Here is a 72,089-nt window from a genome sequence, read left to right on the forward strand (position 1 = left end):
TTAATGTGATGCCTCCAATGTAGAATGACGTGTGTTTGGGGGGAGACGCTTTTTAGAGCATGATGGCATAGAGTATGCCAGTGGCTCTATAAGAATGAGGAGATGTTTGTCTCCTGTATTTATGCAAAATATTAGAGCATCTATATTTGTGCTAAAATGTGCTGGGTTGTGGGAGATAGAATAGTGAATGATGTGAAATTTCTGTACAACTTCTCAACTCTACTGAATTGATTTTAGTACCATCAGTCTTAGACTCTACAAACAACACTCACTTTCAGCCTGAGTGCCTAATTGTCAGATGAAAAGCTAAAAAGCCCAAGACCAGCACACTTGATGGGACATTTCATATGCTTAGCAGAAATGTCTTGTCTGTGACTCTGCCCTGCCCTGTGTGTTAGTTCAAATATCCATTTAGTCCACTCACTGAGATTTTTACTCTGAGTTCATTTGCCATATGCGTTTTGACCAACATAAGGGGGTTGGTGTCAATTCAAGTATCTGAGGAGCAAAAACAAAATGTTCCTTCTGCATGGACACAACAAAACTCGAAAAGGAGGATCAAGGAATAGATTTCTATAGAGGAGGCATGCCTGTGTGTACTAAGGCCTTCTGAGCATCACCTTCACAGCTTTCTGGAAAATGCAGACTCGGTACAAGTCTGGATCAATGGCCTTTCCAGGGAGAGGCTTTGGAAGCTAACCACCTGTTTGTCTCTATCATCATGGCCAAAGAGACTGTGTTATCCGCATATTTCTTGATCTCCATTTTCTTTCCTGGAGGTGCCCTTGTTATATTGCAATGTAATTTATTAATATGTAAATCTCTAACTCCTGCCTCAGATTACCCAGAGAATGTTTTGAAATAATATCTCAAATCAACCAATATGGCCCTATGCACATACTTTGTGTAAAGACATTGAAGTATCCCTTCTCTTCTTGAAGAACTACAGGTTTGTTTGGTGTGACAAGCCAGGAGACAATGATGCAAAAGGTGAACTGGATACTTAGAGAAGATCTAACAAAGATAAAGCTTGAGTAAGACTTTGCCATTTTCAAATGATCAAAATTCAAAGTTGGGATTCTCAAGAGCGCCAAATAAAGCCTCTTGTTCGGGACTAGAAATGTTTGTCCTTATCTATAAGCCTGGGGCTTCCAGTAGAGCTGTCAGCAGGAGTTTAGTATCTTTGCTTAAGAGTTCACATTGTTAGATTTTGATGGATTTGAATCAAGACTATTAAAAAACCCAACAAAGCAAAGGAAAAGGCTTGCTTAGCCAATCTGCAAAGGAGAGAATCAGACATGCAAAAGGAAGAACTGTATTCTAGAGTGACAACCCTTTCAGCTCTCCAGTGGGAACAAGTATTGAGCTCTTCTTCAGTCAGGCTGAGAGCATTAATACCAGGAGCCCTCCTGCAGGAATCAGTGTGCCTGGAACTCTGTGTTATATTGGAACCATACGGAGGCATCAATTACGAAGGCCAGTTATTAGTATGCATCACAGTGATTCTCAGCCTTGCAATCACTGTAATTAATTGCACACACTGGATTGCTGCTGATTAAGTGGCTTCAGTTTTGTGGCTATGACTCCTAATGATTGTACTTTGTACGGATCCAAATGCCTTAAGCTTCAGTGGGAATCCCACTCAGCTGCAACTGTCCTGAAGCTACAGATTTGGTGGAGGAAATCCCTCCTTTATTCATCCTAGGAGAGGAAAGGAATGTTTCCTCAAACGACTTTGTCTCAGTGAGCCTAAGCACCAGGCAAAAGATGACTACAGACAAGTTCAACCTGATTTCTGGAATCTGATCTTTGGATGTTGCATTATAACTTGTTTGGGTTGTGCTTTCTTGCAAAACTGTCCAAGGAGGGGCTTCGAGTTTTAATGAATTCTCACAGCTCTCTAGGAGGCAAAAGAGAAACAAATGTGTAGTGTTTAGTTAGAAGCTAAAAGGAATGCCCTAGTCCCAGCCTGTGCTTGTTTTCTTTTTAGATCTGCAGAAGGAAGTGAAAATCCTGTTACCAAAGCAAGTGTCAGGGTGCTCTGTGAGGCAATGTCCAGGTTTACTGTGGAGTATTAGCAACGATAGTATAGATTTATTAAAACTAAGAGTAAAGGCATAGCATGTACTCCATGGGAACAAGAATGAGACTCAAGTGTTCCTTCTGTTCTAAGGTTCTTTTGTTTGTTTGTTTGTTTTATTTTTTATTAGATATTTTATTTACATTTCAGATGTTACCCCCTTACCCCATATCCCACTGGCCCAGGAACCCCCCTCCCATTGTAGCCCCCCTCCTCCTGCTTCTATGAGGATGTGCCTCCACCCACCGCCCCACTCCTACCTCCCCACCCTAGAATTCCCCCACACTGGGCATTCAGCCTTCATGGGACCAAGGACTTCCTCACCCATCTATGCCTGACACTGTCATCCTCCCCTACATATACAGATGGAGCCAAGGGTCCCTCCCTATATGCTCCTAGGCTGGTGGTGGGAGCTCTGGTTGGTTGGTATTATTGCTCTCCCCCTGGGGCCACAAATCCTTTTAGCTCCTTCAGTCTTTTCTCTAACTCCTCCATTGGGGACCCCATGATCAGTCCAATGGTTGGCTGTGAGCATCCACCTCTGAATATGTTAGACTCTGGCAGACCTCCAAGGAGACATCTATATCAGGCTCCTGTCAGCATGCACTTCCTGACATCCACATCAGTATCTACCTTTGGTGACTGCACATGAAATGGATACCCAGGTGGAACAGTCTGCAGACCGCCCCTCCTTAGCAGATGTTGGCAAGGATGTGGAGAAAGAGGAACACTCCTCCATTCTTGATGGGATTGCAAGATGGTGCAACCACTCTGGAAACCAGCCTGGCAGTTCCTCAGAAAATTGGACATAGCATTAACTGAGGACCCAGCTATACTACTCCTGGGCGTATACACAGAAGATGCTCCAACATATAACAAGGACATATAATCCACGATATTCACAGCAGTCTTATTTATAATAGCCAGAAGCTGGAAAGATGTCCTTCTACAGAGGTATGGATACAAAAAAATGTGGTACATTTACACAATGAAGTATTACTCAGCTATTAAAAACAATGAATTTGAGAAATTTTTAGGTAAATGGCTGGAACTAAAAAATATCATCAAAAAAAAAAAAGAAAGAAAAAAGAAAAGAAAATATCATCCTGAGTGAGGTAACCCAATCACAAAAGAACACACTCACTGATAATTGGATATTAGCCCAGAAGCTTGCAATACCCAAGATACAACTTTAAGGTTCTTTAAATGATTTTTAGATGGAGGTAAAAGCTAATTTCCAAGAACAGGAATGGGGTAGATCTTTATCCTGATGGACAGATAGACTGTTATTTAAGTATGGATGACTTCTGTATGTGTGAGCCATAGGTTCCACAATTTTAAGCATGTATACCTCCCACAATGCAAAGGCGTGAGATGATTAAGTAGAGGGTTTCCCCAATAGAAGAGTTTAAGGAAAGTCTCATTATGCTGAAGCACAATACTGATTTAAGTTGGTTTCGTACAGCCCACCTTTGACCAGGAAGTGCCTCACTCTAGCTTACCCACAGGAAGATGGAAGCTGGCTTTTATTTTACTGGGAAGAAGCAGACACATTTTCCAAGGGGAGTTGCTTCTGGTTTATGAACTGTACCTACACATTCAATTGCCTACTGAAGTTATGTCCATTTACTTAGGGAATGAGCTGTTGAGAGCAAGAGAGAAATCCTTGAAGAGCAAGAGGCCTTTGCAGGCTATCTATAGTCATAGCTCCTGGGGACATTTGTGCAGGTCTGAAAATTGTCACAGTTGCTCATGGCTTTGCACAAAGACTTTTAGATTTTATTTGTGTTGTGACTTGGATGTACTAGAGAAATGAATAATGTTTGTTCTTTCTCCGTATAGTTTAATGTGTCGTCAATCCTTCTTTGTCTGACTCACCACATCAGTTAACTTCATAACATCTGATTACCATGGATTCACTACCTGCTCCTTTTTCTCTTCTTTCCATCATTTTCCTGCAGCTTGTGTCATGACATCTGTGTAGCCTATGCTAGAAGCTTCAGTCTTGATATTGGTTTTATTCTAAAACCTGTCATTCTCTCTGCTTCCAGTCACTCCTGGACCATGTTCCTTTTCTTACACCCTTTGGTAGATACTGGTAATCACTCCTCAATAGCAAGAGATTCTAGTCTGAATTGTTTTCTGTAATTTAGGAACACTGTTTACTATGATGCATTCCTGATTTTTCAACTTCCTTTATACAGACTAACTGTTCAATGTTTTCCTTCCTTCCTTCCTTCCTTCCTTCCTTCCTTCCTTCCTTCCTTCCTTCCTTCCTTCTTTCCTTTTTTCCTTTCTCTCTTTCTCTTTCTTTCTTTCTTTCTTTCTTTCTTTCTTTCTTTCTTTCTTTTTTTTCTATTTGAGACAGGGTATAATTATGACACCCAAGCTAGTCTTGAACTCCTGGGGCTCAAGTGATGGTTCTGTCTACTTCTCTCTAGTACTGTAACTAAAGGTGTGTAACACTGCGTATTGCTTTAATGTGTGTTACTTGCTGACTGAAATGTTTATTTTACTGAGATCTATGCCTCCAGCCCATCCCTCTACTTCCCTGTTTTAGATTTTAAAATAACTTATCACCTTCAGTGTAAAACTCACCTCTTTAATATGAATATACAAATTTTCGATCAGTTGACCCTGGGTTAATTATACACTGCCATCTTCTCCCACTTTTTCACATGAATTCTATACTGAGGACACTGAAAATGCTTGTTCTTTCCTGGGCACAGAATACAACATACTATTTTCTCTTGTCTTGGCAGATGCTATTTGCATGGCCTCATTTCTACTTTCAAGTCCCACACTTCTTCCTCTGTTAAAATTGCTCATTTTGGAAGATATAGTTTATGTGTGTTCTTTGAGCAGAGTTTCTATTACTTTCCCACAGGCCCTCCTGAAGGGTGGTTTTTTCTTGCCACTGAAATGAACAATTCTATATCCACTCCTCTCTTACAAGATACCAGGGTGCTTTCTTAGTTCATTAATACCCTTAGTCTCTTTGAAAAGACTGTGATGAATGAGGCATTTTTCATAGTTCACTTCCCAAATTATTTATTTGCATTATCTCTGGGCCATATTATGACCATATTTTACAGTCTCTATTTTTTCTTTTCCAGGTACCCATTATTTAATGACATAGTACTCATTATTTACTGATAAACACGAAACAAAAATAATAGAATGTTAAAAATCTCTGCTTTAGTTTCACTTAAGACCTCTACATTTTAGCTTGTTACTAGAGAAACTCTAAGGACCCTACATTCTGATGTGATGAGTGGTTTGGATGTCTGAAGAGATTGAGAAGATGATTTGTTGGATGAAGTGAGCATTGAATGTCACCCATGAAGACCGAAGGCTGTTCTGGAGTCAAGTGAATGTTACATGTTGGTCTCTACAGTTATAAAAAGAGGACTAGGTGACAAAACTATTTCTGTTATCAACAGGATCACCTAGATGACCTCATGAGAGTCTTCTAGGGACAGGAACTAGAACTTAACTCCTACAACAAGAAACTGAGAAAAGGTAGCTCTGTAGGGAAAATCTGAAGACCCACCAGGTGAGGGAAGGAAACCCTTTTTATACTGTGTCTTATTCAAGGAGAATTCAGGGATAGATGAAGGGATGGAGAAGAAATGAGCTGTAGAAGCCAGAAGAAAACGGAGTCACTGAAAGGGACCCAGGTACAGAACCTATATGTGAAAAACTACAAAGTTCCAACAGAAACTAAAGATCCAAGCACATGGAAATATTGAATATTAGTAAGTTAGAAGTCTGTAAATTATAAAGGTGTTCAGTTCTTTCATACTTGGTCTATAGACTCAATGTAATCCCATTTAAAGCCCCAGTAGAATATTATATGAACATTTGCAAAGTAATTATTGAGTTTATGTAGCAAATCAAAAGACTCAGAATAGCCAAACTGACTAGAAGTAACAAAGCCTTAACAGTCACATAATCTTACTTCAAGAATCACCAGAAAACTACACCATAGGATTTGTGGAAATATAAACACAGGAAGCTGGGCGTATGACTTAATTGGTAAAGAACACACTGTGTAAGCATGAGGACCTTACTCTGAATCCCTAGCACCCAGGCAAAATCTGGGTATGGTGGTGAATCTTTAATATCAACATGGAAGGGTCCAAGATAGTCGGGAACTCAGTAGTCAGTCCAGCCCAGGTGAATTAATAAGCTCTAAGTTCAATGAGATACATGGTCTTAAAAATAAGGTGGTGAGTAATAGAAACAACATTTAAAGTCAGCCTCTGGTCTCCATACTGTGAATACACATTGCACATATGTTTCTCTCTCTCTCTCTCTCTCTCTCTCTCTCTCTCTCTCTCACACACACACACACACACACACATACACAGACACACCTCTTTGTGTCTCTCTGTCTCTGTCTCTCATATACACAGAAAGCACATGTTAATGAAACATGTGCTAGGCATAGACCCACACAGTATTTTTAGCTGATGATTATTTAGTAAAGGAACAAAGAAAATTCAACAAAGAGAGTCTTTAACAATGACTTTTTGGAATTTAAACATACATTAAAAAAGAAAAACAGAAAATATTCCCAGACTTGGTACCATACACAAATATTTACTGAAGATTTATTGTACACCTAGATGCAAAATGCAAAGCTACAATACTTCCAGGAGAAATCACAGCAGAAAATCTATGCGGTGTGTTGGATGATGAATCTTCAACTACAACACCCAAACTATAATGTGTGAAAGAAAAGTTGATATATTGACTTTATTAAAGTGATTGCCTCTGTTCTATGAAAGATACCATATGAAAAACCAGAAAGACAAATCACAAACCAGGAGAAAAGATATACAAGACATGCATTTCATAAAGAATGTGTATGCAAATACAAAAAGAATTTGAAAATCCATCAATAGATAACAAAATCCCAATTGAAAAATGTGGAAACGTGGACTGGAGAGATGGTTCAGTGGTTAGGAACACTCAGTGCTCTTGCAAAAGACCTGAGCTTAGCTCCCCAAACCCAGATATTCAATGGCATACAATCACATGTAACTCCAGCTCCACAGCATTGCCCTCTTCAGGCCTCTGCAGTCGTGCATACACCTGTGTGCATTCTCTGTCTCTGTGTCTCTGATTGTCTGTCTGTCTGTTTGTCTGTCTGTCTGTCTGTCATTCTCTCTGTCTCTCTCTGTTTACATTTCTGTCTCTGTCTCTCTCTGTCTCTATCTTTATCCCCCCTCTCTCTCTCTCTCTTTCACACACACACACACACACACACACACACACACACACACACACACACAATGTCTTTTATCAAAAAGCAGAAACAAACAAACACAAGACCTGAATAGCTATGTCACCTACATGATATATGGATTGCAAATAAGCCCAGTAGAAACACACAGCATTGTCACTGAGTAATTGCAAATTAAATCCACAGCAAAATAATACAACCTATTAGTTCATTTAAACCTCAAAATTGATGTCTCTAATTTGGATTGAGTCTTAATTGACGTTGAATTCATATTTGTACATATTACCTGGAAGAAGCCAAGTTCTTGGTGGATTTTAACATGATACTTTTATTGGACAAGGTGGCCATGAGTATCAAGATGTGTGGCTTTGTGGCCACTGGCATTGTGTGGGTGGTTTCCTGTCTGCCCTAAGTCCTAGGCTGGCATCACATCAGGTGGGCGCATGTACTCTTAATTTAGCAGCAGCCCCAAAAACTGAGCACAGATATTTCCTTAGTTGGTTTCTGTGTTTCCTTCCATGAAGACATCCTATCAAATTTGATGTAAGGTTAGGATGTTCTTGGGATCAGAGTTGCTCTTTCCCTCTCTGTGTTTGCACCCTGTTTCTCCAGTTCATTTCTGCCTCACATTTGTAGGCCTACATTGATATGCAAAAGCCATAGCTCCTTGCAGCCAAGCTCCTTTACAGGGAGCACAGAATGAGACAGATGATTCAAAGTACTCTTGGCAGCACTGCTTCTCCGCCAGCCCCAATCAGAATCTGTCTTGTCTCCCATCCTCCCTTTTCTTCTGTTACATAGAGTTTGTATGCATCACATATCTATTCTGGGAAGAATTTTGATTCTGACAAGTGAGTGATGCTCATCCTTTCCCAGAGGAAAAAAGGACAAAGTATCTTGACCTTTAATAAGGGAGTCTGAAGTCTTCTGTGGCTAATAGTCTGGAATTTTGATATGAAGCTCCTTGGAATACATGACCCCACCCAGAATTTAGAAAAAAGAAAACAGTCTCTTGGCCAGGACAGGGAAAGCATTCCTTGCAACCACAGGGGATTCACAGAACTCAGAAACAAGATTCAATACTACCTGTATGCTTCCCATGGTGATCCAGAGACAGTGATACATCTTACGCTAAAACAACAACAGCATAGTAACAGCAACAACAATATACCTTAGTTTTGAAGCCCCAGGAAAATACTTTTAATATTGTGAGTGCAGTGATCGGCACATAGAGACAGGCTCACAGCCTTCATCTTCTTCCTGACTCAGTCATGATGCTAACTGACAAGCAGAACTGTTAATAATAATGGCAATCACAAAAGTGATATTGATGGTGTGGGGGTTTGCATGAACATCATGGTCTTAATTTTGTGTGGTTATCACTGTTGGTCCCCAAGGTGACACTAGGACTTTAGTTATATCTTATCATCTTATTCTGACAGAAGTAACTAAGGCTCCCAGAAGTTAAGCAGCCCCTTTAAAGGCCTATAGCTAGTAACCATATAGTCTGATTCCTAGCCTAGAGTGCCTCTTTATGGAATTCAGATGGAGCTCTATCTCCAGTACACACCTGGATACGTGGTAGACGGTCATTGTTCCAAAGAATAGGAGAAAGCTAAAAGGATTAGTGCACAACTCTATCAAGATCCACCTGGCTTTAGGTGCTACTATTGCCCAGTTGCCATTAAAATAGAGAATGAGATGCTGTCTTGTTTATGTGGCATGTAAGATTAAAAGACACTGTTGGGGGCCAACTTTTAGCAGAAAGCGGCTATCAACTTTGCAGCCATCTTGAGCCATATACCCTGACATGAGATTTAAATTACAATAGCCTACAACAGCTGAGAACACTCAGATAATCTTGGTTTAGATACCTTGAGATTAAAGGTGTGTGAGATTAAAGATGTGTGACTTAATAGTATACTTAGAAGTATAGAGATCAGAGTTAGAGACAAGACCTAAGGGCATGATTAAAGGTGTAACTTAGAGGTGTGGCTTAGAAGTGAGACATATAAAAGGCAGAGACAGAACAGATCAGAATTGAGACGATAGAAGACAGAACCAGAGATCAGAGAATATAGACGGAGATCAGAGTCTATAGAGGGATCATCAGAGACAAATCTCAGACATTAGGTAGAATCTGCCGTCACCCTCGCTCTTGCTGAACCCCCGACCTAAAGACCGGAGCGGCAGCTTGGGCCGGAATACAGTGGCCGCCCAAACGTGGGTCGGCCCGGGCCTCAACATTTTGCTCAGGCCGAGACATTTTTTGGCCACCCCAACATGGGACTAGTGCGGTCCTCAACAAGACACATTTCTAGGACATACTCAACAGAACAGCTGAAATAGACTACAGTGTCAGTCAGAACAATGATCTTTAATAAAGTAGGTTTTATAAGAATTTCTGAGAGGCGGAGGCACCTTTAACTCTCCCGCTTTCTTCAGCTATGGATGCAGCCATATTTCTCTTGGAGTCAAGTATCATATTTAGGGGGTCTGAGCTCTGCCGCTTCATGCACAATCACCCCTGTCCTCTCGTCCACTCTCTTCTATCTTCCAATCTTCTGTCTTCCTGCTGGAGTTGATATGGCTACTCTCATATTTGTTTAGACTTCAGATCTCTTGTTAGTTGCTTTTTTTGTCTAACAGCCTCAATTTTGCCTTCTTAATCAGTTTCCAAATACTACCTGTCTTTTCTCAACAGTCTGTCCCATTCACTAGATTTACTTCACTCCACAAGCAGAAATGTTTTGCACTACTGCTCCTGGGTACTCCATAAAAGGTTGTATGCACCTTTTCAGTGATTTTATTGAATGATGCACTCACCACACAGAAAAAAAAATGTATCTTGGTTTATTAAAGATCATGTTTCTTTCACTTACAAGCAATGCATTGATTGGCCCAAGTGTAGTAGTACATTTATGTAATCCTAGCAAGGGGGAGATTGAGGCAGGAGGGTTGTGAATTCCAGGCCAACCTACATAAATTCATTTAATGATATTATTGTAATTCTGGGGTTTCTTGTAATTCTATAAACCACATAACATTTCTTCTGTCTAGAAGCAAACAGGAAGCTGAGTCCTGAAGCCCTTTCATTGATGCTGGAAAGCCCTGCTCTTCTATTGCAGGGCTTGAAGAATTACAAAGTACTTATCAAGTCCTATGGGACTTGTGGCTGGGAATAGTCATAATTTCTGCTTCAAGTTTCTTTCCTAATATGTTCTTCTGTTATCTACAACCCACACAGGCTTGACTCTCTGCCTTCCTGGAATTCCACATAAATAAGTGGAAAAAAAGATAAGCAAAATGAAATAGAAATTTCTAGCTTGCATACATATGCATGCAATGCCCAGTCAGCATAGAAGAGATCAGTTTAGATTTTAGGAAGATAATAGACTTTCCATTGGAAATCAAACATATATGATAAGTCATGTATATGATGAAAGATTTATAAATGCAATATATAAAGAACTCTTATAAATCATCACTATGAAGTCAACTAGGTAGACAATGGCATGAAAAGGCAATTCTGCAAAGTATCTACATAAAAAGTCAAAAAGAACACTTAATGATTCTCATTCTTATCCATCAAGGAAATCTCAATCAAAAACCACCTGATAGACTTCTGAAGGGCAGCAAGATTGGCCACCATGAAGAGGATGATAACGAGAAATAGGTGGAAAGGAAAAGGGTGCAATAGACCTATCATGTAGTGAGTGGGAAGGCAGAAGGTTGTCATTTGCCATGGGAACTTAGATAGTTATTCTTTAAAAGGTTGGACATACAGTGATCAGATGTATGTTATTCTAATTAGTCTGTATCACGAATGAAAGTATATGCTCACATAAAAATACATGAATTCTCATGAAATACCTGTAGCAGTTAAAATTGGAAATAAAGTATAGAATATAGATACAAAGCTAGCATATGAATACAATTTTCTTTTTATTAAACAATGAAATTATGACACATGCTACAACATGTATAGACCATTTAAAAGCAATTTTAAAACAAAAGTTTTCAGGCAACCCAAGCTGGTAGTAAACTCATTATGCAACTGAGGATGACCTTGAACTTCTGATCTTTCTGCCTTATCCTCCCAGTTGCTGTGATTAAAAGCATGTGCCACACTGTCACCCCTGGTAATGATACTGTATAGTGGGAAGTGACTCCTGAGCCTCCACCCTGAGCTGACAAGCTGTTGACAATTGATGCTTTCTTAAGGAGGAAGAATCAGATTTTGTTTTTTGATTTTTGGTTTTTGATTTTTTTTTCCGTTTGGTTGTGGTCGCTGTCAGTCTGGAAGGTAGATCACACTCCAGTGATTGAGAGGGGATGTGGGAATGAGTGATTGATCTGAGATTAGTTAGGAGAAATAATGGGATGTGAATATTAACAAAATACTTTGTATGTATATATGAAATAAAAGAGATATTACAAAACACTATGCTGAATGAAAGAAGCCTGTAGCCAGTCATAAAATATGGCATACCACAGGATTTCATATAGGCAAAGTAGGCACAACTTTAAAAAAATATAGACATTTATAGAAATAAAGAGAAAGGCAATATATGCATAGTGTTTGAAGATGATGAGAAACAAAAATGGGATTGATTGCTATTGGTTGTAGAATTTTGTTTCTGGGATGATGAATATTGAATGTTTTAAAAGCCACTGAACTGCACACTTTGGGTAGTGTAGCTTTGTAAGATGTAGATTCTGTCAATAAACATGTTAGAAAGATAAAATAACATAAAATAATAGCTGTAGTATCTTAGATCCAAGCACTTCTGTTTTGTTAAAAGTCCCTAGTTGTGATTATAAGGAGTTTTCATGGCAGTGGAGCGTGTCAATCACTATCATAACCACTTACCAGAACAGAGGGTCTATGAAAGGAAGGTGCTTCTGAACTGTGTTGGGCCATTGGGTCTTAGTTCTCAGCTAAGACTAATGAATTTGCAAGAAAAACATGTCAAGAATATGGTCATATTCATTTGTCATGATGTCTGGACCTGCTGTGTGTAGGCAGCCTCAGGAAGCCCAGTCATTAATTCCCACTTGATGATTCCATGCATAGCTAGTCATTCTCCAACAAAACTGACTGGAGACACTGTATGAGGGCAATAGCATTCAGCAGGTCAACGAACCCAAACTAGATTCCCTAGATGTCTCCTCCTATTGACCAGCCCATACCTAGTGAGATTAATATATCATAAAATACCATTTGAAGAGATCTATCCAATGAAGGATCCAAATATGAGCCCATAATAAAATTTCAAGTCAGAAAGTGGTTGTGACACAAATTCAATGTAAAACCCTTACATATATAATATAGCACTTCAAAATAAATGGCATCAGGATGATCAGGTTCTGAATCAGCACTAAATCCCTTTCATGGTACTTTAGTGCCCAGACCACCTTGACAGTATGGCTTCGGCCTTCAGTATCTTTGCGACATAGCAAGTTACTGGTCCTGGTACCCAACTTATTGAAGAGCACTGAGAACTGTAAATAATACCCACCTCAAAGAATTCATCTAGCTACACTCTGGCAGTGTAATATTGTTTTTCCACAGAGCCTAGACAAGCCTGTGTAAAAATAGAGAACTGGCTCCCTGTGTTTATGCTGTATCAGCACAGACGCTCTTATGTTAATTATCCAAACCCATTCACTTAGCAGTGGGATGTATGTCAGCCACTGCTACAGAAAGCCAAGAGAAATGGCCAAGAGTAATTCCATTCCATAAAGAGCTTCAATGAGTCTTGTCCAAAGTGGAGGCCATTCGCGTTCCCATGGCAACCTCCATCCATTGGAAAGGAGCAAAGAACTCAGACAATAGTGTCCTTAAGTAAGCCTCTCAGAAGACTGTGTGACAAAGCAAAGTGGAAATAAGAAACAGAGTTCATGTAATTGAGTGAACTGTGTTCCATTCGAGGAAAAGGAAAGAAAGAAGTTTTTGTTCTTTTAGGTTCAGCTTTGGCATTGAAATAGACTCAGATCTGAATCCATAGGAAAGATACTTGTGACCCAGCTTAAAGAGTTGGATCAGGCACACATCAAGAGAAAGAGAGATAGTTTTATAAGAATAAAAAGTACTCCCATGATAAGGACTGAGCCAACAGGATCACAATCTGTTATAGATCATTTATACAGCACTTGTCTTTCCTATGCTTATATATTACAGGATTTTCTGGAGTATTATCTGTTTGTTATATGTGGCCAAAGTTAGAAATGGTTTGTAGTCTTTCTCTGCCAATAGGCTTCAGCTTCTTTCAGATGTTAAGCTTGTTGTCAGTTTCTCTAGCATCTACTCTACTGTCATATACTAACTATCCTGTCTAATAAAAACAGTAAAGCAGTCTCTATGTGCTTCTTAATCAGGCAGATGACTGACAGCAAGAAATGGAGTGAGTATCTGTGGAACATCCATACTGGCTCATTGAGTATCCAGAAGGCAGATATGAGGATGATTGGTGGTCAGTTCATGGGTTTCCCACACATTTTCTGGGTGAGATTTTCTACCTATTCATGAGGCTTCTAATCAGTCAGGCTATTGGTTCTTCCTTTTACTTAACATGCTTTTTCTTTTTCTACAGTGTTCCATTCAGTTTGATGACATGATCAGCAAAAAGGTAATCAATTGCTAGCTTCCGTGTAGCAAAGAGGTGATAGACATTTCCATGATGGAGTTGAAAAATAGCATCTTTATTTTATTAATTGTAACTAGTGGTGCTTCTAAATTTTGGTGTTTGCATCACAATCAAATACTTTTGTGAAATGATAACTTGCCAAAAACTATGCTGGTGTTTTTGTGATTGAATTGAGAGCTATTTGATGACTGAACCTATGTTAGATCCCTAACTCTGGCCCTTTTCTAGAGTGGTAGTGTGGTATATTGCCACTATTATTTCTGGTACCTAGTTACAGTTTTTGAAGTTTGGTGACACCAAACTGTGATGGTCTTTATGTTAGGATATAAGAATGAACTGGGTGGAATGTTATAATGCAAGAGCTATCCAATTTCCAGAATCCTCATGAAGTTTCCAAAATGAGCTGCATAATATGCAATTGGAACATCTCAGATTGGAGATATGGACTTAGTTCTTATAAAAAACAATGAGGCAAATTGATTTTTAAAAGGATCCCAATAAATATTATTTATCTGCACTCCCTAGTCTTCAACTGTCTTTTATTGATAATCGGTCTTTAAAGATAAAAGCAGTAAATGTTAATAACATGTTTTAGTTACTACAGATGAGAACACACACACACACACACACACATGTATTTTCCATTTCCCACTGCTGTTTCCCACTTATTACTAATGTGGCTTGACTTTCTGTCTGAGGTTGATTTAGATTTTTGCCTATATTCTGAGGGTGATATTTTTATTTATTTATTTTTTTGTGGTGGTGAAATGAATCATGTGTGTGTGTGTGTTTCTAGTATGAGATGGGCAGGATTCATATAAAAGCTTTGAGATTGATATGTTTACTGGGTTTTCTTCTGCCTGTCAGAATATGAAAAATCATAGTGTGACACTGATGCTCATTATAACAGCGTGCTCATTGGTGGGAGTGATGGCTAACGTGTATTCTCTGGAGGTGGGAGTATTATTTGCATGTGGGAGTGTCTCTCACAGCTCTGAAGACTAAGAGGTCATGCATTTTTCTCTGAATCTATATTAACCTTTATGTTTGATGGGTAGAGTCATCAGCTCCTCCTTACTGATGCTGATAGATTTTGTAATTTATTTTTAAAAGACTCAATAAAATGATTTTAAAATAAGAACAAGGAAGTGCATAGATCCCATTTCCTTCTCATTACTCATGTGGCCTGACTTTTAAGTCTGAGGTTGATTTAGATTTTTGCCAAGTTTCTGAGGAAAGCATTGTTTGCGGTTGGTGAGATGAGTCATAGTTTACGGGAATGGGAGAGACTCAACAACAACAAAAAAGATTTCAAACTGATAGCTCAGGAAATCATAGGAGACTGTTCTGTCTTATAAGACCAGGGGAATTGCTTCTCTTGAAAGTGTCACGATAGTTGCTGAAAATATTCCCTTGATTTTCTTTTCAAAGACAATTTGCAACCTTAACCACGATGGTTCTGTTAAAAAGTTAGGTGACACATCTTGGGTACAATATGGAGCAATACCCATATCTTGAGTAATGGATAAATACTGATGTCACAGAGATGTAGATGGTGAGGGAATAGGAGCTACAAAGGACTATAAAGAAAGATCCAGGACAAATTGGGTCATTAGGCTGGAGACTGCTAGAAGAACCAATATATTTTACTGTGGATAAACAGAAGGTAACATTAGCCATTTAGTTATGCCTATTTCTCTTGACTATGTGTAACTTATACAAAAAGGCCTGTTCTGGTTGGTTCAGCACAGTCAGTTGCTGATGCTCAGTGCACAGTGTCAGTCCATGGCTCTCTTATTTTAATTCTCGTTCTAAGGGACCATCAAAGTCAGCTCATTTGTGGTGTATATGTTTAAATGTGGTTATAAGCCAGTTTCTCAGACAACACTAAATCTTTCTTGGATCAGAAATATAATGTATGTTTTCTCAGTAAGTCCTATAATTATCATGTTCAGACAAAGAACTAAACTATACTATTTTGACCCCAAAATACCCAAATACTCTCTATAGTTACCACTGCAGATCTGTTATGTATGAGACAGACTAGAGGCTTTCCCTAAGAGTCTAAAGTATAGAGAATAAACATAGATCCATCTCTAAACTAGGAAGAAGCTTGGCAAAGCCAGTAATGGCCTAGGTCCAGGACCTTGAGGTGGCTGTGGTTTGTGACCCCGAGAACCCAATTCTTCTCATTGTAAAAGACTATGGATATCTGTCCTGAGGCCATGAAATACTTATTCTCTGATTCCCTTGAAATACTCTATATCCCCCTTACACAACATTGCATGATTAGCTTCTTAGGGACTTCATCTCATTTTATAATATATTTTTAATGACATTGTCCATTTTCCCTTTCAGAAAAAAAAACTTGTATATATTGCAGGTATAATTAGGTTGCTGTATTTCCTAATACGTTTGTTTGACATAAGACATAGCTTGTTAAAGATCACCTGAACCTGAATCTCTATTTTCTATATTTCTGACCCCATGGACCTCCCTCTTTAGGACCCTGTTACTGAAGAATGACTTGCTGGTCCTGTCAAGGATAAAGGACAGAAAGGCAAGAGAAGTCTTAACTAACAGCACCCGAGTTTTAGTAAACATGACCTAAACACCCTTGTTCTTGGGCCCATTGCCTGAGCTCTTAGCTGAAAACTAATGGCTTTAAACATAAATGCTTTTGGCTTGGTCTATGTTGCATTTCTGTGAAGGTGTGAAAGAAAATAGTCAAGAGCAGTGCCATGGGAGGAAATATAGGAATAAGGTAGACGCTCAGTAAGTTCCCACTTACTGCAAAAACTTGATGAAATGGCAACATGTGGCTAATGTCATAGATATATCGGTGAAAGAAATATGTGTATGGCTGAAACAGATGATGAAGCTTGTTGCGATGATAATTAAAAATTGGGGCTGCATGGGCCGACCATCTAAGCTATAGTGGCTCTGCTTAGCTCAGGCTGCCATGTGCCTTTGCCTGAAGCCAAGCATTCCGCAGCTGGAAGTGGCCAGAGGCCATGGGTGTGCCACAGCTAGAAATAGCCTGTAAAAGACACTGGCCCTGCCTCCCATGGCTCTGCCAATCTTCCACACTGTCTTCGCAAGGTTGGGCTGAGCCCAGACCATCCCGCCATCCACAAAGTATCCAGTAGAAAATGAGACTCTAATGCTTAATGATTAACCAAAGGCTTTATATGTTTGGGAATGCTCAATAACAAGATGTCCGCACAATTAGAGGTGTTTCTCAATTAACTAACCTAGATATAAGTTGTTACCCAGGACTGCTCTCGGTCCAAGCGTGGTTCTCCATCCTCCTACATCTCTGTCTCTCTCCTCCTCCTTTTCCTCTCCATCTCCTTACTCCTTCTTTTCCTCTCCTTACTCCTCTCACCTTAGCTCCTCCCAACTTATAGAGAAAAATTCCTGCTACAGAAGCTGACCTAGAAATTTAGTGTGATTTGCATTTTATTTGTGTTGCATTGAAGATTGAGAAGTGTTGTCAAGAAAATAATCATTGGAGTTATTTTCTAAATACACAGGGAAGCATAATGCTTCAAGTGAAATCCCAGAAAAGCTCTGATCTTTTTATTTTATGCATAAAGCTCAGATTTATTAATTTTGTTGACTTTCACATATTTACACTAAAAACATGCATTGTAAAACACTACCTCCTACTATTCCCCTTTAAGAAAGAAATCAAGTATTTATGATGTTTATTTTACAGTATAATGCTTTTTATTTATGAATTTTATTGCCAAAGTTATGAGTTATATTTTCCAATTTAAATATGAACAGATGATATGTGGCAAATTGTATTTTCTATATCCCAATTTTATATCTTATATTAAAGGTCACTAGAACCAGACATGCCTTTAATCCTGGCACTTGAAAGGCAGAAACAGGAATATTTGTGAGTTCAAGGCCAGCATAGTTTACAAGTGAAATTTGGGTCAGCCTAATACGTAGAAAGAACTTGTTTTGGAAAACAAAAATTAAACCAAACCAAATCATCAACAACAAAAAGTCACTTGAACTTCTGTTTAGGAGAATTACCTAACCATTAGGCAGATAACTCGGCTTTTTAAAAATATAAACCTTGTCTTAGGGTTTTACTGCTGTGAATAGACAACATGAACAACCAACTCTTATAAGGACAACATTTAATTGAGGCTGGCTTACAGGTTCAGAGGTTCAGTTCCTTATCATCAAGGAAAGAACATGGCAGTATCTAGGCATGGTGCAGGAGGAACTGAGAGTTCTACATCTTCATCTGAAGACTGCTAGGAGAAGACTGGCTTCCAGGAAGCTAGGATGAGGGTCTTATAGCCTACACTCACAGTGACACACTTCCTCCAACAAGGCTACACTTCCCAATTGTGCCACTCTCTGGGCCAAGCATATTCAAACTATCACAAAACTATATATAATATAACATGTAACATATACAAAAGACACATTAGTTCCGGTAATATTATTTAAAAAAAAAAAAAAAAAAAAAAAAAAAAAACCTCATTGATTAGATCTAATGCCTTGCAATCTTAGATAATAATTTTTGTGCCTTAAGAAGCAGTAAGGATTAAATATAATGTAACATGAGTTCACAAGAGATTTGTTCCACAGAAACCCTCTTTATTAATTACTGTATGTCAACAAAGCTGTAAATTAAGCAGTTACATAGCCAATGCTCTGGAGATCACAGATTATCAAACCACTCAACCCATACTCATAAGTGTGAACTGAGTATTACTCCTTCAATTGCTCCCAACTGATCTTTGTGCAGTCGTGATTCCTAACTATATTCCCTTTGGAACCTTGGGAAGTTCCATAACATCTGTTGGTTCTACATGCATGTTTTGACCATTTAAAAAAAAATCTTAGCACTTATAAAGATTTTCACACTGACACTCCAGCTGATGTACAATCAAATGATACAGGGATGTCCTGAAGTGTTAAAATGAACACCCCTCAGACCGTAAAACTCCCTGTAGGAAGGATTTCACCCAGAGCTGAAGCAATGACATTATTCTAAACTCACACCATTCTCTGGAAACCTACAAGTCTACAAAAATCTCCCCCAAATCTGTGAGTCTACTCATAGTTTTGTCTCTGAGAGCAAGAGCAATATGGAATGATGTGCTTGCTTTAATTTCAACTTTTCCTGTTCACTTTGAATGCAGTGAATAATAATTTTTTTTATTTTGCCACTATAGGTTTATCAAAAAAAAAAAGATGCATATCAAGAATGTAGACACCATGTTGGGACAACCCTCTATTAGTCACTAGCAGAATAGAGCTTCCAAAAAGTAAGTCACTGATCAGGCCTGATTTCCAAATACATGAGCAAAGAAAAAGTGCTTTGGTACATTAAGAAGCAAGCACCAGTATCTCCAGACTCACAGAGCATTTTTATGGTCTCTTTCTCAGACCAGAAATACTAAATCTTCAGACGTCCGATGGTAAAACAAAGAGACTAAGTTTGCACTCTGCAAATGCAAGTGGAACCTCTAATCTATTTATAGCTTCTGCTTACATGTTTTTTTCTAAGCATACAGCAATAGTTGGAAGACCAGAATTGAAACCAATCGCTCCTGACTTCAGAATGTCTTTACAAAGTAGCACAGGGCCTCCAAACTCCTTTGATAGCTTGAGTTTAGAATTCTGTCATTAAATGCATTCAAATGAATCGAGGAACTTGACATAGCTTTTACAAGACCCACATTCTAACTCCATGAAAAAGAAAGAGGAAGAAAAGTAGATATGATACAAATTCAGGCTGGAAGCACTTGAGGGACAAACTTCATTGAGAGCAACATATTCTTCCCTTATACCCTCATTCCCTCACTTGTTCATTTTTCTTGGCTTCTTGGTACAAGTGAAAAGCCATCACCTGCCTATATGACACATAGCACATTTACATCATGGTTGGGCTAGTTTGTGGTATTTATTTGCATAGAGCACACAGTTACTAGATTCAGTTGAAGTGAGTAGAATATTCTTTGGAATTGTAAATGGAATGTCTTTTCATTTCAGAATTAGAAAAGAGACAGACATACGACATTTCGGTGCACTTGGAGCTACAGGATGTATGCTGACTAGTTTTATATTAACTTGACTCATGCAATCGTTATCTCAGAGGAGGGAACGTCAATAAAAAATACCCCCATAAGATCTCATTGCAGGCAAGCCTGTAGGGTACTTTCTTAATTAGTGATTGATATAAGAGAGTTCAGGCCATTGTTGGTGTTACCACTCCTGGGCTGGAGTCTTGAGTTCTATAAGAAAGCAGGTTAAGTTAACCCTCCATGGCCTCTCATCAGCTCCTGCCTCCAGGTTCCTCCTTTGTTTGAGTTCCTGTCTTGAGTTCCTCCCATGATTGACTATGATGTGTAAGCCATGCAAACCCCTTTCTTGGTCATGGTTTCATCACAGCAATGATAATCCTAAAATAGGGGATAAAAAGCATATGAATGCTGTGAGTCATGTGTCTTATTCTATCTCCAAATCACCAGAATACATTTTCTTTATGTAAACAAACTCTATGTCTTTAGGACATTTATTACAGGGCAGCTGTTGCAGGAGATATGGAGAAAAAAAGACGCGTCCGGCTAGCTCACGGCCTGGCCACCATGTTCCCGCTCTAAGTTCCCACACTAATGGCAGCACCTGCTGGCCAGTGGTGCCAGCCCAGGACCCACGAGATGTTGGCTTGCTGCCATCAGCTCCATGGATGTCACCACCATGCTGTAGATATAACAATTCCTAGTGCCCAGTAGAAATAAAACTCTTAATGCTGGAAGATTAACCAAATATACTTATATATCAGCAAATACTCAATCCACAAGATTCCCACACCACTAGAATTGTTACCCCAATTATTTAACATTTTGATATGAATAACTTCTCGAGACTGATAGAGACATGTCTGCTGCCATCTCCTATCCTCTTCCTCTCTTTCTTCTCTCCTCCCAACACTTAGCTCCGCCTCCCTCTTCCCTATCCAACGACAGAGCTCCGCTGCAAATACAAGGCGTAGGAAATTTCTGCCACAGGCAGCGATACACATTTCTTACAGGAAAGAAACTCAAAATGGCTGGGTTCACCTCTGTCCAGCTACCAGAAGAAGGCACATGTCAGAGAACTCTTGGCCTCTCACCTACTGAACAAGACTGCTTCTGGATGAGGTTTGCCCCTCTTTAAGATGAACTCAAAGACACAGCTATAACACTGTGTGGGGCTATAATGGTCTTGGATAGCTTGAAATAGCTGCGTTCCTGCATAATATCGAGCAAACTCAGATTGGTGTTCACAGGAGAAATCCATTTTACTCTGCTTAGTTCTATACTTCAAAGTGTGTGTGTGTGTGTGTGTGTGTGTGTGTGTGTATTTGTGCACATGTTCCATGTTCCATTTAACACACTGTGCTCCTAATACAGATATTTTAATCCTGTTTTTAAATAGAAAAGAATAAGCAGAGAGCCTAGAGTGAGCTCCAGGAAACTTAGGTTCCCATTTTGCCTTGGGGCTTTTAGCTCAGCCACCATTCTCTCTCATGCTCACATAGACAGGCTTCCTAAGATTTACTCAGTATCATAGAGGATGGAAACATTGGAACAAACCTTTCTGTGGGAGGCAAAAGAAACCAGGGCAATATAGTAAATGAAGTAGAATGGTGTCAGGAGACAGAATAATCATTGGAAATTAGGCAAATTTATTCAAATAACCTGTGCAAATTATTTTTATGGTGACCAAAATACAGGCACACTGACTGTCATTTTAGCTTTGTTTCCCTCTGTGCTTTGTGGATGGTACAGTAGAAGGAATTTCTGATTTCTATTTGAAGAAAATGAAACTGCATGTTTCTTCTTTCATGTTTAAAGAGTCTCAAGATTCTACTCATGAGCTCCTCTAGGGCCACTGAGGAGATCCCAGGAAGGGACCTACAGGCCCTGTCACAAAGTCAGTAGTGAGAAGAGGATTCACAGGGACTTAGAAAGCTAAATAAGCCTGTGTTCCCTTAGAGTTCCAACATCAGCATGGAGAAGTACTGCTAGCTCTGAGGAAACAGATCCTTGGAACTGCCATTTTAGACAGGGATCCTGCTGAGTAAGGACTGTGGGGTGCAGCCCCAACGTTCTATAGATGCTGGTCTCAATTGTAGCACTTCCGTGAAAAAGCTTTATTCACCCAGTGACATATTTCTTACCTGGTAAAATTAGAAGCCACGAACAAGAATGCCAAATTCCTCAGCTCAGGATGCCCATTCCCTATGACAAACTTCCTTCTCCTTCTGCACATTTGAGCTCAGGCACGGTAATCGGCTTCTCAAAGTTAAAAATATGAAGCAAGCAGAATTTATTGCCACCATTTGAGAAGGGAAAAATTAGATATCTAATCAGCTCCCCAGGAATTGAAAAGCATCCTTTGCAAATTTTGGTATAAAGTTGCATAATGCTGAGCTAGGTAAAGAAGCGATGGTGAGAAGTCTGCACTATTGCTGGAATGATATAAATGTCTTTCCACATTATTCAAAGATCTTTGTTCTCCATGGAGGCATTTCAACTATTCTATTATATTATGTATGGGCTGAAGACAGAACTGCTGGCTCTTGTCCCCATTCCCCTGAGGAAACCAAAACAAACCAATAAATGACAACAAGCCCCTAAACACTGCCGCTTTGGTTTCCCTTCCCCAATCTTTTCCACGGTATTCCCGTTCTTCATTGACTCCAAACCTGCGTGGATCATGCTTGATTCTTAGTCAAATTCACACTTCACATTCAAGTCACCAGCAAATGCTATTGGCTCTATCATCAGCATAATCAATTTCTCTTTCTATTGTGTCTACCTGCCACTTAAGTGCCTTCTTTCCCACATCCAGCTATGCTTGTCTGAAAAACTTCCATGTCTTTCCCTATTTTTTTTTCATCTACAGGCATTGATCCCATGACCACTGCCTAATGAAGCCTACCTGAACATTTGCTTCTTTGATAGCTTGATCTGAAACAGCAGCTGAAAAAAAGCTGAATGGGGGGGGGTGGTGGCATGATGTAGAGAGATTATTAGAAGCACGGGTACTCAGTATTTCTATTATTATTATTATTATTATTATTATTATTATTATTATTATTCACTTTACCTCCTGCTCACTGCTCCCATCTTAGTGGTTTTTTTTTTTATTACCTTCTTCTAGCTTCCAGGCATCTCCTAGACCTAGACCTCTTGTAGCTTTATGTGCTTTAGCCACACCTGCTTTCTCTGCTGGTTTTCACTTCTGTATCAAAATACCTGAGGCTAGATACTTACAAAGAAAAGAGTTTACTGGGCTCATGATTCTTAGAGGTATATTAATTCTTGTAGGGAATGTGCCCTCCTGAGGGGTCCCTGACTGGGTCACAAACATCCCAGATGCAGAAGAGAACAGACTCAGAGCAAAGGGAGAGTGTGTGTAACCAGATGAGTTCGATGTTTGGTTTTTTTTTTTTTTTTTTTTTTTTTTTGTTTTGTTTTTTTTTGTTTTTTTGTTTTTTTGTTTTCCCAATCTGCTGCTCTCTCTGGACTTACAGAAGAAAAAAAAAAAACATCCATTTCAAGGATCTAATAAATCTCTACCTCTTTCAAACTCTGCCATTTTTAAAGATTACCACATTGGAGACAAAGCTTCTAACATTAGAGGGACAAACTATATCAAAATCTTAGCCTTGTCTACTTGTAAAAATCTTATATAACGGTCTCAAATATTTTAGCTGTCTTTTTTTCCTCCTAGATTTTGTATTTTCTGTCTTCATGAGTCCTAGGACAGGGTAGAGTCTACATGCTGGTTGAAGGGCAGAAGCAGCATCTCAGTGGACAAATTTTCACAACTGTAAAAGGAACACTTTGTGAAGTCAGTGAGCAATGGATGTTATCTCTTGGTTTTCTCTCAGAATAACTCCTGCATTCTGCAAGATTTTAGGGAGTGGGTCACTGGAAGTGCTACAGTTATTAGTTTTACCATTAAATTACCCAACAGCTTACAAGGGTCATTTCTGCAGTGAAAATCTTTTGCTTCCAGCCATACAAGTTGAGTAGATTGGCACCAACTTGTGTGCCTTTATTACATCACCCTCAGAGGCTCAAAAGATTCTGTTTTCATACTCTAGTTTCCAAACAAGGGAAAGTTAATTTGTGCCAAATATCCTTTCACAACCAATAAAGCTTGTGGGGCTGAGGAAGGCAGATAAGTCTTGCTTTCTTAAACGGAGACTCATTAACGAAGACTGCAAAATCATGTTGCAATTATTTGCACCCCAGAGCCTACGTCACCCTTTCCTATCTTCCTTTTGCACGCCAGGGATGGATTGTCATACCTGAGACAAAGGCAGGAATAGAACATTTGCAGAAATTAGGCTCTAATTAATGCTCCATTATGGAAGTCTCTGGTTTCTAGATGAGTCTTCTTCCCCTTGGACCAAGCATTAGTTAGATTAATTGGTTGTTGGATGTTAGCAGAGAAAAGGGAGAACAGTTGATGTGAGGTTACTGCAGCTTCTTATCTTCCACAGTCTAGCCTAGCAGTATGGAGAAGGCAAGACGAAACCCACATGTATATGATTTTCTCTGAAGGCTCAGAATGTTCAGCAGCTGAGTGACCTTCACCCTGTGGGATACTATTTTCCATCTATAGGGTTATCATGGGGATTAAACAAAATAGGTTTTGAGAACTGGGCTGTGATTTTCAAAGCCAGGTGTTGTTGACTGTTATTTTTAGAAGTGGTTCTTTATAAGTAAAGGGGTCACTGGGCTGTGACTGGCTTGTGTTTCTTTCTAGATATGGGAAATGTATCTCCACACCTAGCTGGACTGGGAAGACTTAAAGGAACCATGTACTATTTACTCTTACTCGGTTGTCTGTTCTTTCCACTTGGTGGACTTCAGACAGAACTGTTAGCATCTAGGCAGTGGTGGTGCATACCTTTAATCCCAGCACTTGGGAGGTAGAGGCAGTGCCAATCTGGTCTACAGAGTGAGTTCTAGAACTGCCAGGATTACATAGAGGAACCATGTCTCAAAAAACCAAACCAAAACAACTAACCACCCAACCACCCACCTAACTAACCAACCAAACACAGAAATTTTTGAATTTGAAATTCGGGTTTGCATTTGTAAAACTGAGTGCTCAGTCTTTAGGGATATCATACACTTCTTTTTTAAATCAACACTTTTCCATAATGAAAAAGATGCTATTGCTAACAGGATGGAGTAGCGGGGCATGAATTGAAGCAGTTATTTGTTACCTCATTGAGATGTAACAACTGTCATTGTCAGAGTAAACAGTAAAATGGTTGTGGTCTCCAGTTAGTGGAAACAGAATGCAGTAAGCTTGGTAAAGTGTCCAATACTTCACTCTAGTAACTGTCTCCTCTTTCCCACACCATTTGTCTTCTAACAGACTCTTGAGGTAAATCCATATTCATAGGTGGTAAAGATAAATTTAGAGAAGGGACTCTGGAGTGGAACAAAGGACAACTCATGGGTTTTGACAGACATATTACACAAAGATGACTCACAGTCTATGATTGTATTTTTCCTCACTCTGGTGCCTTATCAAATGTCTGTGAGCTGTCATATTGTTTCATTGGTAGTGTTGTATTTCAAATTTTGTTTTCTTATATGCCACACATCTTATACCATCTCTGCATTTTGGAGCTACTTAGATTTCAGGCAAATGATCAGAGACTCAGACTCTCACCTAATCAGCACACAGAACACTGTTTCCCAAAGATTCAACATGTATTTCTGTAATCAAAAGACACTCAACCTTCCCATCTCTACATGTGTTCTTCTCTTATTGATTAATTTTTCTTGCTGCTGTGACAAAATATTTGTTAAAATTAATTTAAAGAAGAAAGAATTTATTTTTCCAGTAGTTTTACTGTACACAGTCAATCATGATGGGAAAGTCAGGACACCAGGAACTTGAGGCAGTGCCCATAGTCAGTAAATAGAATGAGGAATCCTGGTTGAAACAAGAATTGCCTCTGTGAGCAACTAGATTAAAGACCATCCTTATGATATTTTGTTAAAGTTGCTGACTACTTTCTACTTGCTTTGTCATTTTTTATTCCCCCTTGTGGCAGAAATTTTCTGCCCAATGTATTTGCAGTGGGAGCCCTGTCACTGGACAGGGAAGAGGGAGGCAGAGTGAGGAGTTGGGAGGGAAAGGCTAAAGAGACAAGATGGCAGCAGATATATATCTGAGTGTCTCTAGCAATCTGAAGTACTTATTCATATCAAAAGGTAATTGGGATAACAATTCTAATTGTGTGGGCTTCATACGTATTGAGTATTTGCTGATATATAAATCTATTTGGTTAATCTTAAGCATTAGAGTTTTACTTTACTGGGTTACTGGGAAGTGGGTCCTCTGACAATTGGGTGGTTATGGCTATGAAGGAACTAGAGACTCCAGGAATGAGCAAAGTGAAGCTAGAAATACAGCAACTGGTTGCTATAGGAGCAAGCCAGAGAACAGCTCAGAGGAACCAGCTCCAGAGCTCTGACCCTGCTGGAGAGTTGGCAGGCCGAGAGTAGTTCGGTAGTAGGGCAGGACATCTCTGGGTTCGTTTTCTAATACCTTATACTACATCCTCTTACATCCCAGACCTTGGGATGGTGGTTTGAATGCAAACATATTTAAACATATGGTACCCTATTGGAAGCACTGGTTAGGGAGGTTATGAAAGGGGAATCTTGATTAAAGTACATCAGTAGGGATGGCCATTGAGCTGTCTTAGCCCCATTCTACTTTTTACTTGGTCCCTATGCCTTTACGTGTGTGGTTGAAAAGTGATGGGCTAATTTCTACTCTGATCACCTGCTTCCCTGTCTTCCTTTCCATTATGGATCCCTGCCTGAAATTATAAATTAAAATAAAATTTATTTCATACATTGCTTTGATCAATCTATCTGTCTCTTTGTCTCTACCTCTGTCTCTGTTTCTCTCTCTCTCTCTCTCTCTCTCTCTCTCTCTCTCTCTCCTCTCTCAGCAACATTTTTTTCAACTTGACACATCTAGAGTTATTTGGAAAGAAGAACTTCAGTTGAAAAACTATCTCCATCATAATGCCTTATGGAAGTCTATGTGGGCATGTTCCTGATTGATAATTGATGTGGGAGGACCCACCAATGGGTAGACAGTTCTGAGTTGTGTAAGACAGTAGGATAAGCAGGTAAGGAGGAGCAAGTATGTAAACAGTATTTCTCCATGATCTCTGCTTCAGTTTCTGCTCCTATGTTCTGGTCTCAAGTCCTCTCAGTGATTAAATGTGACCTGAGATTTGTAAGCTGCAGTAAATTCTTTTCTTCCCCAGATGCTTTTGGTCTTAGTGTTCTATCACAGCAGTAGAAATCCTGACAAAGACACAACTGATAGTAACTAATCTAGGCTGATAATAATTATATTCAGAATGGTTCTTCTTCTTCTTGGAAATACCCTTACAATATTTTCTAGGCTACTTAAAATCTAGTCAAGGGCTATGTAATGACTCACATAAAAATGGTTGCTCTCAAGCTTAAGTTTGATCCCTGGCACTTGGAAACTGTCCTTTCATCTCAACACATGTGTGACATCACATGATGACACACCCTTGCACATACACACAGACACACACACACACACTCATACACAAGTAAATAATAAATAAATAATAAATGTAACTAAAAATAAAAAATAAATCATCCAAACAAGTTGGTAACAAAGAGCAACTATCTTTTAGTGAACCACACTAAACCACTATAGAGATGGAAAAGGCTGCACTAACTTTTAGAAGATGTGAGTCTGCAGAGGAAGCTATTCCCTACTTTTTTCTTTCACATGTCTACAGTATATCAAATATTATTTAAGCAGTATTTTGTGGAAATCTCTTTTTTGTCATGTATTTTTCTTCTTTGTTTACACTTCCTATCCCTTGAACAAAACTGTATGTAGTCAAGCCTGCTTGCCTATGTTGGGATAAATTTGTATCTTGTATCTTCTCCTTGTCCCCATAGAGCTCCGAAGAAGGGTACTGATGCTTCACAGAGTTGTGTCCACAAGTCATGAAGTGGGCAGGATTGCCCCCCGCCAAGAACAGCATGAACATAAACACAAGCTGATGAAAATCACTTAGGATATTAGCAGAATTATATCATCAAGCCCAGTGACTCAGGTGTACCTCTAGTTTCCTAACAATTCACATAATGCATAACAATGTGGTTGGTAAACATAGATGCACAAATATTTTGAAATAAGACTCAAGACTTCTTAAAATGCCATGGCCTGACTTTCCATGACAAGTGGTACTAAACTAACAAAACTAATAAAAAGTGTGACCTGATACAGTTTTAAACAAACAATTTCTAACCAAAGAAAAGTGGATAAAGAAGAACCTACTGGAATCCTTCTCATTGACTGAAGAATGTTTCAGTACACAGGAAATAAAACAATTAAAAATGAAAGGCTCTAGCTATTTAAGTTGTGAAGAAATGAAAAGAACAAAGGTGATCTCAGCTTTTCCTCATGTCCATTTATGTCCTCAGCTGGAGGCCTATGCAAAAGACAAAAGCAGAAGCAAATGGAGATGAAATAAATGGGTGTAACTATAAAAGACAGAGACTTTCAGAAAACAGGGAAACATGGAAATGATCTAAAAGATACAAGATGCAGGACACTGATGATACCAAATTAAAAATGGTCACCTTAAAGTGCTATAGCCTAGGCTAAAGGGAGGCATGGAATTTTAGCTGGGCAACAAAACCTGTAATAAAATATTTAAGTATGGTTTGTTTTCATACAGCAACAAAAAACAACAAACAGCCAACAGTCTGGTCTCAGAAATAGCAACTGCAGCAGAAGCTGAGTCTAAAGAAAAGAGATTATGCACATAGCAGAAGAGGAGTGCAACTGCATAGAGACTGCACATGTTGCCTATTACTAATTTCAGAACTTATGACCCTGAATAGGAAAACATTGACTCAGTACTTTTAAAAGAGATAAAGACATCTTACATAAATATCTTTAGCTGATATGAGTTATCCTTTACAGCATAGATAGATGGATGAGCCACATTCAGTTGTCTAATGAATTAAAAGAAACTCTTTTTTTCATGCCTCCTCAGGCTCTAGAATTATCTATCAATCTATCTATCTATCTATCTATCTATCTATCTATCTATCTATCTATCATCTATCTATTTATATAATTGGTTATTTTATTTACATTTTAAGTGTTGTCCCCCTTCCTGGTCTCCCCTCCCATTGTCTCTACGGGTGTGCTCTTCCACCCACTCACCCACCCACACCCCTGCCTCACTCCTCTAGCATCTCCCATGCTGGGGCAACAAACCCTCAGTAAACATCATCTTCAGTAAACATCATCTCCTAATAGAGCTTCCACAGCTTTACTAATGAATCTCTAGCACCATGGACAGCTCCCTTGCATGGATACTCTAAACGATACTTACTTAATAAGAACATTTTATAAATGCACTCATACACAGTAAAGAAAGAATTGACCAGGTTAGTACTTTAGAGGATATCTCAATGGGCAAAGTGCTTGCAGCACAAGCATGAGGACCTGAGTTTGAATCTCCAGCAGCCACAGAAAAAGCCAGATCTGTTGTGCATATCCCCAGTCTTTGTTGAGAGATGGAGAATCTGAGGCCTTGCTTGCTAGCCAGTCTAAATTATCTAACTACAGGTATAGTAAGAGACCTTGTCTCAAAAAGTAAGATAGAGAACTATAGAAGAACATTACCTAACATTAATTGCTGGGCTCTGCTTACACAAATGTGGATGAGTGCATCTGTATACGCACATACACACACACACACACACACCACCACAACCACCACCACCACCACACCACACTAAATACAAAGGAAATACAAATAATTTGTTTTGACATGTTTAAATGTAATAAAATTATGTATATTGCAAGTTTATACAAACAGGATAGTCCTTGAAGATTACTGAACAAGAAAAAGTACCCAGCTCCTCATGAAAAAATGAGGGGATGAAAATTACTATCTTATTATATTATACACATAGATAAAATTGCCTAAGAATAATGAATAAAAATACAGCAAAAACTCCAAACAACAGGAAACAACAAAAGAAAACCCAAACTAGGATATAAACAAAGTAACTGAGGACCAGGATTGATAACACGACATTGATTTTAAACTGTAAAGTTACTCAACAACATATAAAATAACAAAGTAATGTCATGTAGGTGGCTGCCGGATATATTTACACTACTTACACACATTGTAGTTCCCCCTCATCACTCAGTGAAAAATTTAATAAAGCAATTTCCCTGACTTTCTCAGTTTCTTCTTTCTTCTCCCTTAGCTCTGATGTTGAGTGGTTATATCCAGGCAAGCATCTTTATATCTCTACATATGCACCAATGAACCATAAGGAGTCCTACTCACTCAGTAATTTGTATTTATAATAAATAGGCATTGCTTTAGTTACTTTTTAGTTACTTTTCCTGTGATGTGATAAAACTCTGTTACAAAAATAGTTTAAGGGACAAAAAGGGCTTACTCTTCCTTATAGTTTCATAGTATAGTACATCATGGCAGGAAAATTGGAAGCTGGAGCTTGAATCAATTGGCTATAATGTGTCCACAGTGAGAAAGAAGATGATGATTAGTGCATGAGACTTCTCAGCACCTTTTCTTCACTTTTGTAGGTCCGGATCTCAGACAGGTAACGGCGTACCCACAGTGGTAGACTGTCCCACTTCAATTAAAGCAACTGACATATTTCCCAAAGCTATGCCCACAGACCCATCTTTCAGATGATTCTATATTCTGTGAAGTTGACAACTAACATGAGCCTCAATCATACTTCCACTCTTGTAAATTTGATATATAAGCCTGGAAACTATGAATGATTCCTTGTCCTCACAGGCTAATGATGATGCTATAATGTAAAATGTATTCAGTCCAATTTAAAAAACCCTCATAGTTTTAAATAGTAAAGTACTTTAAAAGTCCAAGCTTTCTTAACATTGAGCTCTTATAAAATAAATAAAATAAAATAATAAATCATACTTTCATCATATAATAGTAGGAATTACATATCCTTATTAAAAAACAAAGGAAGAAGAAGAAGGAGAAGGAGGAGGGGGAGGAGGAGGAGACGAAGACAAAGATGAAGAAGAAGAAGGAAAGAACAAAAGAAAGAAAGAAAGAAAGAAAGAAAGAAAGAAAGAAAGAAAGAAAGAAAGAAAGAAAAAGGGAAAGTAGGGGAAGGGAAAGGGGAAGAAGGAAGAAGGAGAGGGAGAGGGAGAGGGAGAGGGAGAGGGAGAGGGAGAGGGAGAGGGAGAGGGAGAGGGAGAGGGAGAGGGAGAGGGAGAGGGAGAGGGAGAGGGAGAGGGAGAGGGAGAGGGAGAGGGAGAGAGAAGACAGCAAGGAATGATCAGACCAAAAAAAAAAAAAAAAAAAAAAAAAATAGACCAAACTATAGCAGGGTGAAAATCTTGTAACTTTATTCCTAGCATCTTGAACTAGTGGTGAAATTGACTGGGCTCCAAAGATCTTGTGTAGACCCAGTTCTCCAGCCATGACAACCACAGCACTTATAGTCTCCTTGCTCTTGGGCTGGCTCCACTTCATTTCTACAGTTCTACTTGACAGACATCCCACAGTCTGGGAATCCCTAACATCCCGGGGTATTCACTGAAACCTAGTCTTCATGGCTGTTTTATGCAACAGTATCTAAGGGTCTCTGAAAGGTTTCTGACAACGGCATGCATAGTCTAACCTCAGCAACTCTCGTAAACCATGCAAGAAGACACCATGTTTTTTTTTTTAATACTGAATCTTTCATACACCTCACAACAATACCCAGTAGATGAGACAGTAAAGTTCTACTGCCAGCTCAGGATGGGGCCTTGTTCCACTGGACCAAAATTATATCAGCTTTTGTGCACTGGCTCTTGGGGAAATGTTTTCTAGACAGTTGCTTTGAGTGAATAGGGAATCCCATCAGCTCCAGCTCTCTTAGGTCTTTAATTGTTTGCATAAATTTGCAATTTTACAAGTTGGAGTCTTGTTAGGGACTTGCTCTTTAGGTACTTTTCCTTTACTGTTGAATGCCAAGTTTCTCCCTAATGGTGCTAACCTCATTAACAATTACAGCTGTTTTGTTGTTTACATTCTGCTTGTCCAAGATTTTAATCTTGTTCACACATCTTTACCAAAAAATAAAGCAAAAAAAAATTAAAAATAGAACATGTAATTAAATTATACTTCTCTCAAAGACTCAAGACATTGGTAGAAAGAAATGATATTCTTGGCCAAATAAGTAAATTAACCATACAAAATAGCTCCTAGCTCAATTCTCAATAGAGTTCTCATTGAATTCCAAAGATTCAAAAGCTGGACCACCACTGTCCACATTTTGCTGAGCATTCTGGCCATAGAAGTTCCTGTAGCCCATTAAACTCTATTTACAGCCTCCGAAGGCATCTCTAAACCAAAGTTCCCAAACCTCTACCTTCCTCTTGCAAGGAAGCTTCAAAGCCCAAAGAACTATACAGGAGCACACCACCCTTCTGTGCCTATTTCTATCTCAGTTACTTTTCTTGTTGTTGTGATAAAATACCCCCAAAAAAGCAATTTTCAGGAACAAGAGTTTATTTTGCTTCATTATTTCATGGTATAATTCACCACAGGAGGGAAGTCAAGGAAACAGGAGCTTGAAACATTTGGTCATCCACAATCAAGTAGTAGAATGCTATGAATACATCTCACTTCCTCCAAGTCAGGGAATGATGCCTTCCTTATACAGAGGCATGTCTTCTCACCTTAATTAGTGTAATCAAGAGGATCCTCCATAGGTATACTCAGAGTCACATCTTCAAGCTAACCTCAGATCCTTTCAAGATGAAAATTAATACTAATTGTCAGACACAAGCATATTATATTTAACTCATTGTCACTCACTTTTTGGACAGTAAACATTTCTATCTATAAGGGGACACAGAGATACATCTGTTTGATTTTCTCTCCATGAGCGTACTGTTTATTTTATAGCTTTCTATGTGGGAGCAGTTATACAATTCCATTTTCTTCCTAATGCAAACAGTTTGGCTGCATATATCTTTGTGTTTTCTCTGAGTTCATGAGGCTTCCAGGGATTAAAATTAATTAGAATTGGGAATGTGGGTATCAGCATCTTCATATTCTGCATATTGTCAGTGGCTCCCCAAGGGCATCAATTTCCACCTCAGGCAGCTGTGTATAGGAGGCCCTTCATCCCATATTCATCCCATATTCATCCCATATTCACATAGACACGCTTTCATCTGCAAACAACCTTCCTGGGTATTTCAAATGCTTTTTCTGAGTGTCTTTCCCAGGTAGTTATTGGTCACCATGTTGCTCTTTTTTCATAGCAATAAACAAGTAATATTCTTTATGAAGATTTGGATGACTGCTTCCTGCTTATTAATATATTTCAGAATCCTTTTAGTTGTTGACCTTTTACTCTCCAAACCAAAATTTAGAATGATTTTTGTCATATTCTATTTAAAACATTAAAGTTTGTGACATTACATGTCTATTGATAACTGAGTACCAATTAAAAATAATTATGATTTAATTTATAGATTAATTTAAAGTAACTTTGCAAGCCTAATATAGTGGCATACACTTGAAATCCCAACATTCCAGAGTCTGAGGTGGGAAGATCATGATTTGAGACAAGCTTTGGCAAAAAAAAAAAACCAAAACCAAAACCAAAAAAAAAAAAACTGGATCTCTGAAAATAAAACAAGCAAGCAGATAAACTAACAAACACACCAGAAAATATTTTTAATTTTACCTTTATTTAGGTGTCATAATTAGAATGATAATACATTTTACAGCTACTAGAAATGATGAATCCAATACATATGAATACTTGGATGTGAATATAAAAAAAATACATATTAAAATACACACAGCAAGGTTTGGCACAGCACCCATTAACTTATGAATGTTACCTGAATTAAAAAAAAAAAAAAGATAAATTATAGAAAACACAGTCCAGTAGTTGAAAAACACCATGATAAATCTCGGGTACATTAAAACGTATTTTAAAGCAGGATATTAAAAGAAGCATTTAGAAAGTCAGAATAGTGTAGTGTTTTGACGCCAACTAGAGAGAAAACAATGATTTTATTGCTGTAGGGTGCAACATATTTCAATGTTGCTATTTTCAGACAGATGTTTTCCTGGTAAAGTGCGTATAAATATTTCAAAAACAGAAGAATTATAAAATTTGAAACATTTTTGGTCCCAAGATTTTCTGATAAGAAATATTGAATCTCAAAAACAATAGAATAAATTTCAAAAGGAAAGGTAGGTAGGACAGTAATTTACCACAACTTTTAAACTTTTATGTAATGGTGATAAAAACTAAAGAAATGATGGGAAACAAGCTGCAGAGAAGGTACAAGAAGAACTATACTGTGAGGACAGAGCTGAGACCTGAACTCATCTGCTACCAGCCTTGCTCAGCCTCTGAAATCCACTTTGGTTATTGCAGCAGCCACTAAGCTGCCTGATCACCACATACTTTCAGCTTCCCAATATGAGGTTTCCACTGACCACCAGCACCAAATCTGCTTTGAATGATCAGTCATGGTAGACACTCTGTTGAAGCACAGAGGAAAGTCACCACGGTTCTTAGTGCTTTGCTACTCTTTAGCTCCCTCTTTATGGTAAGAACTATAGAAACCTGGTAATTACTGCCCGCCCCCATTAAAGGGTGTTATTTCCCATTTTACTTGCTTCTAATAAAAGGGTGATGGGAACTCTACCCCTTATTGATCAACATGTGGAATACAGAAAGAGCTTCTTATAGATCAGACTTCAGGTCTACCTAACCCTATTGGAAAGCATTCTGTATGGTACCAAGTTCTCCGTTCGCTTCTCTGTTTATTACAGTTCTGGAGTCATCCCATCATCATCATTTTCTCAAAGCAAACAAGCCTGGTTCTAATTCCACAGAGAAGGCTGCAGCCGAGGATGATGCTCCCTCACTTTTGCTCAGCTAAAATCTGCTTATTATATCCCTCTGTTTGCTCTCAAATTTTACTTCTCTGGGAAGATATGGTAACACAAACCTATTATCCCAATACTCATAAGATAGGAGCAAAAACATCAGGAATTTTAAGGCCAGCCTGGGATGCATGAGACTCTGCTTCAAAAAAAAATAAAACAGGATTAAAAAAATTACTATCTTTAAAATTTTAGATTAGCATGCAATATTTGTATATGTTTATGAGGTACAGAATATTTAGGACAAGTATATAGTCTATAATGATAGAACTGGGATCATTATATTTCCACCTTGTCAAACATTTATCATTCCTGTGCTTTAAGAACTCTAAAAGGACAACAAACTTTGGAATATAATTTAGACTGTTGTAGACTGTATTTACTATCTAGCCTCTGCCCTGTTACACTGTTCCCGCTTTTCAACCATCTGTCGGATATTTTCTGTCCACTTCTATGACAATGACTGCTTTGAGTTTTATGGATAATAACATGAACACTCATCATTTCTCACCTGGCTTATTTCACTTAACAAAAATTTTTTTCTGTGTGCACAAAACAACATTTCATTATTACTTATGGTGGAATGATATTCTGTGGAGTACATAATCAGTATTTTCTCTATTCATGCCTGTGTTGTCAAACAGCTACATGGATTCTGTTTCTCAACCATGTGAGAATTTCATTGTTACTTATGGTGGAATGATATTCCTTGGAGAATACACACACACACACACACACACACACACACACACACACACTCACACACACACACACATTATTTTCTTTATTCATGCCTATGTTGTCAAATAGTTACATGTGGATTCTGTTTCTCAACTACGTGAACAGTGTGGTATCAAACAAAGGAGTTCAGTGTCTTTTTGACATAATGTGTTCACTTCATTTGAATGTTTTCCCAGCCGTGGGATTGGCATTTTTATTTGTGATGATTTTAGGATCTGTAACAATATTCTTTTTTTTTACTTCTGCCAACTTCCCCACTGTCTGGCACTAAAAGAATGTTGATACTTGTTGATGGGCTTTTAAAAATCTTTTTCACGCTTGGTGTGTATCTAAGAACTAAGAGAACATTCTTCTCTCAGTGATGCCCATTGCTTTGCTATTTTTTTTAAATGGCAGTTTTTCAAGCATCTTCCTTAGATCTCTTAGTCACCCCAAACTCTCCCATGAAACTAGATATTCATTGAAGTTCTTCTTGCTTAGGATACAGGGGTGGTACCTGATTTTTGTCACCTCACAGATAAACAAATGGCAGATGCTTTGATTTGTAATTCTGGCAAATTTTGTCATAAATAAGGTATTGATGAGATGGATTCTAGGTCTGATAGCTGTGGGAGAAGCAACTCAAGTGAATACTTTGTGAAGAGAATTGGCTGTGGAGAGAATGCAGATTTCCAAGGTCCACTTCATAACGATATCGACCTAAAGAAAGGACAAAAAGAAATGCATGGATCCTTTTCTGGAGTATCTTTGAGATATACAAGATGTGAGTAGAGATGAGAAAGGAGGTTCCTAACTAATTTTATGATGGGAATTACAGGAAACCATGTTTTTTTTTTTTTTTGACAGCAAAAAAAAAAAATAATTTTTTTTTCTGACTGGTGAGCAGAAGGAACACAGGGGTATGTACAAAATACCAGTGACATTATCAGGGTTGAGGCCTTTAGAATGTACTGCTGTGGTTATAAACTTAAATGCTGAGCTATTACTGTAATACAACATCTCAAGAAGTAGAGCCTAGAAACCAGGATGTGATAAGTACCTCAGCCAAGATGTTTTGAACAAGCTTATTTACCCCAGCAGTTTATCACTGAGCTACTGTGAGCAGGACAAATCATGAATACTTCTGCGTCACATTTTGCAGTGCTGTCCCATTGCCTTTTTCTTATGGATGTGACCCCACAATGTCTCAAGCCATTTGTTAATTATATATTACTGGGTATACAGAAAGGGATTATGTAGACCTGTAGTTATAAATCTGGTGGAAAGTCTGGTTTCTTGATACTTTTCCTGAATGAAGATGAAGACTAGGGAGGAAAATCTTCATGAGTTATTGGAAACCATGCCAGGAATCTTAGTGCCTCTCTAGTTTCGTTTTTATTGATCCTCCAGTCAACTTCTTGCCTATGTGCTTCCTAGTTCTCTGACATCACCCTTCATCAATGTTCTGGTTTGTAATGATCTCACTTAGATCTGGCTGCTTTTCACCTGTACTTCCTTAGTACCTCTTTGTTTAGTCCCATTGTGTCTTTTTATTAGCTGTTTTCATGGAAAAGAATATATACACAGTTTTTTTGTTTGTTTGTTTTCAAGGAAAGACACAATGAAAATTCAATCTCTTTCTATTCTCAGGTCCTATTCTTCACCCAACAAATAGTCATTAACTATTTATTCACAGGTATGTTCTTGGGAACTTTCTATCAGATTCAGGGACATAGGACTGGGTTAGCATATCCCCTCGTTGTAAACAGTTCCTTTATGTGTGATTGTTTGAGTGAGAATGGCCCTCTACAAGCTCATAAGCTTTAATAATTGATTCCCAGTTGGTGGAACTATTGGGAAGGATTAGGAGGTGTGGTTTCATTTGGAAGAGGTATGTTAATGAAGGTGGGCTTTGAGATTTCAAAAGCCTATAATATTCCCAGATAGTTCTCTGCCTTCTGCTAGTAGATGGATATGGGAGCATTTACCTACTGCTTGAGCACTGTGCATGTCTGCCTGCTCCCATGCTTCCCATTGTGATAGACATGAACTCTAACCTTCTGCAATGATTGAGTCCCAAATTAAACATTTTTCTTTATAATAACCTTGGTCGTTGTGCTTTGGCATGGCCATAGAAAAGTAACTAAGAGAATATTGTCCACACTTCATTTTGGAGAGAATTTGATGATGTCATTGTGACATCAAATCTTTCTACTTTATTAGCAATATTAGGTTCTCACATCCTATGAAGATAATTTATGTATAAGTTCTACAGTATATTCAGTTATATTTGTTCTTGATCTTCCTTGCTGTACATATTTCTAATTATTTTACAATTATTACATTTGTTTTGAGTATATAAGCAAAATAGTTTTTCTAATTTATTTCTAATTACTGGGAGAGAGCACAACTATATATTTCTGTGTATATTATTGTGTTCAGCAAACTTACGAAACTCTTTCACTAAAATTTTTATTTGACTTTTTAGAATTTGCTCTGTTCATATACAGTACATGTCCCACATACAGATTATAGCTAGTGGTGGGTACATGTTATAACACAAAAGAGAAGAAAGTTAATGCCTTTTTAATGCTTATTCTGTAGCAAATTTGTTATATGCAAATCTGCTTTATCAATTAACAGGCGTATTTCATCTGAAAAAAATCAAGCTTAACAGAATAAAGCTCACTTCTACAAAAGTAGTAGAAGCAAGGTCGAATCTGCACGATCCATTTGTTTTGATTTGGGCTCTTGTTAAAGAGGACCCCAAGCAAGGAGTTTACATAGTGTGTTTGGGGCAGCTTGAATCTTGCATTGGAGTGTGGGAAATCAAAAAGGACATGGCTTTAAGCCATCCATTACACAGGCCCCTGAGGCTATACCTTAGATGGCATCTTGTAATTTGAGAGTTTTCCACCTTCTCAACATTTCCCTCCTTGGGGAGGAAGGTGCTGAAATAGTTTTGTATGTATATTACTAGCACATGACTTGGGAGCTACTTCTCGGTGGACAAACTACAAATCTCTGTCAAATTCAAAAAAGGCTGTGTATATCACAGACAGCCTAAGGAATGCATGGCTGTTCATACTTACTAAGTACTGTTCATACTTACTAAGGTCCTGAATACAGATGGCGAGCTTATGATGGTCGATTAATGATTTTCTAACCTTTACTGTGGTGTTAAATTGATGACTCATTAAAAATTGACCTTGAATTTTGAAATTTGGTCTTTTACTGGGCAATCTATATGTGCTGAGCAGAGATGAGACCCAGCTGACAGTTAACTCTTTTTTATGAGAAGAAACAGTTTGGACTTTGGAGTACTATGCTATAGTGCTAACGAGTTGGCTTGCCATGTGTCCCAGTTTTGTTTATCTGTGAAAAAAAATAAGCCTGACCAAAACCAATTTGGGTAGAAAAAAAATTTATTCTATCTTACAGTCTATTATCAAGGAACGCTGAGATACAAAATCAACAGAAGAACCCAAAGTAGACACTGAAGCAAAGACCAGCAAAGAATACACTATTGGTTTTACTAAAGAATGTACTCTACTGGCTTGCTCCTTTGTACTTGCTCATTTTTCTTATACAATCTAAGATGATATGCCTAAAGATGGTACCAGCCACAGAGACAGCCGAGGCTCTTCAGCTCCAATAGTCAGACCTATAGGGTCATCTGATGAAAGTAATTCCTCAGTTGAGGTCTCTTTTCAGGTAACTCCAATATGTATCAATTTGACAAAAACTAACCAGTACTGCTTGTTATGTAGATCAATACACTCCTTAGAGTTCTAATTGGCCTACTGACACATAATTCCATCGAATGTTAAGGATCATCTGTACTTTTTACTAGTGCTGATTAAAGGAAAGAACTAATTCCCCATAAAAGGTTAAGATAATGTGATGAGAAAGACTTGATCACTGAGACTTCTCAGATTTGAAATGGAATAAAGTCACAGAGAAGAACAAGCAATTAAACTTCTTTCCAAAAGAAGATTGTGTAAATTGTTTGAAAGCCAGCATGTCAGTCTGAAACTTACTATAGCAGTTTTGTGAAAACCTGAATGATGACGGCAGACCAAGAGTGGTCTATAGTTTCTGCATCAAGATTCATTGGGATATGCCTGGTTTCTCAAACCACAGCTTTATTGGGCTTGGTATGGCATCCTAAATATATATATTTACATCTCAAGAGAAGCCCTCCTCCTAGTACCCCCCCACAAAGTCCCTCCCCCATCCTGCTTCCCCTTCTCCTCTGAGAGAGTAGGGTACCCGCCCCCATCGCCAGGATATTGCTCAACTTTGGCTCATCTAATCTCTGTAAGGTTAGGCTCATCCTCTCCCACTGAGGCCAGACATGGCACTTCTGTCTGTGGAACAGATTCCACAGTCAGGCAACAGCCTTAGGGCAGCCCGACTTCAGTTATTGGGGGACCCATATAGAGACTGAGCTGCATGCCTGCTACATATGTGCTGGGGTCCTTGATCCAGCTTGGTTTCTCAGTCTCTGAGAACTCTCTGGATTTCAGGATAGTTGACTCTCTTGCTCTTCCTACAGAGTTCTAAATCTTTATAGTAGTCTTATAGAGGATCACAAGATGAGTCTCCCTAGCCACGTTAAGGGGAAACTACACAGGGTAAGTTGGATAGTCAAGTAGCAAACATTATCTTGGGGAACTAACAAGGTAGGGCATACTTAGGATAAAGTGCCAAAAAGATTCTACTGTTTTCAACTTGTTCCTCATTACAACAAATGGTGTTTAATGGAGTTCCTGATGTGAATTAAAAATAAAAAGCTTTCCAGAGTCAGTAAAGAGAGATACTAATGGCAACATCAGCTAAGTTTTCTAATTTGTTGGTGCTGAGGGAGAACAGCTCCAGAGAATTTTACAGGCCTTTTAGCGAAGCCTACTAGTAATTGAGAGGAGGAGACTTATATAAAAGGATGGGAGAGCCATAGAAAGTGTGAATATATGAGACAATCAGCTCCTCTCAGGAGACAGTGGCTTTCTTCCTAGGAGGGGCCTCATGAACCATCAGGTTCTGCTTAATGACTCAGACTGATGTAAATTGGAACTTTGGTCAGTGAGTGGACAATGCTACTTCCCTTGGTGTGTGAGACCCTCCCAGAGTCTTGATTCAAATTTCTATCTTTGTTTTTATATTTTGAGTATCTACATAATACCACAGTGAAGAATTCCATATCTAGCATTATACAATTAAAAAAAATAAGAAACAGAAATGGACTTCATGTTTGACATACATTCTACTCCAAAACTGTTTCACTCTGAATATATAAATCTGACAAAAGTTGTAAGTGCTTTTAGTCCCAAGTGTTTTGGATAAGTATATTCAGAGCACACAGCCCAGTATTTAAAAATCATCTGGTATTGCCAAGCATAACTGTAAGCTGGTGGTGACTGGGAAGATTAGAGCAGGCTCTTGTTGGTGCCCTAGACATGCAAAAACCAATGCTTGTGCAAAGGTCGTTCTGAGCCTACATTATGAGATAGTCGGTGAGAGCATGAGAGCATGAGAGCATGAGAGTAGAGACAGAAATACTCCTCTCTCCAGATCTGATCTTAGCACACTGCTGGCCTTATAATTCAAACTTTAAAATTCTGTATTGTTCAGGATTTCTCCAATTCTACATTATAAACTCTTCCTCCAGGGAAGCACTCAAGTTCCTAAAAAAGTGGAATAATTGCTTTCATGAATTCCAACTAGAATTCAAATCAGATTGTTCACAGTTGTGAGAAGTGGTCTCACATCAGAATGCAGGGACATAGGAAGGTCTCAGATAGCATCTGACTTACAACTCTTTCCAGCTTCTGCCTTTAAGAACCTTGTTGGTGTTTCTATCTGTTCTTAACCAATTTTCCAACAGTGGATGATTGACAGACCAGAGTGTAGGCTCTACTAAACCCACTTGTCTAGGTGACAGCTCAGAATCTTTTCTCTCCTATCTGATATTGATTGCTATCAGTTCGTCATTCCTGATGTTTGTGAGGGTGCTTACAGAAAGTATTAATTGATAAAGAAGACTCAATCTAAATGTCAGTAGCCTTATCCTATGGACTGGAATCAGGATGGAAAAAATAGGGAAATGGGGGAAATGTAGCTGATAACCTGTTTCTGTTTTCTGCATCCTAGTCACCATTGTGAAGCTGCTCTGTTATACCACACCCTCCCACTGAGGTGACCTGAATGAAAATGTAAGCAGAAATAAACCTGCCTTTATTTGAGTTGTGTATGTCAGGTATTTGATCATAGCAATAAAAATATTTAGTTAATATTAGCAAATTTGTACCAGGATTGAGATCACTGCTATTGTATAACACTACTTCATACATACATACATACATACATACATACATACATACATACATACGTCTTAGGTCTTTGGAAATGTTTAGTGGTATAGGAGTAATGTGCAAGAGTTTTTGAGATACAGTTCAGAGAAACACTATAACATAATCAGTGTTCAATGAAAAATTTCAGTGGAATCTCAAAAATCTAGAACACAAACAAATTTAGAAAATACAGCCCTTACTCATGGGGTTTCATATGAGAACAGACTGTACTGGGAAATAGAATTATATTCTGACAAAAACTCATACCTACATTTTGTCCTTTTTAATGAATTCCAGAAATGCTAAGTAAAACATGATAAATTAACACTTTGGGGAGGACGTTTAATAACGACAGTATAGAATTTGGTTGTGGCATGGTTTTTCCTCGTTGATTTTAGCCAGGTTTACACTGATGAGAATTAGGAGCAAATGACATTGCAGAAATATTGGAAAAATATACAAATGACCATTAAAAGACCAATTAGAAGTTGTAAGTAGAGGGTGTAGTGGTTAATTATATTAATGCTATTGAAAATAAGACAAGCATTTTGCCACACTGTACTGGGACAATAAGAGAGCGGCCTTTTGGATATTTTAGGAATCACCAAGACTATCCATTCACTTACCATAGGCACCAGGATATAAAGTTGAAGTTTATTTAATTAATTTTCTCTGATCACACTGTACAAACATCAAGGTACTCAGAGTCAACTACAACCCAGGGTCCAGCTACTGCTTAAAATAGTAGCAGATCTCTCTCTTTCTCAAATTTATAAAATCAATTTCTTTGTTACATAAGATAATATATAAATAAATAAAATAAGATCAGTTAATATAAACTTACTTATGTATAAGATTTCAGGCTGGCCATCTTGTATTAAACAATCAACTTAGAGTTCCTTCCCTGGGAAGACTACTGCTATTAATCTCAGCTTTTTGTTGTTGTTGTTGTTGTTGTTGTTGTTGTTGTTGCTTATAATTCTTTGTCTAGGGTTGAGGTCCTGTGAAATGTCCTTTTCATGTTATCACTTTATTCTTGTTCATGTTTTCTTTGGGCCACTATGCTAATAAGACTTCATGGGTTTAGCTTCTCTGACATTTCTAGGAGACAAACTGCCATAGTAAAATTATATTTTCTGTGGTTCTTACAATTTTTCCACCCCTTCCTCTACTATGATACCTGATCCTTGGGTCCAGGAATTGTGTAGATATGTTAGTTGGAGCTGGGTACTACACGGTCATGTAGTCTCTGCATTCTGATCAGTTGTAGTTTTCTGTAATGATTTCCATCTGTTGTAAGATGTTTCTTTAGTGAAGAGTGAAACATATTATTATCTGTGGATATAAGGATAAACATTTAGAATGCAGTTAGTAATTAATATCTTTTAGTAATGTGGCAATAGTGGGTCTTCCTCTAAGATGAATGAGCCTCACTAGATCTAGGGTTTGGCTAGGATTCCAGTTCCAGGGATGATTTCTCCGATGTTTAACAGATCTTAAGTACTATTAGAGAGCTGTTAGTTACCACCAAGGTACATATGTTACCATTGCACACTTAGAGATATAGTGCCATTGTCAATTGTAGTTTTAGTTCCTGGGTATCATAGTGTTGGTTGTTTCTCTCTCTTGGAGTACCATGACAGCTAGTATTAAGAAAGAAGATTTTAGGTCAGAATCAGCTTAGCTCTTTTTGGTTCTATGTTTGAAGTGTATAGTGTTCTTGCAATAATTAACACCCTTTAAACTCTGGAGTGCAATAGCCTATGTTTTGGCAGTATCTTAAAATACCATGACCAACAACTCAAAAGGGGGCTACTCAGAATTTTATTATATGGTCTATGGCTCTGGTGGGGAGCATTGTTACCTCAGAAAATTTTTATAAATATGAGGTGAAAGAGATTAATATAAAAGATAGAGGGAGGAGGATAAAATAATAGTAAAGATATCTAAAGAAATGATAATGAATCATATTATCACCTTATGCATATATAATACATATAAGCAAATATATATATATATATATATATATATATATATATATATATATATGTTGACTTTAATGGGAAAGTGCTGACACTTGTACAAACTCAGGAAAAGGATGGTACATGGCTAGCTTCACTCCAGAAAGATCTTCCACTCATTTGAATAATCCTTAGCAATGAACTATGAAATACGGGGGTACAAATGTCAGACAAATTTAGCTCCTATGGTTTGATTTGAATCAGATCATTCCATTAAAGATGTGCATTTAGAAAAACCCAGAGGTTTTAATTTTATTTGGAACAGAGTGTTCTGATATTAGGAAATCAAGAATGAATACAGCAAAAGACGCTTTCCAGGGTGAGCCGCCAGAGGTTTGCTGATATTGGGTGGGAGCCAATTCAGGCACTGCTGTGCATGTACCAGGAGAATTAGCATCTAGGTCTAGTGTTAAATTGCCTAATTTCTCCAGAGAGCCAGAAGTGCTTCCTTACATCTCTAAGCTTTATAAAACTGTTCTAATTTTAAATTTCCTGCCTGGAAATAATGAATGAATAACAACCATTGCAATGGAAGTTCAAAGACCAGATTGTGCCCAGGCTGACTTACTGGTGTGCTGCATATGTAACCTGCTAACTTCCTTATCTACAGCATCCCATGTCATTTTGGCCAAGGAATAAAATGCCACACAAACTTCCATATATCATATATGTCACAAGATAGACCTTCAAATCCCTGATTCAGCTAATATTAGGGATGAAACACACACACACACACACACACACACACACACACACACACACATAATTTGGAAGCCCTGTACATGGGTAGCTCTACAACATCCCTCCAACTGCTTGAATCTACATGTTACTGTGGCAGGCATCTTCTTAGATGAGTAGCCAAAGACAAGTGAGTTCCACCTGTACTCTGATCAACAGACCTGTTGCAGAAGTGGTGTCTTGGGCTTTCGTCTTGAACTACTGATATGAGCAAATTTCTATGTAAAGGGGAGCCTAGAAGTTGATGCTGTCTTAGAAGCCATCAAGAGCAAGTTCCCATATCTTGACCCAGAGTTCATTATTGAGTTGCTTGTTTGTCTTCACACCAAATGATTGTCTATTACCCCACTCTCCAAACATAAGATTTCTGGATGAACTTCTCTGAAGCCAGAAGTTTACCTCCAACCTCCCCCTGTTTCTGGTCTACCTATGTGAGACAATCCTCATGCTCTCCTGCCCCTGGAAAGCCATGGAACTGTTTCAATATGGAAAGTACAAGGTGGTGATATCTTTCTCAGCTGTGAAAAGCACTATCTCACCAGTGATCATATCTGTAAGGAATTCTGAAAGCTCAGCTCAAGGCCCTGACCAGATCAGTAACAGCCCACATTTGTGTGACTTTTCCTCTTTTGCTTTGCTACCTTACTCTCTTTATTGCTTCTTGGGAACCACTCTGGCAATCCAGGTCTCAGATACTCCTTTAGGGTGGAGCAATACGAGAATTTGAGTTATTTCGTGGCTTCCAAGTGATCCTTTATTTCCACACTCAGAGACACTTTGTCTGACTGTCTTGGATGTCAAGGATGTAAAATTTTGTTGAAAAGCTACAAGTAGCAAGGGATCTATCAAAGAGGCATCCAGTTACTGGGGAAAAAACTGAAAGCATAGTGTCAAGGAGAAGCTGAGGTAGGTCCAGGCAGGCCTATGTGGGATCCTGCCTGAGAGCAGGTGATCCACTTTCTCTCGTGTTTGATCATCAGATCTAACAAAATCCTGGTTTTTTTTCTTTTGTTTTTGTTTTGCCTTAGCTCATTTAGTGACTTCTTGCTGAACAGCAATATACCTCAAGAAAACCTACAGGATTAACTAACCTGGTCCCATAGGGGCTCACAGAGTCTGAACTGCTGATAAGGGAGCATGGGTGACATAGGTCCTCTCCACAGGTTACAGTTATGTAGGTTGGTCTTCAGGTGGGACTGCAAACAGCAAGAGCAGGGCCTGTCTCTGACCCTGTTTCCTGCCTTTGGGATCCTTTTATCCTACAGAGTAGTCTTCTTTACCTCAATAGGCGATGAGCTTAGGCTTACTGCAACTTGATACATGAAGGCCGCTTGATATCGATGGGCAGCCTCCCATTTTCTGAAGAGAAATGGAGGAAGAGTGGATGGCATGTGGAGGACTAAAAGGAGAGGAGAGATGGGAAACTGAAGCCAGGATGTAAGGTAAAAAAATAAGTTAATGAATTATTAAAAGAAAGAAGAAGAAACAAAATAAAACAACCCCCAAACCTACAGTCATAGTGCTCATCCCCCTTTAGGATTCTACACATACTATATTTCCTGACCTGAGTCTGGTCTGTGTCTTGGTGCCTCAACTCCAGGCTGCATAACTCAAGCCCCTTCTTTAAAAATTTATGACCTTTGCATCTCTGACCCTCAGTCTCGAGGCTTCTGAATCATCATAGTACTTGATGGTTATTTAGTAGATACCTGAGGAATGAATCAAATTCTACAAATAAGCCAAGATCATTCTGGGATGATGTCCTTCTTTGAACTCTTATCTGGAACTCTGCCTGCTCTCATCCACACACTTCCCTCCATACTGTTATCAAGAACACTTTCTTATTGAAATGATGTTGGATTTTCCCTATTTTTGACTATAATGTTATCTTGGTCAAGGTCCCAGGACCTGGTGTTTCCCTTTAGTCTTCTACAGCCTCTTTATTTTCTATAATTCACTAAACGAAAGCTATGGAGTCTGTACTGGTTTATAAGTAATAGTGACTACTGCCTCAGTAGCAGAATATAATGGAAGAAATAACTAATATAGAAGAATTCTTAAGTAATTTAAATCAAAGCTCCCATAGTTTTTTGGTAGGGTAAAAATTAGAGCCTAAAGTGACAAGTGCTATACAAGAACAAAGTATTAACTGATGATACCTGTAAGTCCTGCAACAATGGGAACTGTCCAGAGTGTGCACTTTTACCCATTCTCCTAACATCCAGACCACAAGGGAAAGAGACCTGAACAGACCTCCATCAGTACCTCCATCTCTGTTTGAGCATGATTGACTTACTAATACTTGATCTATGAAATGAGGGCATTTTTCTCTGACGTTATTTTACTATCACTATTTTTTTTTTTTTTTTAGAAAATCTGCTATGAACTCTATACCCTAGATCATTTTTATCATATCAATTGTGATTTTCCTCAGTCTTATCTGCTTTGACAGGAAAAATGGTGCAGAATAGAGTTTGCTTCTTCCCTGTTCATAATATTCGTAGATGGTAGAAGAAGCAGAGCTGTTTAATGTTGGCTGAGGAACACCTGATAAAGAATGGCACGATGTTTTTTTTTTTCCTGGTGTCCACTATGCATTTGCTTCTCTTCATTCTGAAATCCATGTTTCTTCTCTCATTCATGTGAACCAGAATCTTATTTTTCAAATACTGTGAATATAGAGTTGTACATGAAGAAACAAACAAACAAACAACAAAATAAATGCTTAGTTTTATAGTAATTTCTGACTCCAGGGATAGTACCTGGGCCCAATTAAACCTAATTCTCTTAGATAACTTTCAGGTTATCTTCAGTCATGAACCAGCTAATCATTCTTAGGAAAGATAGTATGCAGGCCATTGCCAGAATGCATCAGTAAAAATGAGCTAATGTTTTTCAGTCAAGTTAGCTCTCACAAATAACAGATGTGAAGTTGTATGAAAGATAGCTGTCAGAGGGCCCTTAGCTGACATCACATGTCTATGAGCATCAAGGGTTCTACTCACATTACAGGGACCCCGGACACAGTTCTCTGAATTTACACTCTTATGCCCTATAAGAAATGTATTTTGGGTATGATCAAATTCAGGCCTTGTCCCTCATTCTCCCACCATATGACTTCATACATACATACCATAAAGACTGTTTGGATTTTTTTTTAGGACAAAGTCTTATATTTAATACTTTTTAGAGTTTTTTGTTCTGTTGATACTTTTGTTTATGCTGCAGAATATAGTTTTCATATTGTATATAGTGCAGAATGATCAAAACAAGCTAACTAACATTTAGTTCACCCCAGTTCAAGCACTTACTGCTTTATAATGTTACCATTTAGCTATTCTTAAATACCTGAATGCATTATTGTTGACTTTGGTAAAGTGATTTAAGAGTACAAAGCCAGAATTCTAGCACTTTAAAGTAGTTACTGTTGTCAAAACATGCTTGTCTGGGGCCAGGCATAATAAAGGCATGTGGCCTCCAGGACTTTGGTTACAGAAGCAGGTGAATCTATGAGTTTGAGGCCAATCTGGTCTACAAAGCTAGTTTCAGGACAGCCAAAGCTGCACAGAGTAATCCTGTCTTGAAACACACACACACACAGACACACACACACACAGACACACAGACACACACACACACACACACACACACACACACACACACACAGAGACACACACAGAGACACATACACACAGACACACACACACAGACAGTCACACAGACACACACACACAGAGACACACACACAGACACACACACAGACACACACCAGAGACATATACACACAGACACACACACATACACACACACAGACACACACACAGACACACACACACATACACACACACAGACACACACACAGAGAGACACACAGACACACACCAGAGACACATACACACAGACACACACACACATACACACACAGACACACACACACAGACACACAGACACACACACAGACACACACACATACACACACAGACACACACACACAGACACACAGACACACACACACACAGACACACACACATACACACACACAGACACACACACACACACCAGAGATACATACACACAGACACACACACACATACACACACAGACACACACACACAGACACACACACACAGACACACACACAGACACACACACACAGAAACACAGACACACACCAGAGACACATACACACAGACACAGACACACACACACATACACACACAGACACACACAGACACACACACACACACACAGCATGTATATTCTTCTGTAACCAGGAGCTTAGCTGGTTAACAGCACAGAAGGCACACTGCCATCCTCTCCAGTGCCCTACACTACCCAAGTTTTAGCTATAAGATCCAGTGTAGGGAAAACACATTTAATCATAATGATCACTCCATGCTTCCCAGTAGAACACAACAACTTCTTTAACTCTCAGCTAGGATTTGATCAGGAGCAAATGAGGCCTTAATGCAGTACTGACCTAACTTATCAAATTTTAATGTGGCTCTGGCAACTGTATTAAGATAAGAATTCTTCGTTTCTAACAAGATCCCCTGTGATAACAATGCTACCAGCCCATGAACTATACAGTACATGGGGAAAACCAGAGGGTTTTTTTTTTTCTTTTATTCAAAATTACATGTGATTTCTCTTAGGTGAAGCACCCTTAAACCTTTCATTAGAGCTCAGATGTCAATAAGAAAAAAAAAATCTTCCCAGAGAACTGAAATCACTGCTTAGAAGACTCAATCAGGCTCTTGTATGCAATGAAAATTAATAGGAATACAGTGGAATCCTCAGACATTTGACTATGTACCTATGATGCACGACTATCCTATTCTCTTTCTCTTGTTCTTCTACTGGCACTTTTCCAATGACTGACAAGGCAAACATGGCGGTCATATATAATTCATCATAGAGCATTGGAAATGATTATTCTTGGCCCTGTCACAAATCTTGGTCCAATCAAAGTTGGTCAATTGTAGCAGTGTTTATAGCTCTCATCATTTTTGTTCCTTAATCTTGAATAGAATGATGCCCTTATCATTTTTTTTATTACACAATCAGCTATTGAAGAACACAGGACTGGTTGTTGTGTTGAATGTGTTGCTATATTTATCTAAGTATTTCTCTGTAGAATCATGTAATTTATTTCACTGCCTTCTTTATTTCTTAGGAACCAGAAATCAGTTTAAAGGTTTGCTTTGTCTCAATCTGAGTTACTGTGGCAAGAACATTTCATGGGTGACACTGTCTTTTAAATTCTGAATCTATAATTGTTGAGGTTTAATCACCTGTTCTCACTTGATTCATTGGATAATGGCCATGTGTTTCTCTGTTACAAACAAATTTTTTTTCCTAGAAATTAATAAGCTATCAGTCTTAGTTACTTTCTGATGCAACCTGGATAGGAAAGGCTTTATTTTGTCTTACATTTCCAAGTGACAGTCCATTATCAAGGGAGGTCAGGGCAGAAACCCAAGGAAAGACTGAAGTAGAAACCATGGAGAAATGATGATACTGGATGTCTTTCAGACTTGTAGTCAGGTACATTTGTTAAACATGGCAGGCATCCTTGCCCAGAGATGAGTAAGATAGATGCTCCTACATCAATTACTAACCAGGAAATACCCCACCAATTTGCCCACTGTCTAATTGAATGGAGACAATTCTTCAGTTCAGGTTCTCACATTTCAGGTGTCTCCAGTTTCTGTCAAGTTGATAGAAACTGACTAGCATACCACCTGTGGGACGTTTTTTTATTACCCATAACCTAATAGTTTTAGCATTGATTCATAGTTCTAGACCCAATCAACCACAGGACTGAGTGCTATAAAAAGATATTTTTCTAAATCTGCCATTTATTTTGTTGGTGTTTTGTTTGTGTTTTAGTAAGAAGAATTTTTATTTTATAAGCCATTTTCTAAAATTTTAAACATCCATTGTTTCATACTCACCAAAACATTAGTGTAATAGAAATTTGCTAGGTGCGCTGTTGTTTCTAATTCCATATAAAGAATCCCTTGCTTTGTTACCCCTCACAGCTTATTGTGCTTCTTATTATTTCTGTCTTAAAACTGATAAACTAAGTGTTTGCTAAGATTTCAGCAACAAAGTATCTTCAGTCCGGAATGCATATGGCTTTTTATATATAATGATAATATTACCATTTCATAGATGATAGCAGATGTTTAACACATCTGATAAATACAGCAAGAAACTAAAAGTCTCTCTCCCCCCACCCTCCCTCTCTCTCTCTCTCTCTCTCTCTCTCTCTCTCTCTCTCTCTCTCTCTCTCTCTCACACACACACACACACACACACACTACTTGATTATAATATTTAAAACTGAAGCTGTAATCTTCATGAGGTACATCCATGTACCTAGGCTTATTTATTTCCAGTTTTGCATGTGTAGTTTTTCCATTTTTAAAAAATTATGTGATATATTTACGTACTGGGCCACATAAGTACTACCTAAGATGTCTGCTTTCTACCATCCTTGCAGACTCTTTTGGCTCCAAAGAACTACTTTTTTGGGGAAAGTGACATTGAAATGAACTCTTTCTATGAATTGAAAGTTTGCTTTGAACGCAATGTGTAGCCGAAACTTTCCTCCAGGTTGCAACCTTGCTGCAGCAGCCTCCTCAGTGCTGAGATTACAGGCATGTACCACTATGCTCTGTTCAGAAGGTGAGATACAACACTGTTTTCTTTTAAAATTTTTGTTTTATTTTTTATTTAGGTGTATATGGAGCTTTTATGTATTTGTTATTTAGGTGTGTATGTTTGTATATTAATGCATGCGTATGAGTGGGTATCCACAGAGGTCAGAAGAGTGTGTCAGATCCCCTGGGGTTGGCCTGACAGGAGTGCTGAGAATTTAACTGAATAGCCATCACTCTGACATTGTTAATATTTTCCTTCAATGTTTCTTTCTTTCTGAAATAAAAAAATAAAATAATAATTCTGTCTATATTTAAAGATGTCTGTTTGTAATCTAACTTTTTAGTTTATATATACCAAGACATTCTATATACATAAGCCTCTCCTCTTCTTTCCTTCCCTCCCTCCCTAATTCTCCTGAGCCAAATTCTGGAGATTATTTCTTATACAACATGTTGAATGCTACATCATGTGATCCACTGTCATTACAGTTTATTCAAGTGCGCATGTGGGAAATGATTTGCTTCCTTTCCAGTTTTTTGTCATAGTTCATAATGCCAAAATGAATATGCATGCCCACGTGTTTTAGATTCGTGCAGGTGGATCTTCAAAGTAGAGGCTTAGAAACAGGGTGACTGAGTAAGATGTAATGCAGGAGCTTTGCTGTTAGGTGGTGCTAAATGGCCCTCTGCATGGGTTATAATATATTGTTTTCTCTATACTACTTAGTTTAAATTTTGCTGTAATTCTTCTTAAAGTTAGAAGAAGGTTGGGAGTAGCATTTGAAAATGTTACGTCTTATTTATTACAGTCATGTTTAGAATTTTAAATATCTACATACAAAAGTGATGTTTTTGTTTTCCCTTATTATATAAAATAATATCTTCCATGTTAAAAATGATGTGGAATAATCATCTCTTTGTCCGTGAGCCAGAATTATTCATAGATTGTACCTAGAGGTCTTGATATTAAGCATTCTCACCATCATGTCTGAGGCTGTCTTTGCACTTGGGGTGGTGAAACAGGGTTGCTAATATTCCCTAATCTCATCTGTGGAGAGTGATCTCTTTAGATTTCATGCCATGACTAAGCTCGGTTTGGAAAATGATATTTTTCCTGGGAGATCACTTACCTCATCACATTTTCAATTTGTATGGATCTATGCTTTTGCAGAGCCGAGAAATGGAATCTTCTTTGATTTTTAATGTTTTCCTCTAACAATTATTTCTCCAATCATGGCATACATCATTTGTTTGCTTTCCACAAGGTAGTGAATAGAAAATCTATTTTTGTGGCCCACTCTCCCCTGGATAGAGAAAGTGGTTTTGGTTTACATTAGTTCTTTGGTATTTTTTCTATTTATTGAATTTTCCTTTTAGTATCTTTGCTCTGAGATGCCAATATCTGATATTCCCATGGCTTCTCCCATTCTCCCTCATTACTCTTCCTGACATACCCTGCTCCATCTTGCTACTTGCAGCTAATGCACATGGACAGCTATTAATTCAGAGGGCTCTGCTGTGTTATCAATATTTTATTGGAATTTTCATCATGAATGAGAGTTCAATTTTGGCAAATGTTTTTCTCTGCATTGAGTGATGTGATGATGTAAGCTTTCCTTTGGTGCATTGATGTGAGGAATTGTACTGGTGGAGTCTGGAATATTGAATTCTTACATCTTTGGAACCTACCTTAGTTAGTCACGATGTTTAATCACCTTTTTATGTTCACTGATCTTTCATTAAGATGTTTTCTCTTTATCTTCATGAAATTCATAAAGATTCTGCTCTGCATTATCCCTTTCTCAGTTTTTTTTTTCTTAAAATTCTTTCTCATAGCCCAGGTTTGACTAGAAATTACTGTGTAGTTTCAGGTTTGAACATGTTTAATCCTCCTGCCTCAGCATCCTGAATGCTGGTATTATAGATGTCTGATACTATGCCAAGCTCCTTTTTGTTTGTCAATCTGTCTGGTTTGCACATTGGGTTAATGTGTAAAATTAATAAAGGCTTTTCCCTCTTCCTTGACAGCTATAGATTTTTTTGTTGTTGTTGTTTAATATTTAGCTACCTGTGGTAACTCTGTTACTTGAGGTACTGTTCCATTCATCATAGTTGTCTAAACATGACAATGGAACTGTCCCTGGCACCTCCTTTTCGTCCCTTTGATGAAAGGCCTGCTGAGGAAGCTTCAGTTTCACTGTGTTACTGACATCCCAGTCTTTCTATTTTCTCATTGGCTCCTTTCCCAGCAGTTTGCCAGTCTACATTTTCAATAAGGCTTCTATTGGTTTTCATTCTTTTTTTTTCTATTTCACTTAATTTTCTTCTGACTTTTATTATCTCTATTCTCATCACAGTGCATTTCTTTCCATCTTTTTCTTTGTTCTTGAGGCAGGTGCTTAGCTGATAGGCTTGTCACATTCTCTTTTCTAATAGAGCCTTAGTGCTAGGCAGTTCTAGGTGGCCCTGTTGGAACTGCCACTGTTGCACAATCTGCATACACTGAATTCTCATTTTCATTCAGTTCGTTTTACTTCCTCCTTCTTTTCAGATGACTTTAAAACACATTTTTCTTTTCAAATTAATATTTATCTAGTACATAAAAGAATAAAGTTGCACATATTGGTGGAGCAGAACATAATGTTTTTGATATGTATATATACAGTGTGAATTTTTAAGTCCTTATTTAAATCAGTCTAAATATACTTGTATCTTCAAAGATTGTGTCTCTTCTGTGGCATAAGCTTTTACAGTTCTTTATTCTAGCTTTGGGGACCAGTCTGAAAATTTATAAATGTCTGGCTTGTATCCTATTGTTTAGAGACTTTCCTGCTACATTTCTATGACTATCCAGCTTGATTTTTTTTTCTGTTAGGAAAAGATGCAATGTATTATTTCAATTATTTTCATCAAAAATTATGGTTTAAGATACAGCCTAATTTTTAGAATGTTCTGTTAATGCTTGAAAAGACTGTATCTTTTTGATTTGTGGAGAGAAACACACTGAAGAGTCTAAGATGAAACTGTTTAATGGATGGTGGTGGTACTGTTGGTCTCTTCCATCTTTGCCTCTCTCTCTCTCTCTCTCTCTCTCTCTCTCTCTCTCTCTCTCTCTCTGTGTGTGTGTGTGTGTGTGTGTGTGTGTGTGTGCGTGCGTGTGCACACACATGTGTGTTTTAGATGTCAATTTAGGGTCCAATAATCCATGGTTACTTACACTTTAACAGCTGTGAGTCTCTGTTTGTACTACCATTTACTGAATAAAGAAGCTCCTCTGATGTGGAAGATAGGCCCCTTGTATTAGCTACTTTTATGTTACTGTGATAGACTATCATGACCAAAGCAATTTACAAAATGAAGAGTTTAATTTGTTTTTAGGTTCTAGAGAAGAGGAGTCCATGACGGTGCAAAAAACCATGACATCAGAAAGGTGTATCAGAAAGCTGGCCGATCATATTTTACCACACAGGAATCCCAGAGAGAACTGGAAGTGGAATGAGCTTATAAACTCTGCCCCAGTGACATATTTTCTCCAGCAAGAGTTCATGTTGTAAAAGACTAGTAACCTCTCAAAATAGTTACACCAACTAGAAATTGAAATATTCAAACACATATGGGAGACAGTTTAAACTAACGATTCTGCTTCCTGATCCCTTAACCTCATGAACATTTCATTTTATATCAGAAAGCATTTAGTCAAACTTTAAAAGTCCCCACACTTTTAACAGTATTGTGACTGGCCAAAAGTCCAAAGTCTCTTCTGAGACTCAAAATAATATCTTATCTGTGACTCTATAAAAGCTTCAAACCAAACTAAACAAAATATACCCTACCAATATACAATGGCACAAAATATACAAATTTACATTACAAAAGGAACAAATGAGAGCGTAGTGAGGAATGATTTTTACCAAGACCAAAATTAGCAGGGAAAAGCATCAGATCTCTCTCTCTTTTCAAATACTTTATTTATTTATTCACTTTACGTCTCGATCACAGCCCTGCCCCCTCCTCTCCTAGTATAACATCTCATAACTTCAAGTTCAGATTGTACTATTTAGATTTAATAGAGCTTAGACAGGTCCACCTTTCTATCTATTCTGCTGAAACATAGACAACTCTCTCTTGGGCTGGCTCTACTTCATGTATGCAGTTCTCTTTTGTGGATGTCTCACAGTTCTGGCATTTAGAATGTCTTGCTTGGAGTCTCCACTGCCACCCAGATCAGTCCCCAATTGGTACCTTCATGTAAGAGCATCTCAGGCTCTGCTCATATTGATCAGACCCATCATATGTTACCTGGCCCCAGCATATTTCCTTACCACTGCAATAAAACCATGGAGGAAGAACCAACAACCTCCTCTTTCTTGTATATTTCATACTACCAAATCCAGAGTCATGTATACAACACTGTCAACTTTCAACTGACCACTTGAATGGACCTTTGGTCACTTGAAACACATTTTAGCCACTTTTATGGGTCAAAGCAGATATTTCCTAGGAGAACACAACAATCTAAGCTCTTTTTCAAATCAAAGACTTAGTTTTCTATTGTACTTTTCCATTGTTCCAGTACATTCCATGGACTAATATTGTCCTGCAACTTTCTGTACCAAAGAAATTAGTCTATTTTTTAAAAATTTAATCCTAGGACATTGGCAGGAAATAGCAAGTTTCTTTGCCAAAATATTACACAAATGGCCTCTAGCCCTGTTGCTATTGCAGTCTTGGTTCCCCTCTGAAACATTTTGACTTTAATTTTTTTCATTTACCATGCATTCAACACTGCCGTCTTCCAGGTTTCTATTACATGCACCACTAGGCTCTGTTTATCGCATCCAACCACCTTTCTAGTAGAAACTTTTAAAGTCTTTATATTCCTTTAAAACTACATGCTCAGGTTCTTTGCAGCAATAGCTATACTCCTTGTACCAAATTTGGCATCAATTACTCTTCTGTGGTCATGACAGGATACCATGATGAAGCAATCTATAGGGAGAAGAGCTTGTTTTATCTTATAATAACAGGAAGGGGAGTCTATAGTAGTATGAAATGCATCACATATCATCATACAGGAAGCTGAGAGAACAAACTAAGACTAGTACTAAGATATAAATCTCAAAGCCTCCAATTACACAACTACTATACCATGGCTCTACTTCCATAAAGTTCCATAAACTGTCCAAACAGCACCACCAACAGTGAACTGACTGTTCAAATATGTGAGCCGGTGAAGAACAGTTTTTATTCAATCCCTCACATAATCTTTCTCCAGTTGTTGGCTAGTGGGAACCCAGAGACAACCCCAAAACAACAGATGAAGTAATGGCCAGTAATGGCCATTGCTCTTGGTTATTTACTAAATCTTAAAGAGTAGACCCTACACTGAAGACAATAAACATGTTGATTACAGGATATTAAAAAATCAAGTTGGTATTGACTTGAAACTATCTTTCCTGCTAGATTGTTTTCATAGTTCCATAAAGTTCTTTGTAGGCTGCCAGAACAGAAAATTCACAAATTGTCTTAATCAGCCATAAACACTGCAAACTACAATAATGACTGGCTTGGCAATATATTTCTACTTGAACTCATGACTTACTCCTTAAAGAAAAACAAACAAACAAAACAACTCACATCTAGTATCATATGCCTGACAAGAATACATATAGGGATAAATCACAGGATCCACTACTATTTTATTAAAGGGACCTAGTGCCAAACTGCTTTTGAAATAACTATTCTTATTTATATAGACTAAATGCATAAAGTTATGATGTGTTCTTTGCCCTGATATCAACTTTATCATATATTAATACTCCTGCTTCCTTTGGTTACTGTTTGCATGATGCCGCTTTCTATCTTTTTGTTTTTAACTTTAATCTATATCTGATTTTAGCAAGTGTTACTTAAAATAAAAATTATTATTCTACTCTTTTTTATTAATCATTTTTTGTTTACATTTCAAACACTATCCCCTTTCTTGGTCTCCCCTCCATGAACTCCCCACTCCTTTACCCTCCCATTTGCCTCTCAGAGGGTACTCCCCCCCCCACCCACTTCCACCACACCCCTCCAGCAATCTTCCTTCTCTGGGGCATCAAGCTGCCACAGGACCAAGTGCACCGCCCTCCCACTGATTCCAGATGAGGCAGTCCTCTGCTTCATCTGTAGCAGGAGCCATGGACAGGCTCATGCATACTCTTTGGTTCTACTCTCTGCCTTTTACTTTGTATTTTTAAATAATCTACATTTAATGGGATTATTCACATGTTGAGTTTAAAACCAGCATCTTAGTTCTTGTTTTCTGTTGTTTTGTTGTTGTTTTTCTTTTTTATTCCTGCATCCCTGACAATTACAAACATTTTTTAAAATTCTTTAATCTTTTTTTACAGTCCATCTTTATCCCCATCCTGGTCTTCCCTCTGACTGCTGTTCCACATCCTGTAGATCCCCTCCCCCCCCCCAACCCCTGGTCTCCAAGAGGATGTCCTTACCCCTATCCCCCCACCTCACCAGACCTCCACAGTCTGTGGGGTCTCAAGTCTCTTGAGGGTTAGGTGCATCTTCTCTCACTGAGTCCAGACCAGGAAGTCCTCTGCTGTATTTGTGTTGGGGGGGCCTCATATCAGCTGGTGTATGTTGCCTGGTTGGTGGCTCAGTGTCTGAGTGATCTCAGGGGTCTAGATCAGTTGAGACTACTGGTCTTCCTATATAGTCACCCTCCACCTCAGCTTCTTCCAGCTTTTCCCTAATTCAACCACAGGAGTCACCAGGTTCTGTCCATTGGTTGGGTATAATATCTGCATCTGACTCCTTCAGCTGCTTGTTGAGCCTTTGGGAAGGCAGTCATGCTAGGATCTTGTCTGTAAGCACAACACAGCATCAGTAATAGTGTCATGCCTTGAGCTCTTGGAGCCATCTCTCCAGCCCCTCCCAATTACAAACATTTCTAAAATTCTACTTTTAAAATTATTGAGTGAGTTTCAGTGTAACTCTGTATAGCTTTAATGTTTAATTCTCTTAAATATTTGCTCTAGTATTATATGTCATTTGCAGAATGTCACAGTTTACTGTTATGGTTTGCCAGTTGCAGAAAAGGAAGTCTCCTGTACATTTGCTATGCTCCCCAACTATAAATTTTAGTTTTAAAACATAATTCTCTACATATTCTTAAAACTGTAGCTAATGCTGTGATTTATACTTCAGTTATCAAATAATGTATAACTGGCAGAATATAGAAAAAACTATTGTGCCCACATACACTTAAAAAAATCACATTCTCTCCTCTTTCCTCATGCTTTTTGGTGCTACCTTTTGTCATATTCTTTTTGTTTAGAGAGGTTCCTTCAGCCATTCCTCTGTACTGATATATTTTTCTCATCTGGGAGAAGAAACATCTTTCTTTCTTCTCTACCTTGAAAGATAGTTTTCCTTTATAAAATACTGACTTGACAATTCTTTGATTTCAACATTTTAAATGAGCCAATCCTCTTCTTTTGGGTGTCATGATATTTAATGAGAAATTTTCTGTCATTCAAATTGCTTTTCCTTCATTGATATTGTGTCATTTCTCTCTCATTCCTTTCAAAGTTCTTTCTTTGACTTTAGTTTTCAAAGTTTGTCAACTACTTCTAACCTACCTACCCTATCTGTTTTTTCATGGTCCTGGGAATTTAAACTGGAGCCATTTGATAGGCCACTGGTCTATCAGTGATCTAGCACCTCAGCCCTTGCTTCATTTCTTTTGAGACATGGATTAGGAAAAAGGGAGCCATGAACATAGTTATTAGTCTTTGTATTTGTAATCCTCCTACTTTAGCTTCCCATGAAGCTGTGGTTATATTAGGCCCAAAATGGCATGTCTTGAAATGGATCTGCAAGCTCCTCAGTTCTTCCAATTAATGCATGTATGTGTTTTATCAAGTTTAAAAGTTTTCAGCTTTCATTTCTTCAAATAGCTATCAGGAAGTCTGTGATGTACAAAGGAAGATATTTGTGGAAAGTGAAGCCCTGGAAACTCTCTGAGTTTGAGGAAAAGAGATAAACAGAAGTGGGAGGGACATTATCCATAAGGGACAAAGAAAGGTGATTCGGTAGTGGACCATGTCTGAAGGACTCCAAAGCTGTAGAGAGTCAAGAATATTTTTCCCACTTTATTTGATAAGAGATTGAGCATATATTGATCCTGTCTTCATATTTCTTGATGTGGGGTTTTATTGAAAGAGCTTACTGGGGAACTGGGACTGCTTCTTGTAGTTTCTGCAGAGCTAGAATGACTGGGGCTGAGTTTTTAAATAGAGAACCATCTCCTGTGGGACTTGAAGTGTGTGTGTGTGTGTGTGTGTGTGTGTGTGTGTGTGTGTGTGTGTGTTTCTACACATTTTATATATACAGATTACATCATGAAACTAGAGTGATTATATTTCCCTCTGTCTTAGTGTTGACTCTTTTGTAGGAAAATCTCAAGGGCATGGAATCTGTGGGACATTCCCTTTTTTATATTCCATGTTTTCTTTGAGGTCATGATCTTGGTAGTAGAAAAATGACAATGAGGGCTCAAGTGTGCATTCTGATAGTGTCACACAGGCTGTCTCTGACGACCCAGCTTTCAGAGCTCATTTTCTGATAAAAGAGAGATCACTTTCTAAAACTCAAATATGGATATGGTGAGCAGATGAGTCTCTCATGGAGCATGCTCCTTTAGGTACATTCTGGACAAACATTTTGTTAATTGACAGACAGATCACAGAAATTCCAAAAAATTTCTCTTGAACATCCATTTGGGAATGTGCAAGTTCCAAGTTGATGGACTCAATAGAATCTCCCAAAGACAGTGCCTGTCAGAGTCTGCCACTGTCATCCACTGTTCTGTCCAGAGGCTGCAGGTTGAGGATGTTTTGGCTCCTCTTTCTGCCCTCAGGAGTCTGTCAGTTCCTTTCTCTGACTGTAGAACATACATCCCTTCAAGAATCATGAACACACTGTGATGACATATATCAGAAAGATTTACTTTTAAAATACCTTCCTTTGATCCTGCTTTGGGTTAAATTAGCTTTCTTAAATGGCCTTTACCAACACTTGTTGCTCCAGTTTAATGATTTCTTTCCAAGACAACCTTCTGTATTATTTTCCTCAACATAGGCAGACACTGTCTTCATATTAAAACAATAAAAAACCATTTTGGCAGAGGACTGGCACATCATCTTCAGGTCTTGACTGTGTTCTCAGTGAATGCATGATATTCATTGAGACACCAGTAAAATCACAGAGAATTACACCCAAGGAGGTCTAAAGTAACACTGGAATTATTAGGGAAGACAAGGAGTTACAGAATTGGGAGAGGAATAAGTATCTCAGAAATGTAACTTAGAAACCTACAAGAATAATATCACAGCAAGCAATCCTTAAACTGCTTGTCACATATTTAATAGTGAACCAGAAGAACAGCTGGGACTTGTAGCTGAGAGGTTACAGAAGAACCAGTGGCAGGGTCTTTAAACTGTCCACAAAAGTAAAGATCAAACTGACAACAGGGAATACAATGAGCTACACCTTGTTGATCCTAAGCTCAAAGATAAATTCACAGGAGTAAATGTGGCTAGCTAGCTTCCATTGTAAATCCTCCTTGAATGTTTTGGGCCACATAGAATTGACTTTAACTGATTACAGAGTTAAAATAACAGGAAGAGAATATGGCTAATTATTTCCTTCTCAGCATCCTAGAGGAGGTGTTGTAAGTAGTGCATTAACCCAGGTCAGCTTGTGCTGAAATTTTTATGCCTACCTCAAGAAAAACTTCAATAGATAAAACCTTAAGCTGACTGGTCCTTTGTTCCTTTCTGGTACCCCATACCTTGCATTACAGGCTTCTATAATCTGGCTTTAAGAAAACCTCCCTACACTTTCTACTGGTTCTATGTCTGGGAAGGTAGTATAAAGAAGGCATCTTTTATCTTAGTCTGTCTTTCCTGAGTACTGGGGTAGTTCTCTAGTTTATGAGATTACAAACTGCTTTAATTAAAGTGAACATTTATGTAGCTAATCCATGTTCAAATGGATGAAAATACAACCCAAATATTGTTCCAACTTGTTATAATACATAATATTAATATATTATGAACTTTGGAGAATTTATTATTTTTTCTGGAAGCATATATTGGAAGATTAAAAAAAATCTTTGATGTGTTTAAGACTTGTATCCTGACAGGAAATAAAGCTATGTTTTGTAGGTTCTGAAAAGCCCCAGTAAATAGATGGATGCCTTTCTCATAGCATGCTCTCTACTGTTAGAGAGGATGGGAGAATGCTTAGGATTATGAAAGTAATACTCTGGCATAAAGCCACAGAAATGGATAGTAAGACAGTAGAAGGATATTTTCTGAAACCTTTGTAAGCCACGTTGGAATTTATCATATCTTTCTTCTAATGTTCAGATATTAAAGGAAGAGAGAACGGAAAGATTATAAGAGACAGAAGTCATGGTTGACTTTATGGAAAAAGCGTTTTCTAGACCTAGCAGGGCAGTTGCACAAATGAACTCACAGCAGTTGTGAGGCATAAGCAAGACCTGTTTAATCTTAAGCCAGATAAGCATGGAGAGGTGAGATGGGCACTGAGTTCCACCCTTAGCTTAGATGCTATTGGTAATTGATAGCTGATGGGATAGCACAAGTTAATTTACGTTAACTGTGTGTAGCATCTAGTAAATATCTAGCACAATTCAGTGGGTAGCCACACGTATCCAGCACTAACGGGACTAGATGGGCCAGAAAAAAATGATGAGGCTACAAAGTTGGGCGTGTATAGAATTGAGGTGTATCTGGGAGGAGACAGAAAAGAGAGCTGAATAACCTCAAAATAAATGTATGAAATTTTCAAAGAACAAATAAAAATATATTTTTAAAATAAAAGAATAGGGCTGCAGAGTTGGCTTAGCAGTTAAGAGCACTGACTGCTCTTCCAAAAGTCCTGAGTTCAATTCCCAGCAACCACATGGTGGCTCACAACCATCTGTAATGGGATCTGATGCCCTCTTCTGGTGTATCTGAAGACAGCTACAGTGTATTTGTCATATACATAAAATAAATAAATAAAATCTTTTTAAAATATTTAAATAAAAAAACAAAGTAAAAAAGAAAAATAAGACTGTTAGGCAACTTAATAGTTTTATGCAACTTCAAAAAGACCAGCTAAGTGATACCTTGTTAAATTTAAAATGAATCGTTTAAATTCATTCTGCTCTAGCCACTTACAGTGTGGGAACTTAACATGCTCATTTATATATATAAAAAAATGTACAGGAAAGGTTTTAACAGGGAGTCTGGGTCTACACAAATCATTGTCAACAGAGAACCAGTTAAACAGTGCGTTCATTGGTTTACAAGGAAATATGTATTTTTTAGAAGGAGGATTAAGGTTTAAGTTTTTATAATATTTAATTTAAAGCCTAAAAATTGTAAAATTCAGACTATTTTTTCACTCTTGAGAGTTGGAAGCATATTTCTATTTGCATAACAAATTTACATTTGCATAATAAAATACTATCTTAAAATTTACATGGCAAATAACTATATTTGCATGCATGCATGCATGCATGCATTATTTTTCAAAATAAAGCATAAAAAAAAAACAACATAAGAAATAACACCTGCAGATATAGTGTCTTGGAAGGTACAGCGTTTTATTTATGAAGTAGAATTTGACAATTTTCATTATATGCTTTTTCGCTCTGTTTGATATTTTACAAATTTGTACATACACTCATTAACCACATCTAAAAGCAATAATTCACATGAAAAACACACTCTCTAAAATGTGCAATTTGAGCAGTGAAGAGAAAAAGACCACATAGCCAAGAAGGACTTTGGCACACATAGTTAATGTCTACGAACAAAGCATGGTGACAACACTCAATTCCCATCTGCTTTTGTTTGCTTTGCCAAGAAAGTCTTCCAGACAGGACATCCACCTGGCCAGGTCAGGGGTTGAAGGGCTGACAGCTAAAGGCAGGAGGGCTCATTCAGTCACGGTGCTGGGGATATGTTTGCCCATTTTAGTGGTCGTAGAGACACAGAATGGAATAAAAGTAGGACACTGGGCAGAGAATGGGAAACTTTAGACAAAATTTTAGGTAAAACAGGAGAGAGTGAATGAAAGTGCAAGCAGATGGATGACAATTTGATCACTGAGTTGAGATCTAGCATTTCTGTGTGGGTTAACAATTCTCTTGCCTTATCATTCCTTTTCCCATGAATCTATTCACCACCTTGCTTCACTGTTATTCTTACCCAGTGAGCTCCGACCGAATCCTGGATCTTGCTAAGGAGAGTGCCAGAATAGTACATTGAAAGATTAAATGCAATTAGTGTTCACAAGCTCCTTGTAATTCCAAAAGTTCTGAAAAGACAGGCATTTAAACTGCCCTACTTCTCTAATAGCACTGGTGATTACAGAATTAAAGTACACATGATTACTCAATTCTATGTCAGAGCTGCTGTGATCAAAGGGACCACATTGTCAACAATAAAAATATCAGCATAATGTAATTTGCATTTTCTGAAGTAATCATAATTAGTAACCACTTTTATCATTGGTTTCTTCAAATATTTATTTATTTCAGGAATAATTCTAATAATTGGATTTTAAAAAGTAATTCACAGGAGTCCTAATACCCCATAAAGCAGACTATTCATTGTATCAATTTAGGGCCAATCAATTAGGAATAGTGTGAGAACTTGGGTGGTATGGGTGCCTAGGGGCAGGAAGCAGCTGGAAGAGCACTGCAGTTATAACACTGCTGTACACAGACCCTCTGTTACCTCACTGCAGTCTTCAGTACATGCTGACAATTTCAATAGGCAGCAATGATATAGGAACAAATTAGCTTGCGGATATCCTAGCAGGCTTCCTGATTCATCCACCATCCCAGTCAGGGTCCTGAGAGATTGATGCCCACTGTCCCGAGGAATGTGCCACAGGCATGAGGTTTACTTGTTTTTTGTGTGCAGCACACAGATCTTGCTGCTACTGGACTACCTCATTTAGTTCCCTTAGGGCAGCATTCACTAACTGTTTTCAATAGGGCGCTTGTGAACAGCAGGGAACCATAGCATCACAGGTCATTCAGAAGAAAACATGTGACCCTCATTGTGAATACATATTGGCCCAAGCAGAGGGATGTGTTTTTGCTGTTCTACAACACAGGACTACAATATATATATATAATTTGATTTTACTTTATAATGTCGTATTTGCCTAATTTTTTGTCTTCTTGATTACCATTTCTGAGAGAATATTTTTAAATGTTTTTATTGTATATTTTATTTATTTACATTTTAGATGTTATCCCCTTTTCCCACTCCCCCTCCCAAGAAACCCCCTAGTCCCCCCCGCCCCCCCCCTGCTCCTGCTTCTATGACAGTATGCCCACACCCACCCACTCCCACCTCTCCACCCTCGAATTCCCCCACACTGGAGCATCCAACCTTCAGGGACCAAGGACCTCCTCTCCCACCGACAAGGCCATCCTCCATTACATATACAGCTGCAGCCATGGGTCCCTCAGTGTGTCTTCCCAGGTTGGTGGTTTAGACCCTGGGAGCTCTGGTTGGTTGGTATTGTTGCTCTCCCCATGGGGCTGCAAACCCAAAACCTACCCATGATTCTCACTGTTACCTCCTTAAAAACATTTTACAATGTGAAGGGGTAAAGGGACATTTGTGGTGACTTTATTATCTTTTTGCTTGGTCATTCCATTTTGCCACGACAAAGTAACACATGTTCTACTTTCTCAAAGAGTGAAAGAGGTTTCCATTGTTACTTGATGTTTTTTCTAATATTATTTCCCAATTTTATTCTTTATACTTTTTTCTCAAATAAGTACTCCACAGTTAGATTTTGTTATTATCTCTGGTATAATCTGTGATCTTCAAGTTAGTGTAATACTAGCATCATATGTAATGCAGTTTTTGCCTTAATAAGCATGATTTCTTATTCTTCATTGCATGTGTGATGTATTGATGTGGATTTTTCCCTTTTTTTCTGTTTATAGTATATTCCGACTCTGTGCTTCTATAATTAATATACATATTTCTTATTTGTATCCTTTTTAACATTGTTTTATATTCACATTTTCCATAATAATCTTAGGTTTTCATACTTCATACGATTTGCATATGATTGCATTGTTATCGTTTTGATAGGAAGACATGGCCTCACATATCCAATGCTCTATATAGGTGAGGATATTCTTGGACTTCCTCCTGTTCTTGCCTCTTGAGAGCTGTAATTACAGCCATGTACCATCATGCCTTGCTTTTCAATCTAATTTATATGAACTATGTAATAATTAGATGTAAATTTTAAAAAGCTTTATGTTGATATCTGCTTTCTAGCCAACTCTGTACGTGCGTTCTGGGCCTCCTGTGCAGTCCATTCAATTCAAACTTCCTAAACCCAAGGCTTGACAAATTTTCTAATGTATAGAGTGGATATTTCCTTATTTTCTAAACAGGTTAGGAATGTATATCCATGTATTTCTGTATTTTTTTTTAATTTTTAAGAATTAAATGGTATAATAGAGGCTATGGCATATCTACAATCTAGTATTTATGACTTTACCCATATTTTAGCAATAATATCAAGTCCATGATCTTTATTATATACATACTATTCCAGTTTTGGGGGGGTAGCCAACATTTATTGATGGTACTTAAGAGAGTAGAGAGGGCTCCCTACTCCTGTTATTATGGGAAGGAAATTGTGGGGAGATGCTCAGTGTTGGGGACAGGGACTCCTCAGCAACCGAGGGCCTCTCTCTTGCTCTCAGTGTCCTCGCTGGGGTGGGTGGTCCAGTGTTTCTTACTCCATGTAGGCCATGAGGTCCACGACCCTGTTGCTGTAACCATATTCAATGTCATACCAGGAAATGAGCTTTACAAAGTTGTCATTGAGAGCAATGCCAGCCCCAGCATCAAAGGTGGAAGAGTGAGAGTTGCTGTTGAAGTCGCAGGAGCCAACCTGGTCCTCAGTGTAGCCCAGGATGCCCTTCAGTGAGCCCTCAGATACCTATTTCACCACCTTCTTGATATCATCATACTTGGCAGGTTTATCCAGGAGGCATCTCAGATCCACAATGGATACATTGGAGGTAGGAACACAGAAGGCCATGCCAGTGAGCTTCCTGTTCAGCTCTGGGATGACCTTGCTCACAGCCTTGGCAGCACCAGTGGATGCTGGGATGATGTTCTGGGCAGCCCCATGGCCATCATGCCACAGCTTTTCAGAGGGGCCAGTCTTTTGAGTGGCAGTACTGGTCTGGGCAGTGATCATGAGCCCTTCCAAGATGGCAAACTTATCATGGATGACCTTGGCTGCGGGTAAGGGGGTGGCTAAGCAGTTTGTGCAGGATGCATTACTGACAATCTTCAGCAAGTTGTCATATATCTGTGGTTTACACCCATCACAAACATGTAGGCATCAGCAAAAGGGGCAGAGATGATGACCCTTTTGACCCCACTCTTCGAGTGGGACCCAGCCTTCCCCATGGTGGTGAAGATGGCAGTAGACTCTGCAACATACTCAGCACCAGCATCACCCCATTGATGTTAGCAGGATCTCACCCCTGGATCTCACTTCCCGTTGATGACAAGCTTCCGATTCTCAATCTTGACTGTGCTGTTGAATTTGCCATGGGTGGAGTCATACTGGAACATGTAGACCATGTACTTGAGGTCAATGAAGGGATCATTGATGGCAACAATCTCCACTTTGCCAAGTGCACAGCAGAAGGTAGCCCTGGTAACCACAAGAAGATGAAGTTGTCTCTGAAGAGGGAGGAGCAGAGAGCCAGTATTCCAGTTTTAGTAAGGTAAAATAGTACAATTAAAAATAAAACGTATTTTTTAACTAAGCAAAAAATAAAAGACCACATCTTGAGATCAGAAGATTTGTAGAGCAGAAAATACACTACCAAAACTAATATTGAGTTTTGACTCAGGTAAATGCAACAAACATTATTTTATAAATGATGGATCAATTAAGCAGGCTTTGATATGATCACCCATACATGTCTTAGTTGCACTCTTGCACATTGATTGGCAGTTTGAAATAAATTAATCAGAGTTGATTCACACATGATGGTTTGCATTCAGGTTATGCTAGAAATGTAGAGGAAGAGACAGGGCAGGTTCCCCAGTGCCCAGAACCCTCATTAAATGATAGATCAGTTCTATATTATTTCTGAATAAAGGATCAAGCTAATCCAGCTGCATCTACATTCCTCATACATTTTAGGTTTGTTTGATATATAAGCTACAAAAGATTAATTTGGACACATCTTTCTTAGCACAAGTACCGTGCAATACATACAATTTCATAATCTCTTTGCCCTCCCATTGTTTAAGAGAGAAAGGGCAAGAAACAGCTTTATTTCTTAGCTTCAAAGCAACAACAACACATCTACTAGACTCTTTAAAAACCAAACTGCATTATGCTGTCATTATGAGGACTTAGGGGCCATGAAGGGAAATACATGACTACGTAAGTTTCTCACAGGGGTGACTTCTGGCTCACACTGGTTAATGGTTTATTGTAAAGGAAATAGATGCATAAATGCTGAGCAGTACACACAAGACAGTAGCCTCTTTGCATCTTGGATATCGGCATTGACTGTAACATGACTATGGAGTTTTCATGTGTTGTCTTGCTGAGGTCATTTCCTTTTGTTAGTTGTTGAGTGTTTTGTTAAATACTATTTTATCTGGAATTCATTGTGATGATCACCTTTACTCCCTCACTCTCCTTATGCATGCTATAATAAATTTCCTAGGTTGACTTATGCCTGCACTTTGCTGTTGTACAGTTTTTGGTTAATTTGACTTTTTGGTTATTATTTGTTTAATATGCATTATGTTTCAGGGAAGTTTGGATTCACAAAAAAAAATTGAGTAAGAATATTGAAAGATTTTCAAATATCTTCTCTCCTCAGCTCAACTCTTCTTCCTTTAAACCAGTACCCCTAATTCAGTGTTGATTTTCTGTAGGTGACCTACATTGACACATGATGTTCCTATTACGGTTCACTTTTAGTTTTATATGTTCTATATGTTTGAGTTAATTTATAATGATACAGTCACCATTAGAGTTGTCCGCCAGAATATTTCCACTCTTATTAGAGTATCTTAACAATCTTCTAGGGCATCTTTATTCATCTCTTTCTCCCTTGTTACGTGAAAATCACTGACTTTTTTTTTCTTTATTATTTTGTGCTGCCCTGAAAGTCACATAGTTGAAATCACACAGCATACAGTGTTTTAGATTGGCTTCTTCACTTAGCAGTATGCATTTATGGTTCTTTGTGTCTTTTCTTGGCTTGGTAGCTCATTTATATTTGAAGTTAGTAATATTTCATTTTGACAGTGCAATTAAAAATGGGTTGATTGCATTCATACTATTGAATTTTAAGAGTTTAGTGTACATTTAAGATAATAGTCCTTCATATGATGTGTCTTTTGTTAATAACTTCTCCTATTATAACTTGTCTTTTTATTCTTCTAAGTCTGTCTTTCACAGAGGAGAAAATTTTAATTTTAATGAAGCTTGCTAACCAGTTATCTCTTTCATAGATCCTGCCTTTGATGCTGTATAAAAAATATCAACGTGAAACCAAAGGATTTTCTCTTGTACTATTTTTTAGAAGTTCTATAATCTTGCATTTTGAAAAAGCTGTAATTTCTGTGTCTAAATTAATTTTTTATACAGATTTCTAACCATTCCAGCATATCTGTTGAAACAATTGTATTTTCTGTATTTTATTGACTTGCTCCTTTGTCAAAGATCAGGCCATGTATCTGTTTCTGAACTCTCTATTCTTGCTACCATCAATAATACACAGCCTTAATTACCACACTTCATATTATTTTAATTATTCTGATCATTTTTCTATACATATAAACTTTAGATTTGTTTTGCCAAAATCAGAAATATTGAGATTTTTTTTACAAGAAAAACTGTATTCAATATATAAATCACGATAGGAAGAACTAACATTTCAATTCTGTAGAATCTTTCCCCTGGCCCAATGGACATACAAACATCATAGGAGTTACCAAACACTTTCTGATTGGATTTAAATCTTACTCCACTAGATAAAGCCCAAACTTGGTCCCATTACTGAGGCAAGAATCTGTGGTTAGATAGGTCATAGGTCTTACAAGAGAACTTACTCCTATTGTTCTGCTAAATGGAAATATAGTATTAAACAGACTTCCAATGACTTTTTGTTGTATGCATAGATTAATGCGTCTGTCAGCCCAAATCAGAAAAGCTCTGTTTGCCTTTAGGTGGTGATTAATACTGAGACCCACAACTGGCCTAGGTATAGAGAATAAGAGACTGTGGTGTAGTTATCCCTAAGTGAGATTTCTACATCTTTATCCTTTCTGCCAAAGCTCAGGAATCATTGGTGAGCAGGGATTTGTAGGGCTATAGCTCGTGTGTGGGCGTGGGTCCCGTTGGGCTGAAGTTGCAGTTCCTACCTGGCATGTCTGTCACGGCTCAGGGAGGCAGAAGCACGGAAATTCGACTGAGTTCACTCCACTCAGCACTGGGTGGTTGCCGGGCTCCGCCTGGGCGTGGAGAGGTCTCAGCCTGAAGTCCCACGGGGGCAGAGCTCTGGAGCGGGGGTCTCCGGGCCAAAGTGGCTGACCAGGAGACCAGTGGTTTCTATCCTTGGGCTCCCAGACACTGCTGGGAGCCTCGGAAGAACTGAGACAGAGGGTACACAGGCTGGACCAGCCCGCAGCCAAGAGGGGTGAGAGGAAGAGAAGCAGCGCCCTGCGGGGTGAGAGGCTCTTGGTTACAGCACTTGCTTGGCTGAGTTGGCTAGTTTGCTTGAGTTGGCAGGCCTCCATGGTGGGAACATAAAGAAGTCTTTTAGTGGAAGATTAAGCAGCAGCTTGGTAGTCAAAGGCCTTCTCCATGGTCCCCTATGGTGTGGCCCCAAAGACACAAGGAAGCCCATGGTCTTAAAAAGTTTATTGTCATGGCAGAAAGTGGATCTAGCTGTACCCCTGTACACCCAGGGCACACCCAGGGTGGGCCGTTGGTTAAATACCATTTGTAAGGAGGAGGGTCTGGGAAGGAATGTTTAATTGGCTACGCCCTCTGGCCTTTAGGTATCTCATTAATATGGAGATCTCTTGAGGCTCTGAGGCTTGTAGTAGTCGTGCCCTCTACCTGTGGAGAGGCTGGTAGGGATGTTGCCCTACGTGACTGAAAGGCACTGATCAATGGAGGTCTTTGGTCGTGTGTCAGGAGCCTGGAGTATGGGTGTGTGGTGAAATGTATGCAGTCCCTCACAGGAATACCTGTTGGTTCTCCGGCCATCTCTAGCCAGTGCTCTACCAGAAACCAAGCTGTCCTTTCATGGTCCCACAGGGATTGGCAAAAATCTAAGAGACAGAGGTGGTAGACTGTGGGGCAGTGAACTGTGACACCAGACAGAAACTGGTAAGGTCAAGCAGATTCAGGAACACTGACAATTCTCATAATTGAGAATGGTAAGGCATTTAAATTTACTCCTGACCAGGTTCCTGTCCTGGAGCACGTGATCATAACACCCTACTAAAAAGGACTATGGCAACTGGTAAAGTAGCATAGAAACCCAGAGTTCTTCATGCTAATGAGGGTTCTAGATAGACCCTGAGTGATTAGCTAATCCCCTCCTCGGCATTCTTTCCTGTAAAAGGCATTTAATCTCTGGTTTATACTGAGTAAACTGCATGCTTCCTCATTCACTATGAATAAATAATTTGGATAAGCAAGGACTGTATTCTTCATCAAGGACCAGTGCAGGGGGAAGCCCTTGTCAAACCTAAGAAGACCCCTATGTACTCTTGGCACTCACGCTGAGCTAAGCCTGATTGCCATGGCCCCAGGCTTATCTCAGGTCCTTCCCCACCACCCATCCCCAAATCTTAGACAGGAGTTTGAGAACCACAGCCTCTGTCCCAGGCCCTGCCACATCTCACCCAGAGAAACATGGGCTAGGACACATATGACAGACTGCATTTTGCCTCCTCTGAGTGATGTGTTGACATCCCATGAGCCTGTCACTCCAGCTTCAAGAAAGGAATTTAGCCTAGTGTCCCTGCATTTTGCCTCCCCAAGCAATGTCTGTGAGGCAGTCCAACATGCCAGCTAAAATACACAACCATAGTGGATGACTCAAGGAAAGCATGTCTTCTGGAAACAGAAGTGTAGTTACACATAATAGCATACAGTAGTTACAACAGCATGAACAAGAGCTGCATAAACACTAGACAGACCAAACACTAGAATGGAAAGGGGAACTGAGCATCAAGTTTCACCACTAGGAATAGAGTTATCAACAATTCATATCTTCTGGAAAAGAGTATGTTGACTACATTCCAATGGAAGACCACACATATAAGAATATTTGGGCATCACAAATTGTACTAGATGAGTTAAAACACACATACACACACAAAGAGAAACATATATCAAGTATGGTAA

The sequence above is a fragment of the Arvicanthis niloticus genome, chromosome 2, assembly GCF_011762505.2.
Source record: "Arvicanthis niloticus isolate mArvNil1 chromosome 2, mArvNil1.pat.X, whole genome shotgun sequence".
In the NCBI taxonomy this organism is placed as follows: Eukaryota; Metazoa; Chordata; class Mammalia; order Rodentia; family Muridae; genus Arvicanthis; species Arvicanthis niloticus.